This window comes from Podarcis gaigeae, assembly GCF_964106915.1.
Source record: "Podarcis gaigeae genome assembly, chromosome: 7".
Classification (NCBI taxonomy): Eukaryota; Metazoa; Chordata; class Lepidosauria; order Squamata; family Lacertidae; genus Podarcis; species Podarcis gaigeae.
The window spans coordinates 15,107,861-15,179,949 of record NC_139683.1 but is presented as its reverse complement, the minus strand read 5'-3'; the positions used below and the strand labels follow the sequence as shown (position 1 = coordinate 15,179,949).

Below are 72,089 nucleotides of genomic sequence, written 5' to 3'. Positions count from 1 at the left end.
ATGGTTGTAAGAGTTGTATTTATCCTGAAATTAAGTCAGCCACCAGCCTAGCCCCCCTGCCAGACAGAAGACGCCATCCAAGCACTCTTGATATATGGTTGTCAGGCATTTGTTTAGAAACTTTCAAATGAAGGAAATCTTTCAATATTGATGTGAAACTCAAGATCCTTGACATCTGTTGAACATAAAAATGTAAGATTAAACATTTGTTTTAGAAGGCAATAGGGCAAGGAGGGCAAGAGGTGAGCTGGTAATTAAGATTCCATGTAAGATATATTATTACTTATTTGTCATATATATAGCTCTTTGTCTCCCTTATAAGGACAGGAGGATATGGGTGTATCTTTTGTGATTGGTTCTAGTAAACAGCCAATAGGAATATTCAACCAGGCTGATTGGACAGAGGCAGCCACAGGAGGAGCAAAGGGGGCTGGATTAAGGGAATATAAGTGCTGGCCAGGATGGCAAGAGGGCAGGCCAGAGCTTGGTAACCATATACCACTGAGCCTCTCATTTATTTGTCTGACAAATAAATTATTATTTTAATTTCTCTATTGCTGCGTTGAATATTTCATTCCAGCTAAGCGTTAACCACAAGCAGAGGTGCTACAGAAGGGAAAGGAGAATGTTAGCCGCTTTGAGACTCCTTCGGGTAGTGATAAAGCGGGATATCAAATCCAAACTCTTGTGTAGGCTCCTATGATGTAAATAACGGGCTCCGCCTGCTCCCTAAAATATCACTGGTTTGCTCATTTCTATATATAGGATGCCTACATTCTGCATGTGCAAATGGCTTTAGATACCTATTAGGTCCGTAAATTACAATATAGCATATATTCGACACACAAAACAGCGACAATTTGTTGTTGACAAAGGACAGCTGGACATAGAAAGCGCCCCATTTCCTTCAGTAGCTTAGGGCCTCATCAAACCTAAATCCAGCCCTGGCCTCCATACACACTGCCCTGGCTTCCTCCCCACTATTACAGTGGTTTGACTTCCCCTGCAGAGGGGCAATCCATTGTCTCTTGAGACAGACAGATACAAACAACAACAACAGCAACACCTCTGAATAAAACAATATAGGTTACAACCTACTAGAAGCGCTATAGCATACAGTTCCATGATTCTATGATACATTCCAGTGAAATCACAATTTTAAGGTCTTATATATATAATAAATGTTCATAAATGCACCAAACAAGCACATACATTGATATATAAACCACATGTCTGAAACCCCACAGAAAGTCCTGAAACCATTTGGTCCCTCCCAAATTGACCTCAAACATTTCTCTGCAAAGCCTCCCCATTGTCTCCTCCTCCTCAAATCCTGTCTTAAGGGTATGTCTGTGTATGAATAGGGTGAGCCTGTGAATAGGGTGAGCTCAGGAACTAAGTAGTTGTCCTTACAAAAGACTGGCCAGGCTCCCCAGGGTATCCAATCAAGTGACCATTAACAGGTAACCTGCCAGACAGGAGATAAACAACGCACTCAGATTTCTGTTGTAGGTATGATGTATCTGGGGGGTGGTCTTGAGCTACACCCTTTCTGTGATGTATGTAAGATGTTTCTGGGGGTGGTCTTGGACTGCAGGGCGGGCAATTTAAAATGTCTATATAAGGGTGGGCACACCTTTGTTCTGGGTCCTCCTTTCCTGCTATTTTCTTCTACCTATAGGGAACCTATATAAGGATACCCCATAAGGATACCCCATAAGGAACAAGGGCAGTTTTTTTGTTTACAACAGCAGCAATAAAGCTGCTAACACATTTGCGAAGCTAAGCGGGGTCTGGTATGGTTTCAGATTGGATGGGGGACTGCGTGTTGAAATTCTTGCATTGCAGGGGGTTTGGACTTGATGACCCTCAGTGTCCCTTCCAACTTTACAATTTTATGATTCTATGCGTAACTCTGAGCACTGGAAACAGAGGGACTGGTTAAGCGTTACCTTCTGCAGTTGCAAATTGTTTCCATTTGGGAGGCTCGGAGTCAGCTTTCCCAAAATATACCTGTGGGTGAGCAATGCGAACATTCAAAGAACATCGTGGAGCAAGCCATCAGAACAATTAAGTCCTTGTATGTGTCCAGACCTTCATACCGTGGGTTGTGTGTGTGTGTGTGTGTGTGTGTGTGTGTGTGTGGCTTCAGACTCAGGAAAAGTATGGCCCCTATTCTAACTACCATCTGTCAGTGTTTCAGAAACATCTATCCGAGAATAACATGCCAATGTTTGCCCATACAGAGGTACAGGAAGGCTGGAGGAAATCTTATTGGAAAGACAAACAAATACATCTTTTTGTGCATTTTGTGATGTCATGAGAACATTACACAGGGAGAAGGTGTGTGTTTGTGTTTAAAAATGTAGTGATTTGTACCATCAACTGTAAAAAATAATAATTCTTTTTATTGTTTAGGATAACCAAATAATCATCCATCTGCAAGAGGCACAACCTCTGTAGAAGTTGGCTGCATCAGACGGGGCGCGTCCCATAGCCAAACTTGCAGTAGTGTTTTTATAGTCCTTTTCCTACTGACTCGTCCCTGAATGAACCATAAAGCAAACATTTTACAAACCAGGACAGTGTCGTTTTTTTGCCTTAATGACACTCTGATTTCAGCCTGCAGAGGTCAGCCATGTGGACAGCATCATGTAGCTCCTCAAGTTGTTCTAGAATTACCTGATGAATGCTGCAATCCCATATAAACGTACCTGGAAGTAAGTCTCATTGACGGTGGTGGGAGGGGGAAGGCTCTAATCACTGATTATGTATTTATTTATATCATGGGTGGGGAAATAAGTGGCCAAATAAAGCCCTCCAAGACTGTCCCCAGGCCACACCTCTAAGTGTTCCTAATACTTTCCAGTCTACTTAAGCTTTTTTGCTTGACTGGTGTAATAAACAAAAATCTGCCCTTATTCCTTTAGGGGAACACAAGAGCCCTTATAGAGTCCTTTGTAGGTTCTCCATCGGTTGGAGAAAATAATAGAGGCCAACCAGAGAATATTGAGAAGCAAAGCAGCTAGTAAGCCTGATCTTTATTGATCTGTTGCAACAGGGTCCTCACTCACCACATGCAGGAGGGAGGAGGAACTCAGAACAATGGTGTGCAAGCCCTTATATAGACTTTTGAATTCCCTCCCTGGAGTCCAAGACCACCCCCAGAAACATCATGCATACATCACAGAAAGGGCGGTCTACAGCAGAAATCTGAGTGTTTTGTTTACCTCCTGTCTGCCAGATTACCTGTTTAATGGTCACTAGATTGGATTGCCTGTGGAGCCTGGCCAGTCTTTTGTAATAATAAATACTTAATTCCTGAGGCAGGTAACAGGCTCACACCCTATTCATATCTTAAATGTGCCCTTAAGACAGGATTTGTGAAGGAAAAGACAATGGGGAGGCTTTTCCATTTTCCTTTGACCTTGCAGAGAAAACATTTGGTCAGTTTGGGAATCAAAAATGGTTTCAGGTCGGTCTTCCTGTGCTGATCTATGTACGTGCTTGGTTGGTACACTTATGAACATGTAACATATATCTAAGACCTCAAAATTCCTATCACAGTGTACAGTGCAATTCCTTTTTTAGCCAAAACAGCACCATCCATAAACAAGAGGGAGGTATTGGCCATCTCAGGGGAGTACCGAAGTTTTCAGGAATCTCCCCCCTCAAAAACAAAAAATGTAGGGGGCAACTCTTTATTTTTGTGGGAGTGGGAGACAGCAAAAACACCTTACTGAGAACTGACTGTGCCCAGTGACTGCAGAAATCCTGACTATACTTTGTCATGGGAAAGGGATGTTGATAGCCATTGAGAAATTTTCAGTGGTTTGTTTCTCTCTGTTGAGTTCAGTGGTAAATATTTTCCTTCCACCAGCTCCGTGGCTGATGAAAAGTCCTGTCATCAGAGCTGAACTGGCATAATTTTTGAACCAGTGTTTCTTCTTTTGCCAGCCCAGTGAGACTCCCTCTATATCCTACACCCCTCAACCAGATTATTTCAAGTAAATGATTGCACCCCATTGCTGTAAGGAAACAGAGAGGGGCAGACAGAGACAATATCTGAATTCGGTGTTGATTGAAAGCAGGCACGCTGCTTTAAGGGGGGTGGGGTGGGGGAATGAGCTGACACACAATTCAAAGAAATAGGTGTTGATTATCTTCCCAGCAGATCCTTGAAGTGTTAATCAACTTTTATAATAGCTTTCGGAAGGGCTGATCCAAGAACAATGAGCCAAGCATTGATACTGATTTGCATTACCAAACATTCCTGCATGGGTTGCTTTTCCTGGTGTTAACCAAATGCCAGAGAGAGCCACATCAGTCAAGCTCAAGGAAGCCAGAGAAGTAAAGCTAAACTAAATAGGTATGAAGTCAACTTATTATTTGGGAAGGGCTGTAGTTCAGCAGTAGAGCAACTGCTTTGCATGCAGAAGGTCCCAGGTTCAGTCCCTCCAAGGAATGCGGGTGGCGCTGTGGTCTAAACCACTGAGCCTCTTACGCTTGCTGATCAGAAGGTCGGAGGTTCGAATCCCCGCGACGGTGTGAGCTCCCATTGCTCTGTTCCAGCTCCTGCAAACCTAGCAGTTCAAAAGCACCTCAAAGTGCAAGTAGATAAATAGGTACTGCTGCGGCGGGAAGGTAAACGGCATTTCCGTGTGCTCTGGTTTCAGCCACGCTGTTCCATTGCACCAGAAGCTGTTTAGTCATGCTGGCTGCATGAGCTGGAAAGCTGTCTGTGGACAAACGCCGGCTCCCTTGGCCTGAAAGCGAGATGAGTGCCACACCCCCATAGTTGCCTTTGACTGGACTTAACGGCCTTTTACCTTTTCAGTCCCTCCAGTTAGGGCTGGGAGAGCCAGTCAATGTAAACAAGACAGAGATAGACAGATTAATGGTCTGTATTCTTTCTGAAGGCTATTGAAGACTAATAGATATCTGGTGGGGGGTTATGCTATTTTCTGCTCCTGTGTTCTGTCTTGCGCCTGTGTTTTGCCCACTCATTATATATATATTTCACTTTGTTCTTGTTGATAGACCTCTTGGATACATTAGGATGCACACACACACACACACACACACACACACACACACTCCACCTGGGTCTGTCCAAAAGCTCATGTGCTTCATGTTCTCACCAGGCATGGCTGTTGCCCCTTGGAGCTGATAAGGGGCAGAAGGCAGGGAGAGCTGCAGTTAAGAACCAATAACAGGTAAAGGTAAAGGGACCCCTGACCATTAGGTCCAGTCGCGGATGACTCTGGGGTTGCAGCGCTCATTTTGCTTTATTGGCCGAGGGAGCCAGTGTACAGCTTCTGGGTCATGTGGCCAGCATGACTATGCCGCTTCTGGCAAACCAGAGCAGCACATGGAAACGCCATTTACCTTCCTGCCGAATGTGCTTTCAACATCTAGGTTGGCAGGAGCAGGGACTGAGCAACGGGAGCTCACCCCATCACAGGGATTCGAACCGCCGACCTTCTGATCGGCAAGCCCAAGAGATTCAGTGGTTTAACCCACAGCACTACCCACTTCCCAAGTAACAGGTAGAGCCAAGTACGGTAATTCTACTTTCGGTTCCATCCTTCTTCCTGCCAACTTGTGCAAGGGGTGGCATTGAGACAGAGGAGGAAGCTGGTACAGGCAGTGACACTCCTTCAACTGGTTGTAAGTAAAAAGACAGGCAGGAGGAGGGGGTGAGTTTGGAGGGCCTGAATGGGCTCCCCTCGTGCTCACAGCAGCCAACCAGATGCCCATGGGAGGCCCACAAGCTGGACCTGAATGTGACAATACACTCTCCACTTGTGAGTCCCAACAGCACCCGATTTAGGGCTGTGCATTTGGTTTCCCTGCACAGGGTGCCAAGCCAAAGGGGTGCATTATTATTATTATTATTATTATTATTATTATTATTATTATTACTATTATTATTTCTGGTTTTGTAATAACCTGGTCTCAGTGAGCCTGTTGAGAAGATATGTTTAAATAGCAACTGTACCCAAAGGAAATATTGTGAAAATAAGAAATATTTTTTGGGGGTGCCAAATTTTGTCCTCACTCAGGGCGCCATATTAATGGAGGTAGCGCCAACCCACTGTGACTAGCAGTCATTGATCGCCATTATCCTCCATTCATTGGTCTAACCTTCTTCCAAAGCCATCCAATGTGATAACTGTTACCTTTTCCTGTGGGATAAATATCCATCGTTTGCCTATGCACTGTGTGAAAAAGATACTTCTTTTGTGTGTCCAAATTCTTCCAACATTCAGGTCGTGGCAGAACCTAGGATCTTACTGTGAAATCAAAATCGAAATAGCTGTATGTATGTATAAATCTCTCCTCTGTTATGTTCTTCTTCTTTTAAAGATCAGTTTGTGTGGAAAGGATCTGATTTTGTTAGATACGACACTGACTTTACACCTATTTGGTTTCCTGGCTGTGCTTATCTTAGAGCTACAATTAGCACCTCTGGGAGAGATCTTGCATAGATGCTTGAACTGAACTGATAAATGGAACAAAAAAATATGAATGAAGGCCAGCTGTGCTTTTGATTGGAGAGATTAAGAGCTGCCGTTTTACACAATATGTCTAGCGCTACACATACCAGAAGAAATCCTTATGCAGCCCAGTCTTATGCAATGAGGCATAACTATAACTGCAACCCCATATATGTTTACCATAAGCCCAGTGGAACACAATGGGACGTGTAGCCCTGAACAAATAAGCACAGGCTTGCATTGCAAACCAGTTTAAATCCCAACTCTGCCAAGGATGAAGCTGTTATAAAACAGCATGTTTGCAAACCACCCTGTTTGCATTGTCTGCTAGATATGGGGGGGATTCCATACTGTGGCTGGGTTTTGTGAGTGGGATTCAATCACATAGTAACATTTTCAGGTCATGCACATAGTGAATTTGGGCTCACGCACAGCAAATTCTCTTCCTGTTAAAAACTGGACTTTTTGAAGTAAGGGAAATGAAGCGGAAATGCAACAAGAAACTGAGGTAGAATCTACACACATATTAAAAAAGACCATGAAAATGTTTTTTTTAAAAAAAAAGTGGGGGGGTTGGGGGAAAATACATTGAATTTGCCATAGCTCGCTGTCGCCATCTAGTGTCACTTAGGATATTGCACTTTACAACACACTGAAAACGTTTTATTTGCAGCTGTGTAGCTGATCCTCAAGTGTCATTGGGCAAGACTTGTGGAATGCTCTGTCAATTCAGCAGGCGACATCTGTGCCAACTTTCCTATTCTGCCAGAGAACAGCTTACACAGGCAGTTAAGACTATAGTCAAAGGTAAAGGGACCCCTGACCAAAGGTATAGGTAAAGGGACCCCTGACCATTAGGTCCAGTCATGACCGACTCTGTTTACCTTCCCGCCAGAGTGGTACCTATTTATCTACTTGCACTTTGACGTGCTTTTGAACTGCTAGGTTGGGAGGAACTGGGACTGAGCAACAGGAGCTCACACCATCACGGGGATTCGAACCACCAACCTTCTGATCGGCAAGCCCTAGGCTCTGTGGTTTAACCCACAGAGCCACCCGCGTCCCTAATTAAGACTATATCTCCCCACAATTGTTAATTTAAGTTGATTTTTTTTTTTTTTACATTTTTAATCATTTCTATTGTATGCTTTTATGTTCTATTGCTGTAAAAAAACTTTGGTGTATTTTTACTGGCCTAATGGTATATCAATATTTTTTTTAAATAAATAAATAAATAACTAAACCTGGCAAACAAATTGGAATGAATGCTCTATGATACATCCACATTGACCCTGAGGTCTCAATACTGGTCAGCCACAACTAGTTCAGACCCCATGAATTTAAGATATATATATATTTGTCCTGACATACATCAGATTACACTTGTCCATGTTGAATCGCAATTGCCATTTGACCGTCCTTTCAATCATTTTGGAGAGATCCTTCTCTTCACAATCCCTTTTGGTTTCAAAGATCATATGACACCTCTAAAAGTTCTGCAGACTGAAGCAGTTGTGTCAGCATTTGAGGTTAACATAATTAACATATTTATTGTGCAAAATGGTAGTCAGGGTAATTTAATTATAACGCACATGCTTACTTTTGCATGGCAGATATTCTTGAAAAAGAGCTTAAAGCTTGAAATGTGCTGACCATATCATAGACTACAGCTTGTAATTTGCAGCACTGTCTGATTATTTTCCTCTTAAGAGCGGGGCAGGGAATTAGAGATTTATAGGTTGGTCTGCTCTTGAATGTGGCAGGAAAATATCAGATAAAACCATTTGACTTAACATTGCAAAGACATCCTGTTAAAAACATGGGAGGGAACTGAATTCTGTTTTGGGCTCGAATTCGAAGTTGATTTTCAATCAATTGCAAGGCGGCACTTTTCTTTTTAAAGACCTCTATTGAAGTGCTTATCTTCCTCTTCTCCACCCCACAGTCGGGCCAGGATACTTTGTAAGTTGTCTATTGTCAAAATAATTCATTGCCGCTGGGGGAATCTTGAGTTCAGAAGCAGTGGCCATCTCCGGTTTAACAGGGGTCAGCCACATCAAAGGGAGAAATAGATGTGTTCAGTCTTGGGGGTGGGAATGGCGATCATCACTGCTCTTGAAGTTGCCAGCTTCCCCTTTCAATCCAAAGTAGGAAATTTACTCCAAAGATGAAAAGCAAAGTGAAAGAGAAATTGGCATGCATACCAGCTCTGTTCCAAGCCTTCCAGCCCAGCAGAAATCAGGGCAGACCAAGGAAGCAATAGGATCTTATTATCTGGTGCTATAAAACTAATTCTGGGTTCGCCCCTTGGTCCGACTAGCATCGCTTAGGAGCAGACTTAAGTGCCTTCTTTTAAAAGAGAGTTTTAAACTTAGGCAGCCTAGTCAAGCCAAATGACTTCTACAAATCAACACAGACTGTGGGAAATTCACACTGGACTTCAAGCATCTGGCATTATGTGCCTCCCCATTCTTCATCCAGACTCTGGGTCCTTGGTTTCCTAATGAGATGCAAAAGCTGCTCTCATCAGAAAAGAGATTTGGGGAGCCATGTCATCAGCTGGTGTTGGTCCACTGTGCTTCATTAAGTCCAGGGTCAACACAGCCATCTACCAGCAGATTTTGGAGCACTTCACGCTTCCTTCCGCAGACAAACTTTATGGGGATGCTGACTTCATTTTCCAGCAGGACTTTGGCACCTGCCCACACTGCCAAAAGTATCAAAACCTGGTTCAATGCCCATGGGATTACTGTGCTTGATTGGCCAGCAAACTCGCCTGACCTGAACCCCATAGATTCTCTATGGGGCATTGCCATGAGAAAGATGAGAGACATGAGACCGAGCAATGCAGAAGAGCTGAAGGCTGCTATTGAAGCTTCTTGGTCTTCTATAACACCTCAGCAGAGCCACAGGCTGATATCATTCATGCATTGAGGCTGTAATTGATGCAAAAGGGGCCCAAACCAAGTACTGAGTACATATGCATGATTCTACTTCTCAGAGGTCCAATATTGCTCTATTTGCAATCCTTGTTTTGCTGATTTCATTTAATATTCTAATTTTCTGAGATTGTTAATTTGGGGTTTTCATCAGCTGTACGCCATGATCATCACAATTATGACAAATAAAGGCTTGACATATCTCGCTTTGCATGTCATGAGTCTATCTCATATATTAGTTTCACCTTTTAAGTTGAATTACTGAAATAAATGAACTTTTCCATGATATTCTAATTTTCTGAGTTTCACCTGTAGATCAGTTTGTCTGCGAGTGCGGTAGAAAAGAATCTGGTAGAACCATTTGCTTAACAGAACAGCTTGAAGTTGCACCCAAAAATTACTAGAAAGCTTCCATCACATCTTCACAATGTTCCAGTTGGCTTATGATAAGAATCTCCCTAAGACTACTGTAACGCTAAAACACACACACACAAACAAACCCATTCTCTGCCTTAGATTTAAAAGCACTGTGTTTGTCTAACCGAATGATTATCCCAGCCAATAGATAATGAATGAGCCCACAGGTCATTGTTCTGCTATTTGGCTTTCTAATCTGAAGCCCTTGCAATACCCTGAGACAGTTATCCCGAAGGCTTCAAAAACCAGAAACAATATGCAGACACGGCTGGCTAGCATCTTAATTGCAATTCATTTCAATACGGCTGCAGCTTACCTAAGAGGAAGTCCCATCAAAGTCAATGGGGCTTGCTTGTGAACAGAGTTCATGTCATGATAAATTGGTTAGTCTTTATGGTGCCACAAGACGCTTCATTCTGGTTGCTGTAACTGACAAACATGGCCACCTACCCACCCCCTCTGCCGCTGCCGGAAATGGCTAGGATATTTAGGATTGTCACTGTAAAACTCCAATTCTATACTCACTTGGGAGTAAGGGCTTATCCCTGATTACTTTTTGTCCCCTTCTTTCCAGGCACAGGTTAGCACTTTAATGCTCTGTGTCTGAGCAGTTTGTTTGTAAGGTACCGTATTTTTCGCTCCATAAGGTGCACATGACCATAAGACGCAGCAGGAGGAAAACAAGAGAAAACATTTTCTGAACAAAATAGTGGATGTATGATTTTTGTGGTTCATGCTATGGCCACAGACATGTTATGTGATTTGACGTTGAGTTTGGGGTAGCCCAACGCAAAAATCCTGAGGATCCATGTGGATCCATGCCTTGCAGCCACGTTTTTGCTCCATTGTGGCCCCACGAAACAGTGGATACATGGGGTTTTTTTTGGTGTAGGCTGTAGCCATGGACATGCTATGTGATCTGATGGTGAATTTGTGGTGACCCAATGCAAAAATCCTGAGGATCCATGTGCTTTTACCTCCCCACTCCCAGGCAGCCTCCTTTATTGCTAGAGTCCCTTATCTCCCTCCTGATCGCTTGCCGATCAGCTGCTCAGCGGCTTCCTTTCAACACCCCTTCCCTCTTGTTTGCCTTAGAATCTTTTCCTTAGCTGGAGCAGTTTTTTGCTCCTCCTTTTCTTCTAATTTCTCTCCTCATTGCTTGTTTTAGTTTTCCTGTCTCCTCTCCTTGCAAGTTTGCTGTCTTTACCTCCCCCACCCCACCCGGCAGCCTCCTTTACCCACAGCCTTTTCTTCTTCCTGACCGCTTGCCAATCAGCTGCTCAGCGGCTTCGTTTCAATACCCCCTTCCCTCTTTCTTTAAAAAAAAAAAAAGCAGAATCTGCTTTTCGCCCCTGGGCAATTCAGCTCCAGCGACCATGTATTTGCTCCATAAGACACACAGACATTTCCCCTTACCTTTTAGGAGGAAAAAAGTATGTCTTATGGAGCGAAAAATACGGTACATGTGTTTTTTCTAAGCGGTCAAAGACTTGTGTGCAGCCTGCTCCTGCTCTGCACATTTCAGCCCTCTTCTCGTTCTGGAAGACCAGGTGGGAGGGGAGCTTGTTGTAGGGGGAGACACCCAGGACTGTTCACCAGCTTCACTCATCTCTGCTCTTGGCCTCCCTTCTGTTCTCCTTCAGCTTCTGCCTCTGATTCTGTACTTACCTCTTCCACAAACTCTCCCAGTTCACTGAGCCCTCTTACCTGTTCAGCTTCTGACACCTCCTTCTCACAGTCTTCTCCTGCTTCTCCCTCCATTGTTGTCCCACCACCAATCCTTGGGCTCTGAGCCTTCTTCCCTTGCGGGTTCCCCAGCTGTTTCCTCTGTGATAGGAATTTTGAGGTCTTTGATATATGATAAATGTTCATAAGTGTACCAACCAAGCACGTACATAGATCAGCACAGGAAGACCGACCTGGAACCATTTTTGATTCCCAAACTGTCCCAAGCTGACCAAATGTTTTCTCTGCAAGGTGAAAGGAAAATGGAAAGACCTCCCCATTGTCTTTTCCTTCACAAATCCTGTCTTAAGGGTATGTCTGTGTATGAATAGGGTGAGCCTGTGACCTGGCTCAGGAACTATGTATTTATCATTACAAAAGACTGGCCAGGCTCCCCAGGGTATCCAATCAAGTAAGCAGGCAATCCAATCAAGTGACCATTAAACAGGTAACCTGTCAGACGAGATAAACAAGTCACTCAGATTTTTGTTGTAGACCACCTTTTCTGTGATGTAGGTATGATGTATCTGGGGGTGGTCTTAGGTTACACCCCATCTGTGATGTACGTATGATGTATCTGGGGGGTGGTCTTGAGCCTCAGGGCAGGGAATTTAAATTGTCTATATAAGGCCTTGTGCGCCATTGTTCTGGGTTCCTCCTCCCTCCAGTGTGGGGTGAGTGAGGACCCTGTTGCAACAGATTGATAAACATCAGGCTTACTAGCTGCTTTGCTTCTCCATATTCTCTGGTTGGCCTCTGTTATTTTCTCCTACCAATAGGGAACCTACGTAAGGACTCTATATGGGCTCTTGGATACCCCATAAGGGGAAAAGGGCAGATTTTGTGTTCAACCAAACTGCGACAGCTAGCAGAGAGAGGCAGCCACAACATGGTGCCCTCCAGATGTTGCTGGACTCCAATACTCCAAATATTTTCAGTGCATCTTTGCCAAATATATACCCTTTTGCAAAGGAATTTCCCCTAACACGAGGCTTTTTGTGTGTGTGAATATTGTAGAAATGTGAATTTTGTTGTGTTAGAAAGTGAAGACCTTTAAATGCACTCTGAATCGGATTTCAACCCATATCCAGAACTGTACCAGCATAAGGCTGCAATCCATTGGCCCATTAAACCCCTGTTTTAAATATGTTGCATTTAATCTTCCTTAACCAAGGGCGAGATTATTCAACCCTGTTTATTTAACCAGCCTGATTTCATCAGAGAATATCTAGGTGCGAGTGGAGCGTGATTGGTGTAATGAATTACTTTGAGCCAAAAGATTGTTCCTTTCTCTGCACACAAAATACCATTCCTAGAGGTTTGCTGAATTTGCAGGAACAAGCCCAGGGCCTCCTTGAAGAGATCTTTCGCAGCAGTGATGTGCTCTCCAAACCTGTTCACCCAGGGTGGTCTGACTGTATGAGCAGTGTAATGTTGGGAGGAAAGCCTCAACATGAGATTACAGCTCTTTTGCCCGTTTCCACCTCTTTCTAAGTAGGTCCAAAATGTCCTTATATGTTGCTATATGTTCAAATCATGGCAAACCACCATACCCTCCAATATTTCTCCAATGAAAATAGGGACATCCTATTCTGCTGTTGCTGTTGTTGTTATTGATTTATTTATACCCCACCCATCTGACTGAGTGGCCCCAGCCACTATGGGTGGCTTCCAACATATATATTAAAACATAATAAAACATTAAAAAACATCCCTATATAGGGCTGCTTTCAGATGTTTTCTAAAGGTTGTGTAGTTGCTTATCTCCTTGGCTCAGGGCTCACATAACTCCATGCTACCCCAACATTTCTCTGATGATGGTGATAATGATAATGATGGTAATAATAATAATAATAATAATAATAATAATAATAATAATAATAATTTATTTATTTATTTATTTATTTATTTATACCCCACCCATCTTGTTGGGTTTTCCCAGCCACTTGGAAGGTATTTGAAGGCAGCCCTTTTTAGGGAAGTTTTTAATGTTTGATGTTCTATTGTCTTTTTAATGTTTTGTTGGAAGCCGCCCAGAGTGGCTGGGGATAGTCAGATAGTTGTTTATTTCCTTGACATCTGATGGGAGGGTGTTCCACAGGGTGAGCGCCACTACCGAGAAGGCCCTCTTCCTTAGGGACGTCCTAAGGAAAAGCGGGACATTCCAGAATCAAATCAGAAACTGGGACGGCTTCTGTAAATCCGGGACCATCTCTGAAAAATAGGGATAGTGGGAGGGTCTGCACCACTAAACCAATATTGAGGAGGCTCCACCTGCAATTGAAACTTCAGGTTTTTGCTAGATGATTCAGTTAGCCATGTGTTCTACTTTACAGAGGACTGTCCTCTGTTCGAAGGAGTCTTCCATTTGAAGGGATAATTAGGCCCTGGGCAGCTTGCCTCAAGTTGTTAAACGAAACAAAGGGGTTCAAAGAAACTTCTTATATGCGTTGGCATGTTCTGTTCTTTAATGTACATGAAGGCTTAGAAAGCTGGATTTGAATTCTTCTTGCTTTGCAGAGGGAAGTTCTTTTTGAGCTGGCTCATTTTGGACCCTCAATGGAAGAAGAAGACTGTTGCTGCTGTGGATCTTTTCTCCAAACTTACTACGTATAATTCATGTTCATTGCTGTGATTTTGAGTTAAAGATATTGTTAAGGAAACGGTTCCTCTGTGTTGCAAGGGGCATAGCTCGGCTTTAGAGGGCCTGTTCTGCATGCAGGATTTTCCAGAGTCAATTCCCGGCTTCTCCAGGTAGGACTGGAAGAGAACCCTGTCCAAAATCCTTGAGATCTGCTGCCACTCAATACAGTGGTACCTCTGGTTATGTACTTAATTCATTCTGGAGGTCCGTTCTTAACCTGAAACTGTTCTTAACCTGAAGCACCACTTTAGCTAATGGGGCCTCCTGCTGCTGCCGTGCCGCCGGAGCACAACTTCTGTTCTCATCCTCAAGCAAAGTTCTTAACCCGAGGTACTATTTCTGGGTTAGCAGAGTCTGTAACCTGAAGCGTCTGTAACCTGAAGCGTATGTAACCCGAGGTACCACTGTACTGAGCTAGATGAAGCAAAGGACTAAAGGACTGGCTAGTTATAAGGCAGCTTCACACAGTCATGCAAAATTCAGATCACGTACAGCTGCCCGATATCCTCTGCTAAAATAACTAAATATCTTTGAAGAGAGTCCCATTTTAGGCTTGGAGTACACAGCACTTTGGAGTATCCCAGAGAAATGGAAAACAAATAATAATAATAATAATCCCCTTCAACAAAGGTTTTCAAGCTAAGTTTATAAGTGTATTTCTTAAACTATAATCAGAACATAGCAACTTTAATCAGATGCCATGTCTAAATTCCCCACAATTAACAGCGTTTTTGTTTTTTTTAACCCTCTAATTAGATGTACCCTGGAAGAATTTTGGCTACCAAAATATGCCTATTTCATATTTAGGTTGGGGGGGGGCGTGTAGACCAGCCTTAAAATAGAAAGTCCCCCCTCTTTTTTTTTAAGGATCCTTTTACATAATCCCGATTTGCATGCTCTTGCCTAAGTTTCTTCCTGCTGTTGAAAAGGGCAGTGATCAGAAACAAACACACACACACACAGGCTCATAACACACTGGAACAGTTTTGGCAGCCAATGAATGATGGGCTTCTTTGCCCTCCTATTAAAAACGCTTGCTAAAAGAGACGTTCTCTTTTTTCAGGGGCCGCCTTTGCGACGTCCTGATCTGCAGCTAAATGAAGGCACTCTGTAGTCAGGTCTGAAAGAACTGCTCTCCCCCAGTCTTACATCTGTGGTCCTCCCAGCTCAAAAACAGGGCAATGTACAGTTTGTTTTGACACCTGCTTAATGCACGCCACCCTGAAGGGTGCCCCCAACACCCTGCTTTATTACATTTAAGGTTGGGTCTTCAGAATACGCCCCACAGTGTGTTGCAGTTTGCAAGGAAGTGTGCTTTCGATCCAGGGCTGAGACCATCTTACAAGCCAAGGCTCAAGCTATGAAATGGACATCTGAAGGCAGCCCATTTTAGGGAAGTTTTAAAATGTTTGATGTTTTATCGTGTTTTTAATATTCTGTTGGGAGCCACCCAGAGTGGCTGTGGAAACCCAGGAAGATGGGTGGGGTATAAATAAATGTATTATTATTATTATTATTATTATTATTATTATTATTATTATTATTCATTGCTGGACCCATGGTTTGACTTTGTATCTTGAGGCAACTCGGTTTTCAACACATCTTGTCAAACCCTAAACATCTTGCAGATGAAGGTGACCTGGAAACTGCAATTAATCCAGAATGTGGCAGCTAGACTGGTGACTGGGAGTAGCTGCCGAGACTATATAACATCGGTCCTGAAAGACTTACTTTGGCTCCCAGTACGTTTCCGAGCACAATTCAAAGTATTGGTGCTGACCTTTAAAACCCTAAAGTGTCTCGGCCCAGTATACCTGAAGGAGCGTCTCCACCATCATCATTCAGCCCAGACACTGAGGTCCAGCTCCAAGGGCCTTCTGGAGGTTCCCTCACTACGAGAAGTGAGGTTACAGGGAACCAGGCAGAGGGCCTTCTCGGTGGTGGCACCCGCCCTGTGGAACGCCTTCCCATCAGATGTCAGGGAAATAAACAACTATCTGATTTTTAGAAGACATCTGAAGGCAGCCCTGTTTAGGGAAGTTTTTATTGTTTGATGTTTTACTGTGTTTTTAATATTCTGTTGGGAGCCACCTAGAGTGGCTGGGGAAACTCGGCCAGATGGGCAGGATAGAAATAATAAATTATTATTAACTATTATTATGGAACTTCTGCACCAGGTGAAAAAGCCCCTTCCCAAGAGGGATTGTCAGCTGACACCATTTCTCAGGACTTATATTTTTGAATTGTTCTAGGTTTGTATGGGCTGCATTCATTTATTGAATTTATTGTTAGCTAACATGCTACTATTAGAAATGGGTGATTTTTGTCTGCTTTGTTTTCTCTCGTTTTTCCAGTCTCAAATTCAGTTCCCCACTTCATTAGTGTTCTAGTGTGGGTTTCTCCATATGCACATTTTATATGCAATTATGCACATTTTATATGCAATTCCCCAAATATACAAATTTTTCCGCAAAGCATTTTTTCTGTAACGCAATGCATCTTTCATGAATCAATGCATTTTTACACACATTTAACACCTTTTTTTGCACAGGTTACTGGGCTGAGGAACTGCAGTGCAAAAGTTGAGGAGGGCAGATTTCAAAGGATGGCTGCATCATTCCAGTTCATGTCTAAGAGGTTTGGGAAAGTTTGGATGTGCTAGGTTTGTCTTTAAATAGTAACTGAATCAACTTTCTCTTCCATGCCTAGTCATTGTGTTTCTATAGGACTGTATTGGTGGGAACGCTGCTTCTTTTCTAAACTGCTTTGTGTTTGTTGTGGGCCTCCTGAGTTCAATGTTGCTGTTGGAAAAGTGCCAAATATCAAACCAAATGCGTCAACTTTATGTGCATCATGGGGAAGTTTTAATCCCCCTTCATATATGGCAAGGGTGGCCACATGGTGCCCTACAAATTCCAGCAGCCCCAAATGTCATGTCCAACAGCCATGGATGATGGGAGTTGTAGTCCAACAACATTGGGAGCTCAGCACCAGGGGCATCAACTTGGGCCCCAGATTATGGGTGTCCGATAGCAGCCACGCCATAACGTGATGTTGTGACGTCATGTCATTTACATTGTGTGTGCTACACCAGTGGGGCCTCAGAGGTCACGTCTCAGGCCTCCGTTGTGACTTCCAGTTTCTACTAGAAGTTGCATCTGAGGTCCCATCAGGTCTCAGACATGACTTCCAGGGTCTCACGAAGCACCAGGATTCGCATTAGAAGTGCCCGAATGATGGAGTCTATGTGTTCAGCTAGTGCTCCACCTAGAAAAAGGTAAAAGGTCAAGGACCCATGGACGGTTAAGTATAGTCAAAGGCAGGCACGTCCAAAGTCCAGCCCGGGGGCCAAATCCAGCCCCCTGGTCGATTTAATCTGGCCCCTCAAGCAATTCTGAGAAATGAATCTGTTGTGGCCCCTGAGCTCCTGCTGTTCGGCTTGTTCTGCCCAGGAGCCAACGCATAGACGGAGAGCCGCATCTCTTCAGCATCGACCCTTGGAACCGCCCACCCGCCGGCTCGCGCATGCACCCTATTCGGTTTTCCCACTGCTGGTTGACTCGTGCAGGTGCCCTGTGTGCGGATCGGTCTTCCGCCTGCCTGCGGATTCCTGTAGCGGCTCACCATGCAGCTTGCTTTCATAGTTGCTCTCGCCTGTACAACTAAAAGAAAGCTCAACAACTTCAATCCTTAAAAAACGCTCAAGAACTTTGGGGTAAAATCCTTTAAAAAAAATGGGTAGGCTGTCTGAATTGTGCATTGCTTTGTAACAATTTGTTGGGTCTCTGGACCATAATAAAGATTGATTGATTGATTGATTGATTGGGGGAAAAACTCAACAACTTCGGCTGGCCCTCATGCACGTTCACTTCATCAAATCTGGCCCTCTTTTTTGGACCCCACTGGTCAAAGGTGACTATGGGGTTGCGGCGCTCATCTTGCTTTTCAGGCAGAGGGAGCCGGCATTTGTCCACAGTCAGTTTTCCAGGTCATGTGGCCAGCATGACTAAACCGCTTCTGGTGAACGGAGGAATGTGATGGGTGCCAGAGTGCACAGAAACACAGATTATCTTCCCGCCACAGCAGTACCCATTTATCTACTTGCACTGGTGTGCTTTCAAACTGCTAGGTTGGCAGGAGCTAGGACAGAGCAATGGGAGGTCACCTCATCGCTGGGATTCGAACCGCCGACATTCTGATCAGCAAGCCCAAGAACAGGGGTTGGCAAGGCTTACCTTGCCTGGGCCGGTTCACAGCCACGGAGCCCCCTCCGTGGGCCAGATCGCAGGCATGCGTTAAGAGTGTGTGTGACCAATTTCCGGCATTTGCAACTGCACAGACGCGATTTCTAGCGCTGCAAAAGCGAGTCCCTGTGCTGTGCTGTGCCGGTTTAGCGCAGCGCATGGGGACTCGCCAAGTGGATGTCTCAGTTCGGGAGCGGCTCGGGGGCCGGTAAAATGACCCCCATGGGCCGCTTGTGGTCCCTGGGCCTTAGGTTGCAGACCCCTGCCAAGAGGCTGTGGTTTAGACCACATCGCCACTTGCATTCCTCCACCTAGAAAAAGGTGCATCTAGCCAACAATAGGACCAGGTGAGCATTGTGATAAAAATCCCATCACATTCGTGTTGGTTGCATTGTGAGCATTGTGATAAAAATCCCATCACATTTGTGTTGGTTGCATTGTGAGCATTGTGATAAAAATCCCATCACATTCGTGTTGGTTGCATATATAAAACCAGCTGCTATGCAGGTCCTTCATGGTAGATTTGGGCTCCTTTTAAAAATACTTGTACGAAGCTCAGGAAAGAACACCAACTGCTCACAATCGTATCAAAAATATTTTATTTATTAAAGTAACAATTGTACTAAACAACCTATACTTGAAATGCATTGAATAATTGCTAGAATAAATACAGGCAATTATTTCAATCCTTTAAAGAATGAGAGGATTTTTATTTGACACTTGAACGTTGTTACCCCAAAGCTTTAACTTATACAATATAAATAGTTAAAAGGCAAAAGTCAAGTTTCTTTTCTTTTTTTCCCCATTTGTGTCATTTGCATGGTTGTTTTTTTAAAAAAAGAAAATTTAATACTGATCCATTTGGTCACCAAAAAGGATCGATTTTCTCCCCCAGTTGCAAGCAAATTAAGGCAAATTTTGCGAGCAAACATGATCTCTGTATCATCAGACAAGGTAGTATGGGTGTTACACATTCCACAGCAGAAAAATCAAAGTCATATCTGCATTTTAAGGAAGACAACCATATATCCCCCAAAACACCCAGATGAGCTTCCATTCTACCACAGTGATGGCCTATGTCAAAAAGAATAAGAATAAAATATAGATCAGTATGTTGTTGATACTCTTCCGCTTTTTAAAAAAATATTCTTAGGGATTAATATTACATTGCCTATGCGGGAATTGGGGCCCATATTTTCCTCTTTTTAAAAAATGTATTTTTAGGTATTCTTATAATAATAATAATAATAAAAACTTTGATGAGTACATCATTGGGGATGGAAGGAATTCCTACAGCACAGAGGTGTAGAGATTCATGTTATTCTTCCATTAGGTTGGATCCTGACTTAAGATGTAATCTAATACACATTCACCTGGGAATAAACCCCACTGAACTCAGCGGGACTTTCCTTATTTTTCCGTCTATAAGATGTCCCCATGTATAAGATGCCCCCTAGTTTGGGGGACTCAGATTTAAGAAAAGTCCACCTTCGGTACTATCAGTGTATAAGACGCCCCCTAATATTTTATATTATTTCTTAGGGGGGAAACCTAGTCTTATACCTGGGAAAATATGGTAATTCTGAGTTGATATGTATGGGATTCTGCTATATGTTACTCATGCTTTAGCTCATAGAAATCAATTTGGACAAGTTAAGTCATGATTCACATAAATCCCATTGATTTCAATGGGACTAAAGCTTTACTTTAGACAGGACCTATCCCAATAGTTTTCTCTGGAAGCTAATGGATTACCAACACTGGGTTGGCATAACTCAATTTGAACAAACCAAGATATGCAACTAGCAGTGGCGTAGCGTGGGTTGTCAGCACCCGGGGCAAGGCAAGTAATTTGCGCCCCCGAACCCTTGGATTTGCGCCCCCTAACCCGTGGATTTGTGCCCCCTAACCCTAACCCCCAGATATTGCGCCCGGTGCAGCCGGGCCCCCCTGCACCCCCCACGCTACGCCACTGGCAACTAGGATTTCACTCATCTTTACATATTTTCCAAACTGGAAACCAAGAGTTTCACTCCAACAACACTATGCTTTCATATATATAACATTTGGCACCCGAGTGGTGGTATGGAAGACTGCTTTTAATGCCTATGTATCATCTGGCAGAGGGTTATAAGTTTCCTCTTACAAAACTTTTATGGGGAGGAGAAAAAGATTGCACGTATCTATCCCATTGGCCTTTGTGGGCCCAATCCCGCAGAAAGTTCTCCTCCGCAATTCGCACTGAAATTGGTGGGAGCTGTGCAGAACCGGAGGTGGAATTTTGGGCTCTGGATTTAACGGTCTCATTGTGACGTCAATATTTGGTTAAGTCAAACCTGGTGTTTTTGTCCTCTCACTCTAATTATTCTACTATGTGGGGCACTGGACATCTGCCCAAATGGTGCCACTGAAGTGGTTTGGGATCACTTAACGGAGCTCCCATGGATTTCAATGGGGGTCTAGGCAGGAGAATATCCTGGGGATTGTGCTATTCCTTGCGCACAAAGATTTTGCCTCCAAAAATTGACAATGATGTTAATTTTCCCTTCCACCCCTCAAATAAAGTCAAAAGCACACATTTAAATACTTTCACAGAAATAAACATTCATCAGTTTAAAAATACAGAGACTTTTTAAAAATTCTTCTTTCAACAGTGGGAGGGGGAAAATTCAAATCAGCAAACCATTTTCACATTGTGGGCAAGTCTTTTTCTTTTCTTTTTTTAAGGAGTTTTTCAAAGCCTATTTAGGGGGGGGGGAAGCAAGAGACTGTAAGAGTGGTGGGGAGGGGTGAAAATAGTGTACTTTTTGGCAGAAATATAAAATACGAAGTTTTTATTTATTTGTTTGTTTTTTTAAAAAAAAGACTGGTGTAAAAAGTAAACAGAGACAAATAATTACAATTATATAAAAATACAAACCCTTGGTCATCAAAACCCTTATAAAAACTTGACTTTGGAATTACAGTTTGCAGCCTAACACACACACACACACACACACACACACACACACACACAGCACATGCTCACTTGCACCGCTTCCTAGGAAAAAAAGTCACAGAACAAGAAGGTTCATAAATTAGGTTGCAGATCCTTAAATGGGTTACCAGATCCTTTGCTTGTGTCTCCAAATCTCCCTTTCTTCCATGTCCGCCCACAGGAGCGTGGCCAATGAGGTATATAGGACGTTAACACTTTTGGGCGTACGCACAACAGAAGAAAGTGCATCGTTGGGAGACCACCCACAGGAATGGGTTGAATCCTTGTGATTTTCTTCTCCCCCCTCCCCCACCCTTTCCCGACAAAAAGGCACAATCACATTTAATTATTATTATTATTATTATTGCTTTGGCATGGTCATGAATTCGTTCATGTTCAAGTCCCAGCAGCAGTGATCCTTTTCCCTTGATGATCTCAAGTACCACAAACGCTAGAAGGTTCGTCGTGTGACAAGAAAGATTCCATGGGCAGCAAAAGAAGAAAATTTAAAAAATGGGGTTAAGGGAGGCACAGTGGTTGAATCATACATCAAGCACCATGTCGTACTGTTGTTCCTTCTTCCTCCTTCCGCATTTGGTGATGAGAACCAAATACAAAGTCAAGAGCATCACCCAATAGCAGGCGTAAAGTATCGTACCAATGATTAGCACGGTCTGTTTCGATTCAGTGAATGGCTTTTTGGATTCCTTGTATACCGTGAAAATAACACCGCCCAAGAGGATTGTAAACCAAATGGAGACCGGGATGAGTCCTATGAAGTTGACCACGATGGTTTTCCGGCCCGACGTGCCCCAGCCTGCTTTGTTTATGGTGGCGATGGCAAACATCTTTGCCGGCAGTAAACTGGACATGTACAACACTGAGTAGAGAGACATGAAAACCATGACAATGTTCCCTCTAAGGCAGCTGGCAAAGGAAGACTTGATAAGGCCCACCAGCTGGACTGTCAACAAGAAAAGGAGGATGTTCCACAGCTTCCCCCGGTAGAAAAGCTGGATGACAGTGGCAATGAGGAAGAATGGGAAGAAGCCAGTGATGACAGCCTCGTAAGTCATCCACAAGTGATGCTTGTGGAACCACATTGCATTGTATAGCCACTCTCTGAAGTAGGACTTGCTCCAGCGGGTCTGTTGGTTCAACCACCTGAGATATTCGATGGGCGTTTCGGTAAGGCACTTGGACCGAGCTGTGTATTTCGTTGCATAGCCAAGGCTCAGGACTCGGTTGGTGAGATGACGGTCATCTCCAAAGCTGCACTGAGAGCCCATGAATTCTTGATTGTACCAGTCTTCCACAAATTCGTGGAGCAAGGCGTTCCTATACATCCCCAAGGGCCCACTGATGCACTGCACACAGCCAAAGTAGGACTGGCAGGCCCTCTCGATGTTAAACGCCATCCAGTATCGAACACTGCTGAGAAAGGAGATCCACGAGTCGTACTTGTTCAAAATCTGCAAGCAGCAACAAAAGGAAGTTTTAGCAAGAAAAAGAATATGCAACTGTGTTTTTTAAAAAAACAAAACCCATAAAGTATATGTCATAAAATACTGCCATTCACATTTTTTCCATTTTTTTTTCATTTTGACATAGTAATAATCAAAGAAAAAAGAATAAAAATGTGCACCCCACCACTGAGACCATTAACATCCAACCTCCCAAAATTCCAACACCTCTTGCGACGGTTTGACCCCTTTCCATTTTAACAGTACAAATTCTACAAACACCCTCCATATCTCCTCAAAATAATTTTGCCTGCATATTCCCTGCCTTACCTGAATGGCACATGTTAATTTATCATTAATAGCTATATCCCACACCTCTTTATGCCATTCTTCCATTTTATATTCTGCTTTCCCCTTCAACTTCCTAGCTATAATAATGTGTGTAGCTGTCAATAAATTTGTGAGCAAGTTCTTCATAACCTGTGAACCTTCCACCTCATCGTAAATTGATAATAGTGCTACCTCTGGACTTTTGGTCAGCTTTAACCCAGTGATTTCTGTTATCTCTTTAAACACCATTTGCCAATTTTATTTTATTTTTTTACATATTTATACTTCCACCACCTGTGAACATAATTCCCTGTTTCCTAGCATCACCTCCAACATAACACCGAATATCCCTTGTTTATTTGGTTTAATCTGACTGGTGTTAAATACTATCCCCAAATTGATTTATAATAATTTTCTTTTATTCTTACATTATTTTTAATATTCTTGTTACTCCCTCCCACCCATGTTTTCATAGAATCCTGTAATGAAAGAATCCTGCACTTCATGTTGGCTCTCTCTCACACAATACCAATGTTACCGATATTTTGTGGCAGTGGTTTTCAAACTGCGTGCAGATCAGCACCATGCATTTAAAGTACAATCCTGGGAGCTGCAGTTTCCCCCTCACGGAGCTACAAATTCCCAGCATCCTTAACAGACTACAGTTCCCAAGATTCCTTGGGGGGAACCAGTGCACTTTCAATGAGTGTTGGGTGTGCTTCAAATGGATAGTGTGGCTCCGCCTTGTGTGATAGAAGACCTGGAATTGCTCAGTGCCTTATTTTGGGGTTCCTCCTACTTCCAGCATCCTTCCCTCTCATCTAGACCCCAATTTTGAACAAATACTTCCCTGGACACAGAATGGAACATTTGCAAGAGACCCCAAATGGCAGAACACAGGCATACATATTGTTTCCAAGTTCAGAGTCTGCAAAACCAACAAAGTCCCCCAGACCAAAGTACTCTGGTTTCTGTACATTTCTAGACTCCGGCTTTTTCCAAGGTCTTGTTTATTTTGTTTTTGGCTACCTGCAAATCCACTTTGACTGCACAACTTCACTGTGATCTGCTCAAGGGGCGGGTAGAGATTTCAGGCAGCACGGGGCCCCGAGCCACCGTGTCACTCCCAGGAGAGACGCGTGGCTTGGTAAGTGCCGCCCCCCTGGTGTGTGCCATTTTGTCACCCCCTCAGGGATTACACCGCACCCCCTGCAGCCCCCTTCCTACGCCCCTGCTCATTGACACCAAGCACAGCCAGATTAGCAGCTCACTCCATCCCGATCACCCATCTCTGTCTTATGCTCTTTCCTAATCATGTTATTTTACCCCTATATAATTAGAATCTGAACCTTGCCCTACGAGCAAATAAGTCTCCTGAAATGCAATGACTGATTCCAAGAGTCAAAGCTTCATGTGGACTATATTGTGTAAGAATTAGGCCTGGCAGTACTGTAATCGGCACACTCTATTATCTTGTCTCAGTCTGTCTTTTGTGCCCGGATCCTTTACATTGGGGCCCATTTTATCTATACAGGCCCCAGACAGAGTTGTTCCACCTGGCCTTTGGCCTTTGGCTTGGAATCAATTTGATTCCCTCCCCCTCTTCTTTTTTCCTTTCTCTTTCTGTGATGGAACTCCTATTTGGGAACTTCCCTGGTTTTTTTCTGGCCCATGTAGGACCAGTCTGAATAGCTAGCCTTGGTGAAGACTTGACATTTTCATCCCCAAAAAAGTTTTTGATTTGAGTTTCCACTGAAAGGAGGCTGCATTTTAATGTTTTGATGTTTTAATATTGTATTTTAATATTGTTTTTTAAGTTGTATTTCGATCAATTGTTTTATATCGGGTGTTAGCAGCCCTGAGCCTGGTCTTGGCTGGGGACGGCGGGGTATAAATAAATTTTTTTATTATTATTAGGCTTTTCAGATTAACAGAAAAGCTCAGTTATCCAACCCCCAAACCACCTGAAGGTGGGGAAGGATAGGGATGTGTGCTTTTTTAATGTTTAATGTTTTATCATGTTTTTAGATATGTTGGAAGCCACTCAGAGTGACTGGGGCAATCCATTCAGATGGGTGGGGTATAAATGCTAAACCAGTAATAATAAATACAGTGGTGCCTCGCAAGACGAAATTAATTCGTTCTGCGAGCTGTTTCGTATTGCGATTCTTTCGTCTTGCGGAGCGTGGATTCCCTGGGTATTAACGGCTTTAAGAAAAAGGAAGCAAACTCGCAAGATGTTTTCGTCTTGCGAAGCAAGCCCATAGGGAAAATCGTCCTGCGAAGCAACTCAAAAAATGAAAAACCCTTTCGTCTTGCAAGGCATTCATCTTGCGAGGTACCATTGTATTATTACGGAATAGGACGTCCCTATTTTCATTGGAGAAATGCTGGAGGGTACATGGCTCATGTACAGACAATGACCAATAAGGACATGTGACAGGGTATGGAAGTGGCTGGAAAAGGAGGCAGAAAAGGGGGTGGGTGTGAGTAGGCTTATGTCGTGCACAATGACCCAGAACACAACCCTTGTGCAAATCAGGGTTGTCTGTATTACCATGTCCTACTCGGAATGAAATAGCAAGCATATTGTAAATGCATGAATGGTGGCATCACATAGGAATGTCTTCTGTGCAAAGTTCATAGATCAATATTCCCAAATCCAGCCTAGATATCCAGTGGCTTCTGGATCAATGCATCCACTATAGGAGAAATGTTCACAGTGCACATAAAATATGCATGTGACTTCCTGCGTGACTATCAATCTTCACTTGCAAGGGAGCACATAGAGGTGGCCCTAAATTTACAGTCTTTGATGCAGAGTTTGAAAATTGCTATAGTCACCTGCACATCTCCCCCAACGCCTCCAACCATTGGATCTTCTTCTAAAACCTTGACCATTTCTACCGATGAAGCTGGATCAAGCATTGTATCAGAGTCGCAAACCTGTCCACGAGAAAAATAAGTAAATGTGGAATTAATAAGGGAACCAGAGTCAGCACTTCTGAAAACTATGTTTCACAATTGGTGTGTTTTGAAACAAATCCTATCAAGCGAATCACAGGTTGTGGAACCCATGTTGGCAAAGCTTAGCAACACTTACAAAACTTGAAAAAAGGTCACCCCATTCACACAAGGGGATGATGCCTTTGGCAGATTTCAATTTTTAACTGCAAATTTCAACTATGCACTTTTTCACATTGTAAGGCTTAAAGATTCTCTTTGTTCCCTCACATCTGACTCCGCTCGCTCTAAAACACTTCCCACCGGAATCTGCAGTTTCCCCCCTTTTAAAGCCTGTTTGTGTCAGGCTAGCAGGCATACCCTTTAAATGTAACAGCAGTTGTGTGAGTACTGTGGCTATAAAGAAATGTCTGTTCTCAGAATCAGAGGTATTTATTTTATTTGCGCATTGGATCAACTTCTTTGAACAAGGACCGTGTTCATGAGATGAGACATGGAGAAGAGTGTGTGTGTGTGTGTGTGTGTGTGTTGGGGGGGGGACTTTGCGGGTGTTCTGCACTTTCCCTGATCCCATTTGACAGAAGGAAACTGAATGCATTTGGTGCCCCCAGTTCAAAAATTTCCTGCTGTCCTAAGGGGGGAATGAATGATGAGTGAACCTACAGATGCTTATAAAAATTGGCAGAGGATCTGGGAAGAAATACGATAGCCCCCTTTTTTTTCACTCACAGAAGGTTTAGCCATTCATGTATATATGATTCCAGAAGCTGATTCTGCCAACCAGATCTCTTTGAACCTGTGTTTCATGGAGCTCTCTCATTCACAACACGCCTATAGAACTGTTTCTCATAATCGCACACTCACATTTTGTAGCATTTAATGTTGCTCTGCTTGTTGTTATTATGCTCTCGTATTGTTTCTAAAGGGACGCAGGTGGAGCTGTGGGTTAAACCACAGAGCCTAGGACTTGCCGATCAGAAGGTTGGCGGTTCGAATCCCCGCGACAGGGTGAGCTCCTGTTGCTCAGTCCCTGCTCCTGCCAACCTAGCAGTTCGAAAGCATGTCAAAGTGCAAGTAGATAAATAGGTACCACTACGGCGGGAAGGTAAATGGAGTTTCCGTGCGTTGCTCTGGTTCGCCAGAAGCGGCTTAGTCATGCTGGCTACATGACCCGGAAGCTGTATGCCGGCTCCCTCGGCCAATAAAGTGAGATGAGCGCCACAACCCAAGTCGGTCACGACTGGACCTAATGGTCAGGGGTCCCTTTACCTTTACCTATTGTTTCAAAGGATATTCTGATCTCATTTCTAGTATGTTTGAAATGTTCTGCAGGTATGGCTTTCTTCTCCTTTAAAAAGAGGAGTTGTTGGGTAAAATGATCATGGCAGTGGATGCTCACTTAAGGGCAGAAGACAGAGCAGAACCGGCTCAACCATGAGGCTGGGTGAGGTGGCTGCCTCAGGTGGCACCCCACAAGGGGCATCATCCCCATTCCAATGCCCAGTTTTGCTGTTGGTCTCCCCAACCTCAAGGGACACAGACTCATAGAATTGTAGAAACACAGAAATCTCAGATAGAGCATCCATGACAGATGGACATCCAACCTCTGCTTAAAAAGGAAGGAGAGTCCACAACCTCCCAGAGGAGACTGTTCCACTGTTGTAACAGTTCTTATGGTCAAAAGGTTTTAGTCAGAAATCTCCTTTATTGTAACTTGAAACCAGTGGTTCGAGTCCTACCCTCTGGAGAAGGAGAAAACAAGCTTGTTCCCTCCGATGTGACAATGAATTTTCATGAGGATTGCTTTGAAAAATGCAAATTGCTGCAGAAATCTGGAGAAGTAAATTTAATATTGGAAAAACGAGCAACTGAGAGAATTGAAATTCAAAGTTCCTTCCACCCACTAATTGTTGCAAATGTTTCTATTCTAAGCCTTCCTCTAATGAGCTCTGGGTAACATTCACTTAGGCCTATCCTTCCTCCCCAGTTATATTCAAAACCAACGTGTTGAGCTGACCAGTCATGACTGTTCCAAGGTCACATAGTGAAACTTCGCAGCTCAAGCAGGAATTCAAACCCAGGCCTTTTATCACCAACTTCACCAGGAGCATGTCATATACCTGACAGTGACCCTAGGTGAATCTGATAGGTCAAGGGACAGAGCTAAGGGTGGTGCCAATAGGTTATAGGGGAGCCTGCTATAAAGAGTGTTGATTAATATTTCTGACTCCCATTCATTAGTTTCCCAGTTAGACCAATAGATTACTGGGTGGCAAGCAGTTATATTCATAGCTGGCATGAAAGGCATGAATACTGAAATATGAATGTAAATACACCTTTCCTATTCACTAGATCTACAAATCTGTACCCTCTTCATTTAGAAGCGGGGGGGATTACAGTCACTTGCATATGGGCTTAGAGACCATTAGAGGTGCCTTTTTGTCCATTTGGCAACAAAAACAGCCTTCAAAATGCTGATAAGGGGAAGAACCAGTTAGGGTTGTTAGTGCACCACAATGTGGCGATTCTGCTTTGCCTTGGACGTCAGGGGTGTCATGTGGCAGGTACATTAACAAGCAAGCTCTGTGAAGCATTGGGTAGCCATATTCCCTGATATTTATGATAAATCTCTTCTTATTTGAAAGAGCTAATGTGGTGTCATAGGACCTGGGAGACCAGAGTTCAAATCCCTATTTTGCCATGGAGCTAAGAACAGGAAAAATCTGGCCATTTTGGTTTCTCCAGGCGTGTCTGCCGCCCCCCATTTTTTTCAGTCTTAAGTTGGGTTCTCCCACTTTCAGAATCGGTTTACATTTTTTAAAAACCCTCATGAAAAATTGTAAGCATTTTAGTGCAAATTTCTCCCGATAAGCACAGTTTTTGTACACCCTTCTCCTCCTATGCATGATTTCACAACGCTGGTTTCCCCAATAGAATGTATGTTTCCATGCTATTTTCACTAATATAGACATTTATATCCACACTTTACTCTAGAATATGCATTTTTGTACAAACTACTTGGTGGGAGAACTGCGTTGCAAAATTCAGAGTGGTGTGAATTACAGAGTGCAGCTGTGTTTCGGTTTGTGTACCATTTCGCAAAGTGCAATTTAGGTAAATTCCCCTTTAAATGAGAACTGAATTCAATATTTCCCCCATCCCTACCTTGGGCTAGTCACAGACTCTCAGCCCAACCTCCCTCACAGCGCTGCTGTGAGGATGCTATGGAGAGTGAAAGAACCATATCTGCCACCTGAGGCTAGAAATGAAATTATTAATAGTGAATCAAAACGTTAAAAAGCCCTCTTCGGTTGTTGCTTTAAAAAACCCAATAACACTTCTTAAAAACTCTCCCTCCCCCCTTTGCCAGATGTATTGCTGGGATCCGAGGCCATGATTCATTCTGTGAGAAACTCTGAGGCACTCATATGCAAACAGATGCTCTTGCTGCTCAGAAAGAGCATCTCAAAGGATTGGCAGAGTCCGCGAAAATGGAGAGATTTTAAAGCCCTATAAAAACTTGTTAAGAAGCAGGGGGAAGGCGGCGGTGGCTGGGTGGGGAGGAGGGGGGGAGCTTAGAAATACAAACAGGAGAGATCCCTCAGCCAAAGAGTGTTGGCTTCATCCTTTACAGCTGCATTACCTCATTCAAGGCAAAAGCTTGGCCTTTAAAGCCTCAGTGACACCGTTCACTTAAAAATGAATTAGGCAGCACCCACCCACCCCCTTTGCAAAGCACAAGCTGCAGGCAAGGATTATTTGCCAGCTGGGCTGCATCTGACATAGACATACCCCGCCCCCTTTCCTTACTGGGCCTGGTAAAATGGAAGGGGCAAAAAGCTTACAAACAAAGAACTAACTCACGCAGGCTACTTGTATTCATAATTGCCGTTGAGCTTTGGGGAGGAATACATGGGTGTGGGTTGCCCCCATTTTATCCTTTCAGAGAGGTAGACTGGGGCCAAGAGACAGAAAGAGAGAGGGAGGGAGAAGAATGTCCCAATAGGCCACATTCACAACATCTGTTTAAAGTACCACGATACCACTTTAAACCATCATGGCTTCCCCCAAATAATTATGGGAGCTCCTTGTTGTGGGTGTTGCTGTTTAAGAGGCCTCTACTCCCCTCACAACCGAGCCACAGTTTCCCCTGATTGTTAAGCCATTCTGAGATCTGTAGTTCTGCAAGGGGAATGAGCATCTCCCAACATCTCTCAGCACCCGCAACAAACTAAAGCTCCTAATATTCTTTGAGGGAAGCCATGAGCATTTACTAGTGGTGCTGTGGTCTAAACCACTTGAGCCTCTTGGGCTTGCCGATCAGAAGGTCGGCGGTTCAAATCCCCGCGACGGGGTGAGCTCCCGTTGCTCAGTCCCAGCTCCTGCCAACCTAGCAGTTCGAAAGCACGTCAAAGTGCAAGTAGATAAACAGGTACCGCTCCGGCAGGAAGGTAAACGCTGTTTCCGTGCACTGCTCTGGTTTTGGTGTTCTGTTGCACCAGAATCGGCTTCGCCATGCTGGCTACATGAACCGGAAAAACTGTCTGCGGGCAAATGCCAGCTCCCTTGGCCTGTAAAGCGAGATGAGCGCCACGACCCCAGAGACATCTGCGACTGAACTTAACTGTCAGGGGTCCTTTACCTTTTTATAGAAGTTTTACTTATACAGTGGTACCTCTCTCTGGTTGCAAACAGGATCCGTTCCGAAGCCCCATTCGCAACATGAGCAGAACGCAACCCGCGTCTGTGCATGCGCGGATCGTGATTTGCCGCTTTTGCACATGCAAGTGGCGTCATTTTGAGTGTCTGCGCATGCACGAGCAGCGAAACCTAGAAGTAACCCGTTCCAGTACTTCCGGGTCACTGCAGGACACAACCTGAAAAGATTTAACTGAAGCAAACTTAACAAGAGGTATGACTGTATGGTGTAAATACTGGCCCCCAATCAGCTTCAGGGCTGAGTGAGGATTCAAAAGCTGATGTCTGCTACCAAAGTTCAGGGCTCTTCACTGTGGAGGAATGCAGATAGGCAGGTCCTGGTGTGAGGCATTTGTGGCACAAAGACACTGCCACAGATTGACACTGTGTTAGGTGTTCAAGGGACTGGGGTGAATTCTGTGTGGCAGGTGACTCCCAGACCCTAATGACTGTGGTAGGGCCACTGAAGGCTGCTCCATAACCACAATGGGGCAGTGCCCCCAAACCTCAACCTACCCCCACCTGTCTGCCTCCTTATTTACCATGAGTTGGGGTTTGCCGGTCATTGGCTCTGGTTTCCCATATTGCAGTCCCCTTGCCTTCTGCCTCACCAGCCCCACTGGGCACCAGTCACCAGTGGTAGGAGCACCCAGGACCCAGGCTATGGTACAGATGCTAGTCTTCCTCTCCTGGAATAGGGTATAGAGGAAAACCTGAAGGAGCTGGGTATGTTTAGCCTGGAAAAGAGGAGACTGAGAGGAGATATGATAGCCATCTTCAAATATCTCAAGGGTTGTTGACATGGAAGACAGAGCACATCTGTTTTCTCCTGCTCTTGAGGGTAGGACTCGAACCAATGGCTTCAAGTTACAAGAAAGGAGATTCCGGCTAAACGTTCAAAAAATGTTTCTGACAGTAAGACCTGTTAAAAACAGTGGAACAGATTTCCATGAGAAGCCGTGGACTCTGAGAATTCTCCGGAAAAACAATCTCTCAAAGGACCTGTTGATGGCATTTTACCATTGTACTCTTGAGTGTCTTAACTTATGATCTGTGTATGTGGTTTGGGAGCTGCACTGTCAGGGGAAAAACAATGCTGTCCAGGGTTATAAAGACTGTGGAGAGAATAAATGGGTCAAATCCATGCTTCCAGGTGCCATAAGAAATCTGCAGAGATAGTGCAGGATAGTGCGCAGCCCGGAAATGATCTCTTTCAGCTTCTGCCTTCTGGAAAGAAGGTACAGGGTTTTAAAGACTAGGACTAGCTGCCTGAGAAACAGTTTCTATCCAAATGCAATTTTGGTTTTAAACGCAGTGTAAGGAGTCTCTATGGGAGTATATTGTATTTAAAAATGGGGTATCAGAGTTTTTAGGGGGCTAACCAGGCTGGGATAGCAGGCTTGTTGGTTTCTGAATGTCTTATAGATTTTTCAGTTTCGTTGTTCTGTATGGGACAATGACAATAAAGATGATAAAGATTATCGTATTCTTCCTTGGAGGCTTTTAAACAGAGGTTGGATGGCCATCTGTCATGGATGCTTTAGCTGAGATTCCTGCAGGGCAGGGGGTTGGACTAGATAACCCGTGGGTCCCTTCGAGCTCCAAGATTCTATGACCTTTCTAAGAGAGACCTTATTTGCAAGCAGCAGCAACACAAATGATGCTTTCAACAATTTGTAGATATAAATGAAGGCAGTTTTTTTACACCAGTTAAGAAACTGGCCTAGTTAAATAACACAGCGAGGCAACATTGGATTGGGTACCCATTATATTTTTTTTGCTTAAAAGCAACTGAGGCAGAAAAAGATTGCCAGAGATAGGGGGTTGGTCCACCCCTTCATAACAGCATAGGACACTCTTGTAGAGTCAGGTTATGGGACTATCTCATCTACTAGCATCTAAACTTGCTTCCACTGAAACACCTCCATAGGAGCCACTTCCAGTGGGCCAAGGGTGCCCTGGCACCCACAATATAATTGGGGGGGGGGAGGAAACACCCACAAAGCCAATGAGAAAAGCCGGCAGGTGGCAGCGGTGCTGCCTCCTTGAGAAGCAGTTCAGCTCTGGCCTCTGCAACCATCGAGTGGGGCATCCTTTTCTGGGATGGGGCTCAGATGTGGAGGCAGAGTCTCTGAGCTCCTCCCTATTGAAAAAGGTGCCTCGCTGGCAGAGGGGAGGCATGTGCGTGTGATGTCACACCCACAATCCTGAGGGCAAGATTCCCCCCTCCCCCCCGGATCACCTGTGTTTCACACAGGAATGTCCTCCCTGGAGATGCTGAGGTTGAAACTAGCACAGAAAGCATAACCTTTCCCACTCAGTTCCAGCCTCTCGTCCCTTCCATTTCTCCATGTTAACTTGCTACGTCCTATAGCTCAGCAAATCAGTCTCTTAAACTTAAGCCATGAAAGAGTATTCTCTATAAGATTGAATATCAATATACATATCGAGACTTTGAGATTAGACCACTGAAGAAGCCCGGGAAACTATCTTGGGAGTGGGCTACCTGCAAGCCCCAGTAAAAGGGCCCCATCGGGGGTGAACAGCGGCCTCTTCATTACTTGGACTGCCAGGGCAAAACAGGTAAAAACGCCGGCACCCTGTCGTCTACAACTTCATTAACATCTATCTACAACTCCACTAGCATCTCTCGGTATTGTGAATAACACCGAACTTACCTTTTGTTGGTATCTGCATGAACTTATCTAAAAGACTGAGTTAAGCATTTGAAAAACCTATTGAAGCCAGACATTATAGGTTCATCTTAGGTTGGGTAGTTCGCAAGTCTCTGCGGCTTTGTTTAATGTTTTGTATTTTTCTCAGAAGCTTGATAAAGAATGTATAATTTATTATTCTGTGTATATTAATCGCCAGCGTGTTGCATGAGTCGCACTACTTCCTGTAGCTCAGCAGTGGTGAAACCTCTGTACTGCGGGTGTAAATTGGGCCTGATGTGAGTCCCAAGTTTGCTTGCTGAGCTGCTTCTGACAAACTGTGCCCCATACCCCATCATAGGTATGGGGTACCTCTGGATGCAGCTACAAAGGAACAGCTGGGCACTTAAAATTGAAATCCAGAGTGTCCCTTTGTAAGTGGGACTTTTTGTTTCTGACTGGGAGCTCTGCTAGGATCAGCTGCAGTTCAGAGTTCCTCGTCGGGAACTCCCTAGTATAGCTCCATCGCTTTCGCCTTTTGAAGGAATTGGCTTGAATTCAAGTAAGTTCCCAGAAACAGAGCATTTGCCCTAATGATGTAAGCTAATAGATAGTGGGAGATCCCCTCTGAAACAGTTACGTGAGACAAGTAAATAGCAACCCACACTGAAACTGCAATGCTCTTCTTCAGACCAACAGCCCACTGAGAGTCTATAACTGCTGTCTTTGCAGTCTTATAACCCTGATTCATTCGCAAGCTGCTTCTGCTAGTAGCCATCATGCAGGTTACCAGCAGTGGTCAGCAAGGTAGGACAGTGGTGCTTACCTGACCTACTGTCACCTGCATCACTGCAGTGTACTGGGAAGGGTGAGATAGCCATGTGTGAGTTGGCCGTGAGGTCGTCAGAATGCAAACGCACTTGGCAGCAGCACAGGTTGGCTCTGCCAGCGCATTTGCACTGCGCTGGCCAAACCACCACCTCTCCCTTCTTCCCAGTAACACAGGTGATAGGGCATGTAAGTAACTGCTGTTGCAGGTTATGTAATTCAGCAAGTGATTAATCTACGCATTTAGAAACAACTGCCAATAAACAGATATGGTAAACAGAAGCATGTGTAAACAGAGGCAAAGAATCTATCCCTGCTTTTAAAAATATGATTGGGGAAAGAATATCATTCAGAGAAGAAATGGCTGCCACAATGTTTGTCCCAATTTCAAACTGGCGATGCTTCGGGGTCCAGATAATCATAGATATCATTTGCAGGTTTTGGGGTGCTCCCCTTACCATATTCATTGCATACTGGACCATGAGTTAAGGTCCAGTATGCAAAGAATATGGTAAGGTAATCTCTTTGTGAGGTTAGGCATTGAGGTTAGGCATCGGGTAAGCCTTTGTTTGGATGGAGGGGAGGTAGTAGCCTTTGCCTGCCCCTCTCAGTAAGGGTATCCTGTTAAAGGGATCTGGGGTGTGTGGATTCTGTCCAATTCTGTCGGACGTGGGCTAGGGCCATGTCACAACCCCAGTGGGAACCCCTCAGGGTGCCCCTATTTGATGTATGTCATAGGGTTCCCCCCTATTGGTGGTTTACTCTTAGATGGACTTCCTGCAGGCAGGTTGGAGTAGAGATCTAGCCTGGCTTCACCCAATGCCTAAGCCAAACCGCTCACATCTGTAACCAATAAAGTTGTGGCCTATTTGAACCCATAAACCAAAATACTTGTGTCCATGTGTTTATTGTCCATTAGGGAACTGCGGGTCACGGGGCCTTAGCACGTAAGTGCCACACACACACACACACACACCCCGGTGTACTGGTGTCTGAATTTGTTATGGTTTGTGAACGCTTCTAAGTTAAGTAACTGCACAGCTCAGTGTCAGATTCTGCCCATCCCCTTAAAACTGGCCCTGCACCAGCATGACGTGTCACTGTGTACTATCTGACCAGCCTTAACTATTTCAGAAGCTAAAGCTTTTCAACAGCCCTGCTGTTTTCCAAATGGAGAGTGAAAGGGGTGCTCTGTTCACTGAGGGACTAGGATAGGCTACGCACTGCAATGTCCAGCACAAGATGTACAAGACCTGCTTTCTTTGGATTCTTGTTTTACTTGGCAGTGAAGAAGGGCTTTTTCATACCTACCTGCACATAATCCACGCTTCTCCCCAGTGCTTTGAACGCTGTGTACATCACTTCTCTTTTCCCGCCCCATTTTTGCATGATGCAGACACTTTTGTTGGACAGGACCAGTTGAGTGACATGCTGCATGCTCTCCTTATGCGATTCTTCCGTCTCCTCCGGGCCTCTCTGGTGGAAGTTATTCCTCCAGACGTAAGTAGCAGACTTATCCCTGCCCATGATTTCGCTAAAAATGTCCATCATGTAAACGTCATCTTCAGAATTCCCATCGATGACCATAATCACCTTAATTCCAGGGTAGGTGAGCCTTTTCACGGAAAGTAAACATTTCCTTAAGTAGTTGGGGTCCTCCTGGTAGGCAGCAATGCATAGGGCAACAGTTTTGTTCAGCTTGATGGGCGTCTCAAGAGACCGTTTCATTTTCCTGTGTTCGAGGAAGGCAAACAGGCTTTGGATGATGAGGTGTGATGCCAGAATGGCGCCATAGAGTCCAAAGGAGAAGTAATAGTTGTCCGTTTGGATAAACTGGTAGCCAACAATGTAAGCAGCGGAGATCCCAAGCAGGAGGGACACCCCAAAGAGTGTGGTTCCAAGTATTCTCAAGATACATAGAAACCTCTCGCAATGCATCTGCAATGGATGAAGACAGGTCATGGTTACTTAAGCATACTTCTGGATAAAAGAGATGATCGGGTTAGTTCAAGGCAGGGATAAGGAAACCTGTGGCACTCGTTGGACTCCAACTCCCTAGCTGATGTATTCAATAGTCAGGGATGATGGGAGATGGAGTAACAGTGGACTGCATGGCAAGGCTACACCGCTTACCTGATCTTCCTCTGCCTGAGTTGCTGTTGTATTCTGGGTTACGGGGGCAGTGAGGCTAGTGCGGTGCAAAGAGGCAGACGGGAGCACTAGGTAGCCTCCAGCTGTGCATTTGCACTGAACTTGCCACAACCTCTCCCCCTTCCCTTCTCCATCCTGGTATGCAGCATCAACTCAACCACAGGGAGGTCAGGTAGCCTCATCAACAACATCTGAAGGGCCACAAGTTCCCCACAGCAAGATAGAGGGAAATAGGTTTATGACACCTATGACACAGCTATAAGCTGCAAGTTATAGCTTCCAGATTCTGATTGAGGGAGGACATATGTAATATTGAAAAAACAGGGAGCAATAATGGGAGAATCATTGCAAACAATCATATGCAATCTGGTTATAGTTCTACTCAAACTACATAAAATGCTGGCACGTATTTATCTATCTTGGATGCTGCATTAAAAACAGAGCCAAATGAATCATGTTTTGAGCTTATAAAAAGCTACTTCTTCACCAGGAGAAACATATGTAGTTCAAAATTCCCAAAGTGTTTCTATAGAATATCTTGGAAAATGTTAGGTTTTGTCAATAAACTTTTGTAGTTGCTACTTAGTCCTGTCTGATACCTGTTGATTGGATCTTATGCTACAAGCCCAGGCAATAATCACCATATAAACCATTGCTTTGTTATGGGCTCTATGGTGGGATGTGATGGTCTTTCATATGCTGGACAGTGGCAACTGGGTATTTGCAACTGTGTGTGCCAGGGGAACATAGCAGGTCTCAGGTCCCTGCATGTCTACTTAAAATGCCTTGCAAATAAGAGCAAAAGCAGGCGGGGGGAATGCAAGTCACTATCATTCACCCTTGATTCTCCCCATTTGATGTTCTGCTCCCCTACAAATGTAAGGGCTGTAAATGACCTGGGTTTATCTGGATCAGCACCACGGTGCCCCACATCGCATTGTTTTCTTAGGTCAACGTGACCTGGTTCATGTAGGGTATAACCAGAGGACAATTGAAAGCAGCTGCAGAGAAGACGCAAGCAAACTATATTTCTGGATGCAATTCTGCTTATCTCCTCGGAGACAGATGTGCATTAAGGGTCCTTTTTACGGCTGTATTTTATGTTGCACAGACCAAAATGCAAAACAAGAAAAACAAACTAGTGGATAATGCTCACTTAAGCAGGAAATTGCCAATTCCTACAAACTATGGTGTATCTTATCCCTCTCCCCATATGACTACACCTCTTATTTATGGACTTGAACCAGGATTGTCTACCTAGGAGATCCTTGATCCCCTAAGGAATCAAGTTAGGAGATTGAACCAGGGACTGGCAGATCAAAGATTTTGTCCAAGGAATAGAAATTGGCAGTGGCTGCAGTCTAAACCCATTCAGTGGTGCCACATTGCATGGCTCAATTCCAGGGTGCTGTCCCTTTAAATTATCTTTCCCATTTGGGATGTAACTCCTGTAGTCTCTGGGAGCTCTCCCTGGTCCTGCAGTACCAAGATGTAACAGAACCAGCTGCTGCTAACTACCTCTTGTAGTTCATAGAGAGTTGGAAGGGAATTCAAATGTCATCTAGTCCAACCCTTGCTGATGTAGGAACTCTGCTGCTAGAGCATCTCTCATAAGTGGCCATCGAGCTTCCATTGAAGGTTAGACCAGCAATCAGGTCCACTGTTGAACAGTGTACCATCAGGAAGCTCTTCCTAATGTTTAGTGTAATAAATCCCTTTGGCTTGGGTACCACCCTCTGTGTTGACGGAAAACATATCTGATCGTTTTATATGACAGTTTTTTAAAAAAGGCTTTCATATAGTCTTTTAATCATATCTTGCAACTCCTTCAACCTCTCTCCATAAGATTAGATTTCCACTCCCTTTTCTGCATCATTGCCACTCTCCTCAGGACACATTCCAGTTTACTGATATCGGTCTTAAACTGTGGTGCTCAGAACTGGGCGTAGTACTCAAAGTGTAGTCCAACAAAAGTAGACTAGAGAGGTACTCAATACTTCTTGAGATCTAGATACTATGCTCCCATTAAGGCTTCTTGTTAGATTTCTGACTTAGAACTGCTAAGTCCCAATGCATGTGTAATAAAAGAGTGGTCCTTTTCATAGCCTTCCTAGTACCTATAAATTGCATATACAAGGAATATACAGTGTAGCAGCAAACTAATGTGTGCAATTCCCTAGTTCAAAGTTCATCACAGCAATCAATTCACAAGGCGTTTCGTATGATTCACTGTTTTTTTGGTCTCTACGTTCCCTCCATAACATGGGGATAAAATTTGCCTGCCTTACAGGACTGTAAGAGGGAGAACTGAGAAAATGTATGTTAAATGCTTCGTACATTTGAAATACACCATACCTGTATTACGTTACACACCAGCAAAACAATATTTGAGATGAAACCCAGCCTTTCTTGGGTATGGAATTCCTATTGTTATGCTTTCATGAATTTTAAATATAAACCACCAAGAATGACCCCATATTTTTTCAAGCCTAAACACACACACACACACGTTTATAAGCTCCCTTTAAAAACAAAACCCTAGAGCAAGGTGACAAAACCATGAGCAAGAGTTCCAAAAATTCGTACACTTGTCAGTCGGCTGTTACAAGTGTCTCGGAAAAATTGTACAATATCCTCCAGCTTCAAGTCTTAACTTGCTAGAGAAATCTTGAAGCGCAAAGTGACTTCATCAGCTGTGCTGTTCTTCCGTGTTGCTTATACTAATATTAGAAGTTCTTTTTTAGAGAGAGAGAGAGAGAGAGAGAGAGAGAGAGAGAGAGAGAGAGAAAGGAGGTATCAGACTATATATAGGCTGAGCCCTTTCAGAACTTGAAATAGAATCTGGCAACTTTTGGCATCCTTAGCTTGTCTGTCTCTGGAATCTCCGTAATGCTAAACTCCGCAAGTTATGCATGATCTAACAAGAATGCAAGACTTAACAAGTGAACAAGATGTGAAGGCACCACAGTAATAAGCAAAGTGTATATATTAAAACCTTTCCAGGAACAGAGAGACTTGCTGTTTAGCACTGTGCATCTTTACTCAGAAATTCATTGCACAATGCTCAATGGGGCTTACTCCCAGGTCAGTATGCATAGCATTGTGTAAAGGTGGGAATAATTTCAACAGGCCTTACCTCTGAGTAAAGATGCATAGATTTGCATTGCATGGGGGTGGGGAGAGACAGTATCTCAGAAAGTTCTGCTTTAAACCTGGGTTGCATTTCAATAGGGCAAGACCTAGCACAACCCTTCAAGTCCACTCAGCCTAGACAAGTCTATTCAAAGGAGTTCAATGGAACTGTCTCCCAGAAAACTGGCTATAGGCTGCTTATATGGGCCTGGATCTGTGAGTGGGTCACAGCAGAGGCATCAGCAGCAAGTGACATACTCCTCAGACCCCAGGGTTAGAAACTCAGATATATAAGTTAGGTACTAAATGGCTCCTTGAACCAGGATTACAGTCACCAAAACAGAATGCCTAGTTGTCATTTTGGGGCCAGATTGCTCAAAGACCATATTTTCCAGTATGACTTTTTGGTTCCTGAAATTCATTCTGATTGTGCAGATAAAATGTAACAGATAGAATTCTACATGATGCGATATTTGTGTGTGAAAACAGTCAAGATCCAAGGATAAAAACAGTGAGGAGGAGGAAAAGGAAGGTGGTAGTTAGGGGTGGGTAATCTTGTCAATTTCAGGTTCTCTCGTCTTCTCATTTCTCCAATCCTAAATTCAGCTTTCCACATTTCCACAACAATTTGTCAATCTTCTAATTAAAAAAACCTCATGCAAATTTATCCTACTATACAAATGTTCGTGTGCAATTCTGCCCAATGTAATGCATTTCTGTATGCAGTTTAAAGTAATATACAGTGGTACCGCGGGTTAAGTACTTAATTCGTTCCGGAGGTCCGTTGTTAACCTGAAACTGTTCTTAACCTGAAGCACCACTTTAATTAATGGGGCCTCCTGCTGCCGCTGCACCGCCGGAGCCCGATTTCTGTTCTTATTCTGAAGCAAAGTTCTTAACCTGAAGCACTCTTTCTGGGTTAGCGGAGTGTGTAACCTGAAGCGTATGTAACCCGAAGTACCACTGTATGCCTCTTATGTAATCTTTGCCATAGTATATGAATTTTGTACACATTACGTGAAGACTGGACAGCTAAGTTGAAAAATTCAGAGAAGTGTGAATTTCAAAGGGTTGCTGTGTTTCGGCTTGCATTGTTTCAGAGTGTTAATTAGGCAGGTTTGCCTTTAAATGTTAACTAAATCAAATTTCTCTGCCATCCCTAGGTGGAATAGACCCCCTCCTACATTTCAAACATTTTTATTTGGCATATATCCTCAGATCTCTTATATAGCAATCAAACACCAGACTTCAAACAATACAGGGAGGGGAAAGGTACCATATGTACCAGTTCAGTGGCACCCAGGGTTGCGTATAATTTTTCTTAGCTTTCAGCAAACATCAAATAAGGGGAAGAACTAGGAGCCTAGCCAAGTCACCATCATTCCTTCATTCCGATTAAGATTCTCCAGCAACTTCTCTGGCAACGATGCATGCAGTGGTACCGTCATGCAAGCCAAGCTGTGCAAGTGACTGAAGTCATTGCTTGGAACAGCAATACTGCAAGCTGCATGCAATTTGAAAGGAGCAGCCCAGAATCCCCTGCAGTTTCAAAGAGGATACGGTAGAATGCTCTCCCCAGGGAGGTTCGGTTGGCGCCTTCATTATACACCTTTAGGTGCCAGGCAAAAATGTTTCTCTTTAACCAGGCCTTCGGCTGATTGACAGCCAAAGCCCTTTAAAAATGTGTTTTGGAAGGGGGGGATTATTGGGTTTTTGTTTTTATTATGTATTTTGTGACTTTATGTTGTTAATCACCCTGAGACATGCAGATATATATAGGGCAGTACACAAATAAAATAAATAGTCGTACCTTGGAAGCGGAACAGAATCCGGCTTCTGATTGGCTGCCAATTTAAAGCCGCGGAAGCCCCGTCGGACGTTGGCTTCCAAAAATAGTTCACAAACCAGAATAGTCACTTCCGGGTTTGTGGCGTTCGGGAGCCAAAACGTTCGAGAACTAGGTTGTTTGAAAACCAAGGTACGACTGTAATAGTTCAGGTCTTCAACTCCATGGATAGTATTCAGCTTAGGTTTTACCCAAGAAATTAATGAACATGACTAAGCTAGGTCCATTGCTTTTAATGGGTCTACTGCAAGTAAAGAAATGACTTCAGTTTCATGCACAGCTTGGCTGGCCATGTGTTTGATCACAGCCAATGATGGTTGGTGCCCACTAGACTGAGGGAGCAAACGGCAAGGAGACCATCAGTAAGTAGAATCAGAGCCAACTAATTCTTGATTAGTTGTGAAAGCTGGACCATAAAGAAGGCTGATCACTGAAGAATTGATGCTTTTGAATTATGGTGCTGGAGGAGACTCTTGAGAGTCCCAAGGACTGCAAGAAGATCAAACCTATCCATTCTGAAGGAAATCAGCCCTGAGTGCTCACTGGAAGCACAGATCCTGAAGCTGAGGCTCCAATACTTTGGTCACTTCATGAGAAGAGAAGACTCCCTGGAAAAGACCCTGATGTTGGGAAAGATTGAGGGCACAAGGAGAAGGGGATGACAGAGGACGAGATGGTTGGACAGTGTTCTTGAAGCTACCAGCATGAGTTTGACCAAACTGCGGGAGGCAGTGGAGGACAGGGGTGCCCGGCGTGCTCTGGTCCATGGGGTCACGAAGAGTCGGACACGACTAAACGACCAAACAACAACAACAACAAATTCTTGATTGCCCACTTCCTTCTCACAGCTGTGTACTACATGGGCAACAACACTAAAAGCATAATAAGAGCTGGCTGAATCAGGCCAATGGCCTATCTAGTCCTTCGTCCTGTTTTCACAGTGGCTGAATAGTTGCTTGTGGGAAACAATCAAGTGGGATTTGCACACAAGAGCCCTTTGCCCTCCTGTAGTTTCCAGCAACTGGTCTTCAGAAGCATTGCTGCCTTCAACTGTGGAAGCAGAGCATAGCCATCATGGCTAGTAGCCATGAATAGGCCACTACTCGAGGAATTTGTCTAATCTGTTTTTAAAGCTGTCACTGCCTCCTGTGGGAGTTCCACAGTTTAAATATGCGCTGCCTAGGACCTCATACCTGTGGGACCGCCTCTCCTGGTATGTCCCACGGAGGACCATACAGTCTTCAAATAAAAAGATCTTGGAGATCCTGAGCCACAGGGAGGTGAGGCTGGACTCAACCAGAGCCAGGGCTTTTTCGGCTGTGGCCCGATCTGGTGGAACGCTCTGTCACAAGGGACTAGGACCCTGCGCGACTTGACATCTTTCCACAGGGCCTGCAAGACAGAGCTGTTCCACCAGGCCTTTGGCCAAGACACAGTCTGACCCCCTCCTTCTGTAATCCTCATAGAACTCTAGCCCAATGGTTGCCATTAATTTGACGCTGAATTGATTTTAGAATGAATTGTTTTTAGAATGTATTTTGATTAATTGATTGTGATTTTATGTAAACTGTGTTATTTTTACAGTTGCTAGCCGCTCTGAACCTGGCTTTGGCTGGGGAGGGCGGGATATAAATAAATTATTATTATTATTATTATTATTATTATTATTATTATTATGTCCCAAATCTTCCAATACTTGAAACCAAGGAGGAGCCTGACACTCAGTGCCACCCTCTGGACTGGTTACAAGTAAGAAGGCAAGCAAGATGGTTAGGACTGGTGGATAATGGAGGAGCCCTAATGGAGAATTTCAATGAATTATGTACAGTCTCTACCACATAATCTTACATGTTTTATCAGAATGAGAGTTCCACTAAGTTCAGTGGGACTTCCTCTCTTCAGAGGGATGTGGGTGGCGCTGTGGTCTAAACCACTGAGCCTCTTGGGTTTGCCGATCAGAAGGTCGGCAGTTCGAATCCGTGTGATGGGGTGAGCTCTCTCTGTTGCTCTGTCCCAGCTTCTGCTAACCTAGCAGTTCGAAAGCATGCCAGTGCAAGTAGATAAATAGGTACTGCTGTGGCGGGAAGGTAAACGGCATTTCCGTGTGCTCTGGTTTCTCTCATGGTGTCCCATTGCACCAGAAGCAGTTTAGTCATGCTGGCTGCATGATCTGGAAAGCTGTCTGTGGACAAACGCCAGCTCCCTCAGCCATGAGTGCCACAACCCCATAGTCGCCTTAGACTGGACTTAACCGTCCAGAGGTCCTTTACCTTTTTACCTTTACCTCTCTAATGCAGAGTTTAGGGTTGCTGCCTTAGCTAGGAAAACATATTTTCAAGTGAAATGTATTCCTAAACCGAACTCTGGCAGTGTAGCCAGACCCATCCCCAAACTTCTGCCCCTTTCCCCATTATTCACATTTTCCTTGCATTCACTATTTTCTGTGTGCATGCTGATAATATTCAGCACACCATCTGTTGGCCACATCTGATTTGGAACTACACCCTCTGACATCATTATATGCTTGAGGACCATCCCTTTGAAAGGCTGGGAAAAAAGATTTTCTACTTAACTATAGCCATACAACACTCATCAACTGTTTACATTTCTGTCTTACAGGGCTTTACGGCATGGGGGAGGGGAGGATGGGGGCTACACCCTTTTATAACTTAGAAAAGGACATATTCAATCACTTCTAGCAGATCGCAAGGACAGGAGTCAAAGAGAAAGGAACCCTTTTTAGAGATTTTAAAGTTAAGAGTGGGGGAGGTTTAAAGAAGGCAGTAAGCTTGCTTTCATGTACAGCTTCAGAGAGAGAAAGCTTATTCCAGATTCTGTAATGGAGATGCATTCTTAAAAGATCTAAACCCTTGGGTCTGGCAGGATCTACAGAGTCACACCCTAAAATGTGTCGCCAGCAGTTTGAAGTTTCAAGGCTGTTTCTTACACGTCTGTGTCCATCACTTGGTTTCTCAGTGCCAGATGACGGAGCAGCTGGACGTGTGAACTGACTCCATTGAAAACCATTATGCAGTGGCATAGCAAGGTCAGGTGGTACCCGGTGTGGAAAATTTCTTTGGACTCTAGTTGAAATCTGGTTGGACTCCCAAGAGACTGCCATCTACTCACAGTATAAAAAGACTGGCTGTGATCTACCCATTATTATTGCAAGGAGTTGTTGAGGTTTCTTTAGGGGAGGGTTGCCCAAAGTTGTTGAGCTTTCTGTGGTTCCAGGGTTTGGGTCCTGAGTTGAGGGACCTTTTGCTTCTTGTCAGGAGGTTGAATCCTGACAAGACAGAAGTACTGTTTTGGGGGGACAGGAGGAGGGCAGGTGTGGAGGACTCCCTGGTCCTGAATGGGGTAACTGTGCCCCTGAAGGACCAGGTGCGCAGCCTGGGAGTCATTTTGGACTCACAGCTGTCCATGGAGGTGCAGGTCAATTCTGTGTCCAGGGCAGCTGTTTACCTGCTCTATCTGGTACGTAGGTGGAGACCCTATCTGCCCTCTGACCGTCTCGCCAGAGTAGTGCATGCTCTGGTTATCTCCTGCTTGGACTACTGCAATGCGCTCTATGTGGGGCTACCTTTGAAGGTGACCCGGAAACTACAACTAATCCAGAATGCGGCAGCTAGACTGGTGACTGGGAGCGGCAGCCGAGACCACATAACACCGGTCTTGAAAGACCTACATTGGCTCCCAGTACGTTTCCGAGCACAATTCAAAGTGTTGGTGCTGATCTTTAAAGCCCTAAATGGCCTCGGTCCAGTATATCTGAAGGAGCGTCTCCACCTCCATCATTCTACCCGGACACTGAGGTTCAGCACCAAGGGCCTTCTGGCGGTTCCCTCACTGCGAGAAGCCAAGTTAAAGGGAAACAGGCAGAAGGCCTTCTCAGTAGTGGTGCCCGCCCTGTGGAACGCCCTCCCACTCGATGTCAAAGAGAACAACAACTACCAAACTTTTAGAAGACATCTGAAGGCAGCCTTGTTTAGGGAAGCTCTTAATGTTTGATGTATTACTGTATTTTAATATTTGGTTGGAAGCCGCCCAGAGTGGCTGGGGCAGCCCAGCCAGATGGGCGGGGTATACATTATTATTATTATTATTATTATTATTATTGCTTCTCTCCTTCCCTGCACCTCTTTGCTCCCCTGCCTCCTTCCTGTTCTCTCCCTCCATGCCTCCGCCAGCAGCCAGGGAGCATGAGGCTGTGAAAACGAGGGGGGAAGGCTGCCAGAGTAGGGGTAGGCGGGAGTCGTGGGCAGACGGTGCACCAAATGTCAACCCTCCCTCAGAGTTGGCACCCAGTGCACACCACCCCCACCTTGCTCCACCCCTGCCATTATTCATTAGATAAAGGGGTGATGGACAATCTGTCTTGCAATGTTCTGTATCTGTGGTGGTTCATTGACACACTGCTTGATGCTGCAACCATCTACAAAAACCAGAATCACTAACCACCCCCAACCCAACTCAATCCATTAAGAATTTGGGCATATTGAAGCAACTACTTGACTAAGAAGATGGTGACTAGGTTAAAGGTAAAGGTAAAGGTACCCCTGCCCGTACGGGCCAGTCTTGACAGACTCTGGGGTTGTGCGCCCATCTCACTCAAGAGGCCAGGGGCCAGCGCTGTCCGGAGACACTTCCGGGTCACGTGGCCAGTGTGACAAAGCTGCATCTGGCGAGCCAGAGCCGCACACGGAAATGCTGTTTACCTTCCCGCTGGTAAGCGGTCCCTATTTATCTACTTGCACCCAGAGGTGCTTTCGAACTGCTAGGTTGGCAGGCGCTGGGACCGAGCAGCGGGAGCGCACCCCGCCGCAGGGATTCGAACCGCCGACCTTTCGATCGGCAAGTCCTAGGCGCTGAGGTTTTAACCCACAGCGCCACCTGCATCCCGGTGACTATGTTAGGATCATAGAATTGTGGAGTTGGAAGGGACCCCAGGGGTCATTTAGCCAAACACCCTGCAATGCAGGAATCACAGCTATCAGAACCCAAGCCAACCAGTCCTGTGCATCATCATCATCATCCAAGCCATCCTGTAAGATCCTACAGCTGTTTGCAGCATAATCAGACAAAATACATCACAGAACAATAGCCTCCAAAGGCTCCTAACCAAACTCATGACAATCATTAGCAGATTCTGTATACCAGCAGACAAAAATAAGAGCTACCAGAAAGCATCCTAAGGAAGTATCAGATCAACAGAGAAGCCACAGGGAGAGGAAGGTGAAGCCTGAAGTCCTACCTGAAAATAAACCCAGTTGAACTCAGTAGACCATAGCTAGGAAACTTGTGGCCCTCCAACCTCCATCAGTGACAACCACCACAGCCAAAGGGCAGGGATGATAGGATCTGCAGTCTAACAACATCTGTCCACAGGTCCCTGCACAATGGGGTTTGCTCAGAAATGGCTTGTGAGGTTGGGCAGAGCTGCTGCACCAGCTTCCCAAAGGGTGGGCCCCTGGAGTAGAGGGAGACTTTGGTCTTTCAAATTTCAGTGGCACCCTGTGCAAGGCCAAAATTGGGTGTGTCCCGCTTCACACTTTCCATTATGCACGTGCACCACATCACAGTTGCAGCAACCCCCTTGGCTCAGTGCCCAGTGTGGGGACACCGGTTGTGCTGCCCTAAATCCACATCTGACTGGGGTTTACCAGGATGGAGAGGAGCAAGGTGGCAGGGAGAGCTAGGCATGGTGCAAACACATTGGCAGGAACACCAGATTTGCTCTGCCAGTGCATTTGCACCATGCCAACATCCCTACCGCCTTCCCCTCCCGGTTAGCAACAGTGACTCTCTGCCGGAAAAATTAACATAGCAGCTATGCTCAACTTGGTGACATGTATGGCAGGGGTGGCCCATCCTGTTTTGCTACCAGAAGCAAAATGGAAAGGTGCCATCCCCCCGCCACTGCCCGCCTCTGGCCTTCCTTGCCAGGGTTGTGTGGCAATGGCTTCTGGAGAGAGATCAAGATCTTACAGAGCTCTCACAAGATATCACAGCGCTCTCGCAAGATCTCCCCAGAAGCTGCCACTGCGGCTTCTCCTCGCTGTGATACTTATGGATAAGCACTACTGGTGGAGAAGCAGGGGGCATCCAAAATCTGTGTAAGTTAAAAGAGTGATTAGCTTGAGCCAAATGGTCATGTGAAAAAAGGCCCTGGGTGTAGCTGATTAAGCCCATAGTTTCAAATGAATCAAAACAACCTGACAGATGTAATTTGGGCTGCCTTGAACTCAGTGGGAGATTTGCCACATACTTAAAAGCACAGCAAAAATCTGTGGGAAATTCTTTGACTTCAGTAGCTTGATATGAGAGTTTAGCCAAAGACTGTAGACTTTGCAGCAATGTGACAATTAAGAGATGCCTGCTGCTTGCGGTTGCTTTACAGTTAAGCATCCTGTAGGACTTAAAGTAATCTCTGTATCTCACTCATTCTTTCTCTCTTGTTCTCCCTCCCTCCTTCCCTCATAGTTGTCAACCTTCCCTTTTTTGTGGGATGGGAAATTCCCTTATTCCAGTGCCGTTTCCCGCTGCTATCCTTGATTGTTAGATATCCCATAGACTGTCCCCGGGACAGGTGAGGTTGCTGATCCCTTATTTTCGAATCTGAAAGTTGGCACCTATGCCCTCCCTCCCCACGCGCCCCCAACCTAGCACACAGAATTCATTTATACAAAATACATGTTGAAAGCATGATGCCTGGATAGCTCAGCTGGTAAGAGTGTGGCGCTGATAATGCCAAGGCTGCAGGTTCAATTCCCTTCCAACTCTAAAAAAAAATATACGATTCGTTTTTCTGCATTTAATTTCATTCCAACCAAATGGAAGGTGTTCAGAAGGACATAGGAACTGGCTTGTGAGGAGTAGGCAAGATGAGGTGCCTACCTCAGGCAGCAGATGCAGGGGGGGGGGAGGTAGGCCTCCACTGGAGACAAACCCCCAGCCTCTTCTCCCTCTGTAATTATCTACACTGACTGGCAGCGGCCCTCCAAGATTTCAGACCATTACTTTGGAGATGCTGAGGTTTGAAGCTGGGTCTTATGGTGTAGTGGTTAATAGCGGTAGTCTCGTAATCTGGTGAACGGGGTTTGCTCCCCCACATGCAGCTGCTGGGTGACCTTGGGCTAATCACACTTCTCTGAAGTGTCTCAGCCCCACTCACCTCACAGAGTGTTTGTTGTGGGGGAGGAAGGGAAAGGAGATTGTTGGCCACTTTGAGACTCCTTCGGGTAGTGATAAAGCAGGATATCAAATCTAAACTCCTCTTCTTCTACTACTAGCTACCTTCATGGTATGAGGTGACCACTCTCTCACCTATACCTGGAGATGCTGGGGACCTTCCACATGCAAAAGTTCTGTCACTTGCCGCAATGCAATCCATCAGCACACAAGCTAAATTGATATCCCCAAGCATTTTCCTGATCTGTCCCACTATTAAGACTGAAATCTTGAGTTGCTTTGCCCAGAATCCTGAACACAGCTGAAGCCAACGGGTTTCCAGTCCTTGGGCAGGACTGCAGTCATAGCAAAACACGGACATTTGATACAGGACTTTGAAACCGGGGCCTTTGCTATCTGATGCCCAGGATCTGATAGTTAAAAATCGGGACCCGATTGTGGCAGCCGCTGTTGCTGCTGCGGCTGCTGCTTGGCACCGTTCCAGCCCCCAATCTGCTTGTTACAAATTTGATAAGCCTGCAAAAGGAAAGTCTTGGTGGCTGGAACAATTCCAAATAGCCAGGAAATCCCACTTGAGGTCAAACACAGCCACAACTGGAGAATTCCTCACTCACTCGTCTAGCCAATACAGGCTGTAACCCCCCAAACAAACTGGAAACCTAAGGACTCTTGTTCTGGTTCAGGTTCAAATCATGACTGTCAAACAATGGCTCAGGTTCTGCTCCGTTCCAGTTCAAGGGGGAAATAATAATAATAATAATTACTAAAGGCTTGGGTTTTTTGCTTTTTTCAGTTCTAATTTCATATTGAGGAGCTTTCAGAAGTGATCTCAAAATGACTGCAAGCTGGCCAGGGGTTGGGGAACAAGTGGCAAAGCCCTGGAGAAGATACGGGAGATTGGCACTTGCTAGAAAAGGGATATCAGGTTGACACCCGTTACTCTTAACCCACTTAGACAATGAGCTGGAATGGACCACAGTCCACGAATGCCTCTCCTATAGTACTGGATTCCCTGCATTGCCCGGGCTTTGACTAGATGAATACACGAAGGACTAAATGATTCTATGTAAATGAGTAAAGTTCCAAGACCAGGAGCAGCATAAATATGTCACATGACTTAAACCACTGAGTCACTTGGGCTTGCTGATCGGAAGGTCAGGAATTCGAATCCATGTGATGGGCTGAGCTCCTGTTGCTCTGTCCCAACTGCTGCCAACCTAGCAGTCCGAAAGCACACCAGTGCAAGTAGATAAATAGGTACCACTGTGGCAGGAAGGTAGATGGTGTTTCTGTGTACTCTGGTTTCCACCACGGTGTTCCATTGCGCTAGAAGTGGTTTAGTCATGCTGGCCACATGACCCGGAAAGCTGTCTGTGGACAAACACCGGTTCCCTCGGCCATGAGAGCCACAACCCCATAGTCTCCTTTGACTGGATTTAATCACCCAGGGGTCCTTTACCTTTACCGATTACCTTTATTCTTCTACCCAATTATATGCTTCTCCACCTCATCCTAAAGTTCTCCCTCACATGACTTGATTTATTCTCCTCTCAGACTGCCTCTTTTCCAGGAACAGCCCCCTCAAATTCAAGACATGATTCTCTGTTGTGCCAGGAACCAGTCAGATGAACCAGAGATCTGCTGCATCCTTCAGCTTCCGAAAAGCTGCAGAAGGAGTTTCAGAGGGTGGTCATCTCTACATTCACACTTACTGTATTTACATTCGAACCGTACGCAGGCACCTGTAAATTATAACATTAGCCGATTGCTACATTAGCCGATTGGCACCCCCATTTCTGGGAAGCTGGCTGAGACTTAATTTTGGCAGCAGCAGAAGCAAATCCATCTTTGAAGTACAAATGATTCCCAGCGTTCATTCATTATGAACATAAAATAGCTGTCAGCATTCTTTCCCCTTCCAGTTTTAAGAGCCAATGGAAGGGGAAACCGAACAGTTATGTTACATCTGTACGGCTTTACTGCTCTGCAGCCCAGTTGCCTTAGTCTCCCGCTCATTTATCATTTCCAGATTTTTTACATGTCATTGATCTTCACTGCAGGGATCAGACAGAGCCGACGTCAGGTCTCTGTTTTAAGTGCAAATTAAAGAACAGGAGAGAGCCCAGCTTTCAATAATGAAAAAAGAAATAATAATAAAAAAATGAGGCCATTATAAACATGAAACCAGCTGTACATTCTCAGAGACCCCAATATGGGGTCTCCGAGTAGCATTGAATTAAAAGGCGTGGGGCCCTATTCTGAACTGTCAGTTTGCCTACGCCATTGCTCTCAAGTCTTACACCTTTTAGCTGAAGGCATGCTTCGTTAAGGGACGTGGGTGGCACTGTGGTCTAAACCACAGAGCCTAGGGCTTGCCGATCAGAAGGTTTGAATCCCCGCAATGGGGTGAGCTCCCGTTGCTCGGTCCCTGCTCCTGCCAACCTAGCAGTTCGAAAGCATGTCAAAGTGCAAGTAGATAAATAGATACTGCTCTGGTGGAAAGGCAAACAGTGTTTCCGTGCGCTGCTCTGGTTCGCCAGAAGCGGCTTAGTCATGCTGGCCACATGACCCAGAAGCTGTACGCCGGCTCCCTCGGCCAGTAAAGCGAGATGAGCGCCGCAACCCCAGAGTTGGTCATGACTGGACCCAATGGTCAGGGGTCCCTTTACCTTTACCTATGCTTCGTTAAAATGAAGGTCTCTCCCCGCTTCCAAAGAGTGCAGATAGTCAAAAATAAGGGTTCTAACTAATCTGGATTAGTGATAGGGAGTATAAAACTGGTATCCAAGGATGCCAACTTAAATAAAATATTGGAGGGGCCCAGGTAAGTTCTGGCCCACATAATCAAGTCAGTAGACATGGCACAAACACACCATTTGAATGGCAATTCTGATCAACTTTAGGTGTGTGTGCCCCCCCCCCAAAATATTTTATTGAGGGTGCCAAAGGGACCTTGGCCCCTAAGAGTTGGAAAGAAAGAAAGAAAGAAAGAAAGAAAGAAAGAAAGAAAGAAAGAAAGAAAGATGGTGCAAATATCATTTGAAGGATGCCAATGAGGAAAGTATGGGAATGCCAACATTTTGGGAAGGAATGTTGACTTCTTAGTAATAAATGAGGGGGAGGGATGGATACTATACTGAGAAAAAGGAAGGCTTTTGTGAGGCTGGAAGTACCCAGTGACTCACATAACTAAGCATGTAAATATCTTCCATTGAACAATATTGTGCTGGAAGTGAAAGTATTGGGTGTTTGGTAAGTGAGAATAATACTTTGCATTCATATTGTGCAATCCTATGCATGCACATAAACTGCACTTTATCCAGTGCTGTTTACTCCCATGTAAGTGTGCATAGGATTGCATGTGCTTGTGTTCAAAGCACATCCTATTTATTATCCCTGCAATTGCTAGCAGGCTCAGTAAGGGAGGGCAAGTGCTATTGTTGCCATATTGCTGGGGTGAGTGGTGGTCAAAAAGAACAAAGAACGAGCCCTGGTGGATCAGACCCAAATCCCCGTCTTGTCCAGCATCCTGGTCTTAAAATAGCCAAGTATGCCCAGACATAGCAAGTCCACAAGCAGGACACAAAAGTGTCCACTCACCAAACTTGTGATTTCCGGCAACTTACATTCAGTAGTTTACTTCCTCCTGCACTTAAAAGCAACGCACAGCCATCAGGACTAGTAAAGGTAAAGGGACCCCTGACCATTAGGTCCAGTCATGGCCGACTCTGGGGTTGCGGCGCTCATCTCGCTTTATTGGCTGAGGGAGCCGGCGTACAGCTTCCAGGTCATGTGGCCAGCATGACTAAGCCGTTTCTGGCGAACCAGAGCAGCACACAGAAACACCGTTTACCTTCCTGCTGGAGTGGTACCTATTTATCTACTTGCACTTGGGATGTGTTTTCAAACTGCTAGGTTGGCAGGTGCAGGGACCGAGCAATGAGAGCTCACCCCGTCGCAGGGATTTGAACCGCAAGCCCTCTGATCAGCAAGCCCTAGGCTCTGTGGTTTAACCCACAGTGCCACCCGCGCCCCTCAGGACTAGTAGCCATTGACTAATCCTTAATAAAACCAGGCAAGAGGTGAGGATTTGCCTTAAGGCCACCTAGTTAGCCTGTCCTGTGACCAAAGCGAGGTTTTATCTGGCAATCTTTCAAATCATTCTCCATGCTAGATCATGCAGTAGCTATTTTGCACATTCCTGTCACGGAGTGATGTGTGCAGGTACACGAGCCCCTCTATGAAAAGACATGCTAGGAAATAGTCTCTGCAATACTGGACCGGCTAAAGGTGAACCTAACCCCCTATATAATTAGCAAGAAGCACAAAATACCTCTGGCAACTAGTTATGTAGAGGTGGCTAAATGTACACATTGCAGAATCACAAACTGTGTGAATGGATGGAACGCTAACAAATATTAATACAACTTTGCCCCCTGAACAGTGGTCTACAGGAGAGACCTGCAACACATTGCATTATGCGCCTCCTCAGGATTCTAGCTACTCTGTTTACATTCCTCCCCCCTACACATTTTCTGTTCAATGCCTCTCGAGTTAGCCAGCATTCTGTACCCACTGAGCACATTTGTGTACAGACAGTATACAGTGTGTTATGTACTGAGTTGAACAGGATCCAAAATGCAGCAGTCTGATTGGTCCTAGAACAATAAGATTCAGAATGCAGCAGTCTGATTGGTCCTAGAACAATAGGACCCAGAATGCAGCAGTCTGATTGGTCCACAGGAGCCACCCAATCCAGCTCCAGGTGGAAATGAATCTGCGACCTGATTGGCCTACAGGAGAATCCTGGAATTAGCCAATCACGTGGGGCCCATTGTGTAAATAATGTATAAAAAGCAGACATTCTGGGGGAACCTCCATTCCTCCTCACCACTATGAGCTGAATAAAGAGCATGAAATCCACTCTCGACTCAGAGTATATTTCACAGTGGTACCTCGGGCTACAGACGCTTCAGATTGGAGACTCCACTAACCCAGAAATAATACCTCGGGTTAAGAACTTTGCTTCAGGATGAGAACAGAAATCGTGTGGCAGTGGTGCAGCAGCAGCAGGAGGACACATTAGCTAAAGTGGCACCTCAGGTTAAGAACAGTTTCAGGTTAAGAATGGACCTCCAGAACAAATTAAGTTCTTAACCCAAGGTACCACTGTAGCCTTCAAAGCACCTTCAAGGCACATTCTTTCCCTCAAAGAATTCTGGGCACTGTAGTTTGTTCAGGTTTGTGAGGAGTGTAACTGTGAGGGGCAAACGACAGTGCCCAGAATTCTTGGAGGCAAAGAACTTGTTTCAAATATGTGTTAGAAGGTATAGCGTGCATATACTCTTAGTCCTCATCATTGAGCTGTTTTTGGAATTCCCCCTTTCTATAGATTTGTCATACTTCTGCAAACCTTGGGGTTTCCTCAAGCCTGCTGATATGTTCATGTCACATGATCATGTCACACAGGGCAAATGCAACTAAGGGTGAAAGCATCACTGGTTTTTCCTGCTGTAAAAATATGCTGGAGAACAGCCCTAAAGGGAAAGGGAAAGGGACCCCTGACCATTAGGTCCAGTTGTGACCGCCTCTGGGGTTGCAGCATTCATCTTGCTTTATTAGCCGAAAGAGCCAGCGTACAGCTTCTGGGGCATGTGGCCAGCATGACTAAGCCACTTCTGGCGAACCAGAGCAGCACATGGAAACGCCGTTTACCTTCCTGCCAGAGCGGCACCTAGTTATCTACTTGCTCTTTGACATGCTTTCGAACTGCTAGGTTGGCAGCAGGGACCAAGCAACGGGAGCTCACCCCGTCACGGGTATTCGAACTGCCGACCTTCTGATCGGCAAGTCCTAGGTTCTGTGGTTTACCCACAGCGCCACCCACGTCCCTTGTTCTTCTTATATATGGGTTTATTTACCATCCCAGCATACAGGTCTTGATACAGCGCAAAGGAGCACTGCTATCCTTGGATTAATCAGCAGCAATTATATTTTGAACCATCAGAAGCTAAACGAGCCTCAAGTTTCAGTTCTCTAATCACTTAACTGGATTTTGCAGCAGAGCAAGCCTCATCTATTTCAGTGGAACAGACTTCCCAGGGATAGCTTGTGCCTGTGCAGATTTCCTCAGAAGAAAGTCCCACTGAATTCAAGGAGGCTCATTCCTTTGCATGCCTGTGTTGGACTGCAGCCTCTGCTGGCTTGCAAATTGATGCATCTCATTTCAGTGGGTTGGAAGAGAACTGAAAAGGCCAAGTCTCAAGTTTCAAAGCTGTCTCATTGTCCTGTTCCCTGTGCAGACTGCTGGGTGGTGGTAGGTTTTATTTTCTGCTCCTGCTGATAGCTATTACTTAAAGATGTGTGGAAACTAGAAACCACTGGGGATAATATATGTGGCTTGTCAGTTACACACTATTTCAAAGAGTGGTGAGCCAATGAGGTCCAGTCGGCCTTCAATCTACTTAATCTACTTATGGATTTCTTGTGGCCTTGAGAAAGTTATTTCTCTCTAATACCCTGATCCTAAGCATCTTTGCTCAGCATTATCCCATTTATTTGAATAAAGCTTGCTTCCAGTATGTGTGCTCGGGTCCTTTGTTTCTTCAAAGGATCGGAGCACACATGCTGGATGCAACCACCAAGGACTTTTGATACAGCCAATTATTTGTTTCCATTGTTCTGTGCTACCAACCGCAATGCCTTTGCTTTGTTGGTCAATCTGGGGCAAGAGGAAGGAGTGCAATTATAGTCATACCTCATGTTACTTTTGCTTCAGGTTGAGCGTTTTCAGGTTGCGTCCTGCGGTGACCCAAAGTACTGGAAAGCGTAACTTCCGGGTTTTGCCACTTGCGCATGCGCAGATGTGCAAAATGGCATCATGCGCAGAAGCGGTAACTCACGACCCGCGCAGACGTGGGTTGCATTCTGCTCATGTTGCGAATGGGCCTCCGGAACGGATCCCGTTTGCAACCAGAGGTACCACTGTATTGTGTGCATGGAAGGAGGGTGTGGCGATCACACAGGGTCCCCGGACGTTTCACCATCTATGGATCCCTGTGCCACCACTTTATTTCTCACTGCCACCACCCAAGCCCTACCTGGAACAATACTGAGTCCAGTCAGGGTTAAATTGAAACAAACTTTTGTTATTTATTGCAGTTTAACAAGCGTGTGGTTTCATAAATGGTATCGGTCAATTACAGTCATGGGGTGCCTATCCAGACCTATAACTTCCGCTACCTGCTCTCACTCACTAAACCACCTCTCAGATATTTACTTGTATTCCTGGCTCCTAACTGTTCCTGACTCAGCCTATTTCGCTACAATAACTCAACCTACCCACAGACTCTATCCCAATTCACCCCCACTCCAACCACCCACCCAACTCCCAATGAACTTCTCCCTTTGCCCCTCCCAGAACTGGTTTTATACTCCCACTGACTCCACCCCCCTGGGTCCTGACTGGGCAACCTGTTTAACTATTTCACCCCAGCACTCTCTCATATGTTTACGTCACAGAGGGTCCTTCCCATCACCTCAAACCCCAAGTTCTGTTCATACAAACAAAGCCCACAAATCTAGGGTGGGGCATCTGTGACCTTCCAGATGTTGAACTCCCATCATTGGGGGCAGACCCCTAGGGGCCAAGGCAGTTTTGGCCCCAACCCCAATGTATTTTTTGGGGGAGCCAGGGCCAGGCCTCTTCCAATTTTCAGAGGGCGCTTGGCTCCACCCCCTGGCTCCTTGAGACGTATGTCAAGCCCCTCAATTATATGGAAAAGCTGGCACCTTTGATTCCAGTCATCCCTGACCACTGGCCATGCTGGCTAACAATACAGTGGTGCCTCGCAAGACGAAATTAATTCGTTCCGCGAGTTGTTTCGTATTGCGATTCTTTCGTCTTGCGGAGCGCGGATTCCCTGAGTATTAACGGCTTTAAGAAAAAGGAAGCAAACTCGCAAGACGTTTTCGTCTTGCGAAGCAAGCCCATAGGGAAAATCGTGTTGCGAAGCAACTCAAAAAACGAAAAACCCTTTCGTCTTGTGCGTTTTTCGTCTTACGAGGCATTCGTCTTGCGAGGTACCACTGTACTGAGAGCTAGAATCCAACAACATATGAAGGGCCACCAATTCCCCACATCTGTTTTAAATGGTTAAAATCTAAATTAATCCTTTTATTTGGGAGTGGGGTCACTCTTCCCCGCCCCTGGTTATTTTCATTTTGTACATGAAACACATTTACTAAAATGGTAAGACAATCCTTATACTTCTGTTGGCGAACATAACTGCCTTCCAACCCAGGTTTAAACATTATTAGCTGCAGCCTGCATCTATGGAAATAGGTTTTGTACCTGGGTGATTCCTTTTCACCTCTTGTTTCCTTTGATTTTATTGTACACAACCTTGTGCATTGTATACCTTGGTTTGCAACCATTTTGGATTACAACCACGTCAAACCTTGGTTTGCAACCATTTTGGATTACAACCACATCAAACCCCTTTTTTTTATTACAACCCATTTATTTATTTATTGAATGACAACCCTTTTTTGGGGGGAAGCCCCATTGGCGAAAGTGCGCCTTGGGTAACAACCTGTTTTGGTTTACAACCGGACGTCCATAACGGATTATGGTTGTAAACCAAGGTACCACTGTACTAGGAAAAGTGAGCACATGGACTCATATTGAAGTCTAAGGAAATAAATGCAGTTTGTAAGGCAGGGGCTGGAGAAAGGCTAGCCTAAGCACGTTTACAGAGCTCCGTGGGACTCACTCCGTAGTATGAAGTCACCATCTGAAGCACACAATCACCTGCTTTAAATCTCCCTCCCAACGCCCAAAATCAATGAGATAAAAAAAAAGAAAAGCTTAACCTTCAAGCCCCATGTTTCTGGAGCAGCTATATGGTATAATAACCCATCAGCTCTCAGAGGGTGTCACAGGAGAGGAGGGCAAGCGTGACGGGAAGATTCAAGGGCAACCAAAGAAACAGTTAAACATTTCAGCGCAGTATAATATCAAAAAAAGTTTTTAATTTGCAGAATATGGCTATTTATCTTTTCAAAATAAGTGCAATAACATCAAGGGATGTTGAGGAAAGTTATCATCCTTATGGCTGCCATATTTCAAAAAGTAAAAACCAGGACAACCCAAAGCTGTTGAGCTTTCTTTAGGAGGGAAACACACATACAAAAACCTGTGCTGTCTTTTGTAAATTCCTCCCCCCCCCCGTCAATTTAAAAAAAAAGGCCAGACTCAATTCCGCCTATGAAATCCCAGACATATGGCAGCCCTCATCATCCTATAATACTTAACGTACATATGTAAGAGACTCATTTATAGTTATAATTTGGGAACATATCCTTATGCAGATGCTGATTTAATACCTTTATACTTGATTTTATACTTTCTGGATGTTCTATTTTGTAAATTAAGTACTTCTAGGAGTCCCCGTCCCCCACAACGTATTTCTTTTTTGTTTTCCAATCCATTTCCACATCTGCTGTGGCTCAATTTTTTATTCTGAAATAATAATAAAGGGAGGAGAGAGTTTGAGCTCCGTGGGAGAACAGAAGATCCCAGGTTCCACCTCCCGACTCTCTAGGCAGGGCTGGGAAGTCGAAAGGAGCTCCTTATGCCAAGAACCCCCTTGAAACGTCTCCTTTTTCTCTTCCCTCTCAGAGGCGCCAGCTGTAGAAAAAGTCCCCACTTCCCTCATGCTTGTCTCACGGATCGACCGGGGGAACCCCTTCCAGATCGCCGGGGCCAATCAGGAGAGGGTGCGGCGCCGCGTCATAAAGGAGGAGGCGGACCCTCCCACACAGTGACCTCATCGTCGGCATTCCCTGCATCTCGGGTCTTGCCTGCTGCCACGTGGGTTCCCAGCCTGCAATAAAAGTCTGCCTGGCTTTTTGCTGAGCGACCTCGCTCTTCTTTTTTTTGCTCGCTCTACAAAAAGGGAAGGCGGCCGGGACCCCCAGACGCCTCTCCCCTGCCTTGCAAGGGGGCGCTGGACTGCAGGCAGGCCGGGGCTTGTTTTCATGCGCTGGGGGGCGAATGCTGCACACGTGTGGGTCGCCTCTCTGGACTCTGGCCCATAACCACGGTCTCTTCTCCCCGCCTCCCCATAATTGAACCGCTCCAGCTGCGCCCTGTCGAAACCTTTTGCAACCAGACTCTCTTGCATGTGGTCTTTTGCAAAAAGGACCCTGCTTTCAAACTCGCTGCGCCTTCCCACGAGGGAAGAAAGGCTGCTGAATCCGGAGCAATAAAAAGGGAAAAAAGCAGTGGGAACGAAACAATGAGGTGGCTTCTATCCAGGGCATGGAGAGAGAGGAGATAGGCATCTTGGAGCCCGGCAGGCGGTTGCCAAGCCGGGGCCAGCGCAGCCTCCTCTCAAGCCTGGCTCCCTTTGTCCTGCCCCACGGATGGGGGGAGAGCGGATCGGATCGGCCCCTGTCTGCACGCGCGCGGCTCCGGAGCCGATGCCACGTCCTTCCATTTCCCTCGCCTGCCGGCGCGCCCCATCCGCCAAGGCAAAGGATCTCAACCCTGCCCACCCGGAAAAAAACAAAGCAAAGCCCTCGCCCCGATCCACGACCACACACCGCACTTGGGTAGCAAAGCACTGAGCCTTGCAAGGCCTGGAGTCGAGGAGTTGCATTGCTCCCCTCTCCGGTAAAACGGCGCCCAGCTGCGGCAGCGATCCTACGCATAGACAACCTGGGAGTAAGGGGCTTTGAAGCCCGCGAGGCTTAAGGCCGGAGTAAATAGGCACTGGCAGATCTTGAGGGTGGGGTGGAGGAGTCAGTGTGCCCACGTGTTAATATAGGGTGGGTATCTATCTCTGCTTCCCTCCCCCCCCCCCGAAGCATTTCGAAACGTCTTGCAAAAAGGGTTCACCAAACCAGACACACCCCTTTCCTAACACCGAGCAGACAGATGTTTCTTCCAGAGAGGGGAGGGGGAGACCGGCTCTCCAGATGTTGCTGGACTCCCAACTCCCAGCAGCTCTGGCCAAGGTCGCTGGCGGGGGGGGGGCGTCAATAGCCAGATGTTCCTCCCCACCACCGCAGCATCTGGCTATTCAGATTACATTTGAACACGGCTCCTTCCTTTCACAGCCTTTGCCTTGACAGATCTGTAGCTCCCATCAACGCGTCTTTTAGAAAAAGAAAAACGAAAGAAGCCAAGAGCGCACCCCAGCTACCCTCCCATCTTGTGGCAGCGCGTTCCGTAGGTGGAAGCGTTGCGGAGCAGCTCCTTTCTCGCGCCAGTCAAATTTATTAGCCGATTCTGGCTCGGTTTGTAGGTTGTTGAGACATCCTCTCCCCCCTTCCTTAATAAATAAATAAATAAATAAATCACTGGGAATCTGACACCCACACCCCTCCCCCTCTCGCCTTCTGCTCCTTCCCAGGTTCCTTCTCCACTCTCTTCCACCCGTTTGAAACCGGGAAGGGAGGGGAGGGCGTGGCAAAGTCACGTTTCATGTTTTTACAAGTGTCTAAATAGCTACAGTGTATGCAGTCCAAAAAGAGAGAGAAGGGGAAAGCAGACCCGCCTTCCGGAATAGACTCGCTCCTTTGATATTTTGGAACCAGATCAATGTCTCCAAATCTCCCAAGAACCTTTTATAGCTTACATAGGTGTGTTCATACGTGTGATTTTATATATATATATTTCTTGCAAGCCGAGAGGGAAAAACTATTCCTCTACTTAGGCGTACAAGACACGCCCCCCCAGTTACTTGCGAGTAGGCTTACTGATTTCCCTCCATTGATTTTACGGATGTTCCCACAATTATCACGGAAATGAGAGAAGAGACCAAACCCTAGGAGGACCTAGATGCATGTACTCCTGCATAAGCCCCTTCCAATGGGGTTTACTCGCGAGTAAGTTCTCTTCTGCCACAAAACCCTAGCGCTCGATCCTCGATCTTTAATGCATTTGCAGAACTCGGAGGAGTCGGGGTTGGTAAACGATTTATAGACCAGGATAAAGAAAACGGGCAAGATCCGGCCAAAGGTGAACACCTCCCAATACCATTTTCCCCCGGTAGAAGAGAAGCGCACCCCCCCCAAAAAAAAACCTAACCATGCTTAGGCCCACACGGGCTTTGCTCCCAAGTAAGTACGCGCAGGATTGCAGCCTTAAAACGCGGTTGACCTTGGCAGGATCGTGTCCTGAGCCCTGAAGACGCACCCACGGTAGCCTAGGTGTTAAATTTAGCTTCCCCAAAACAGGATGCAGTAAAGAGATGCACAGCATTATCTGAAAGACGCTTCAGGTGATCAACAGTAATGGCAATTAAATTAGGCTGTTCCTCGGGGCAGAGACCTGCGTTCCCATCGGTTTAAAAGGCACAAGCGCGCAAAGAGTTCCCTCGATGGCGCTCCACAAATTTCTCTGTCCCCCTCCTCGGAAGCAATGTCCGCCTCTTATTTAAATATAAATCATCCCTAAATCCCCCCCACACGATTTCTTGCAAGAAACCTAAACAGAAATAAAATTGCCAATTTGTATATATAAAAAAAGCAACCCTCACTCACCTTGCAGTTCTTCTCTGCTCATCCAAGATCTACAAAGAGGCCGTCGGCGCGGTGCGGAGACCTGGAAGCCCTCTCCCCCCAGATTGAGGTAATAGATCAACTCACGCTTTCGGGAGGGTGTTTGGAGGGGCTGGATCCCAACGGCCTGCAAACCATGGGGAAGAAAACAGGGAGCAGAAGGGGGATCTTTTCTCCCCCACCTGGATCCCAGTTCCCTAAAAAAAAAAAAAAATCAAGTTTCTGGCCTTTTTCCCCCTTCAAATTTCCTTGCCCCTTCCTTAATTTTTTCTCAAAGCTGGCTTCCAGAGAGATGGAGACGGTGGGCTTGTTCCTGGCGGTTGGAGAGTCCAGGCGCCCGCCGCAGAAGTTGCTAAGAAAAGTTGAAGGCGGCGCAGCATCAACAGGCAAAAGAGGGAAGGGGGAAAAAAGTCTCTCTCTCTCTCTCTTTGGTCCGGGCTGAATGGAACTTCTATCTCAGGCTCGGCGGCGGCGTAGCAGCAGCAAGCAGCCTCAGCAGTTGGAAGTAGCGGGTGGATAATATTTTCCAGACGTCTCTTGCCTCTTTCTCTCTCTCTCTCTCTCTCTCTCTCTCTCTCTCTCTCTCCCGTCTTCTTTTTCCTGCCTCCCTTTGGCTGCTGAGATTCTGCCTGCTCCAAGTTAAGGGGTCTCTCTCGCTTTCTCCTTTTTTTTTTTTTTAAACCAGTGAAGGCTTGGAGGTTGTTTTAATAGGGTGGAAAGGGGGGGGGGAGAGGAGGAGGAAGGAGGGAGAGAGGGAGGGAACTCCTGTAAGTTGGAGGGGGGGGGGGAGAGAGAGCGAGAGAGAAGAGGGAGAGAACTGCCCATTCAACAGGACCAGTTTAAACTCGAGTGAATTCAATTAAATTAATTGCAAACAGAAATTGCAAAAAGAAAGAGAAATACACGTGTGTTACTACCACCTAATTTCATCTTCGTGTTAGAAGGGGTGGGGAGAGGGGAGTTGGGCTTTTGAAATCCCTCCATTCCGCCACTCATTTCACCTCCCGGAATCATATTGTACGTTTTGGGTAGTAAATGATTTCTGGTGCACATTGCACTTAAAAAATATATATATTTATAAAAAATCCAGGTTTCATATTTTCCCCCTCCTTCTCTTCTCAGGAAGCGGGCTGAAGGGATTGCTTCTCTGATTATTTCTTAATTCATTGGAATTGCTTTACACAAGCTGGCTTTGCTTCCTTGATCCAGCCCAGCTTTGCAAGATAATAAGGGATATGGCTGGAAGGGACTCCAGGCGATTGGAAAGGAGAAATAAACCCATTCACAGTCCCTCGGCCAAGGAGAGCAAGCCTGGAAGAAGGGGGAGGGGACGACAACACGAAACAGTCTTTGAAATCATCTTTGCATCAGAAGCTCTGGTCCCAATCCAGCCAGGAAGATCCATGTGCAAAACTGGGCTTTTCTGTGCAGGTAGCTGTTGGGAACATCTTGATATGCAGACACATGGCAGTGCCATCATGTTCGTTTGAGGCCCACTACACTGATTGGCTTTTTGATGGAGAGGAGTGGGTGAATGCACACCCCCCCCATCGTGTTAGTGGTGAGTTGTGTGGTTCATGACTAAATGTGCACGACTAGATCTGAACCAGAACCTCTCCATTTCTTCCTTTAGTTCAGGTGAGGTGAGAACCTGTGGAACGAGAGATGTTGCTGGACTCCAGCTCCCATCATCCCTCACCTTTAGGCCATGCTGGCTGGGGCTGATGACACTAGGAGACCACCAACAATTGGAGGACCACAGTTTGCCCACTACCGATATCGATCATCCCCTTTAGTTCTCATGTCCTGGGTGTGAGTGCCAAAACAGGACCACTCACACACAAATGAGAGGTGTTGGCAGGTTTGGGTGAGTCCTGAGGTTTGGAAATGTAAAAGGTAAAGGGACCTAAAGGTGTCCCTTTACCTTTACTTACCAGGGGTAAGGTAAAGGAGCTGCGGACTCAAAAAGGTTGAAAACCTCTGCTCTATACTAATAAAGGTAAAGGGACTCCTGACCATTAGGTCCAGTCGTGGCCGACTCTGGGGTTGCGGCGCTCATCTCGCTTTATTGGTTGAGGGAGCCAGCGTACAGCTTCCGGGTCATGTGGCCAGCATGACTAAGCCGCTTCTGGCAAAGCAGAGCAGTGCACGGAAACACCATTTACCTTCCTGCCAGAGCAGTACCTATTTATCTACTTGCACTGGCGTGCTTTTGAACTGCTAGGTTGGCAGGATCAGGGACCGAGCAACGGAAGTGCACCCTGTTGCAGGGATTCGAACTGCTGACCTTCTGATTGGCAAGTCCTAGGCTCTGTGGTTTAACCCACAGCACCACACACACAACACCCCCCCCCCCTTTTGTGGGGAGACATCCTAAGGGACTAAACCCAAAAAAGCAGCCCATTGGAAACACAGCGTGCTCTGTGACCCACAGATGGATGAACAGGATGAAAAAGATAAGAAAGGAAATGGAGAGCGTAGAATCCTGAACAGGGAGCCCTACACATTGCAACATCCCTCCCCCCCCCCCCCAGACAATGATGATTGATTGCTTATATTTATATCCTGCCCATCTACACAACTGTGCCCAATACACTTAATGAAATGAATGGGGAATTAGATCAGTCCTGTTACCAATTTTGCTGCGGCCTTCTGCTTGCTTACATCAATATTGTCAGTTGAGAGAAATGGAACTGCTGTGATCAATCAGTGCCCCCTTTACTCTGCTGGTGTACAGAAATAATGACTAATAAATTCCTGTCAATTCATGGTACTATTTCATATATATATTAAACATTATTTGTGGGGGGGTGATCTCTCTGCATTTTCCCTGCAACAGATTTTCAAGAAAACTGACCACCACCAGGTGGCACTGTTTAGAAAATTATAAGTCTTGCGGTTCCACTGGTCTTGCCAAAGGTCATATGATTTCTAATATTTTTTGCAAATATATGCACACGGACCCGAGTGAAAAGCTTGTATCAATCTGCCTCCCCTGAGGTTGAATGGCAGAAAAACGCCAACTAGCTGTAATGCGTCAGAATGGCTTCTCTTGACAGTTCCCATTCATTGAGCATCTGGTTTTGTTAAACAGGCATGCGGATTGTCTTCCCTGACATTTCCCCTTATTAGTATGTGGGCAAACTCCCCATAATCTGCTTCAGATAGAAACCTGAGCGAGCAGTTTGCTTCCTGGACATCTGCTGGATGTCCAGAGGAAGCTAACCCTGAGGAAGGATGCAGGAAACTTTCAGCCGAAGAATCAAATCAGCATGTGACATTCACGCCTCCTTCCCCAACCACCTGGCCGTGGGGCTGCAATGGCAGCAGAAGCCAAAAGCTGGCAAAATCCTATGCCTTTCTATGCAACTCTATCTTTGCCTTTCTGCGCAACCCTTTCATAAAGGTTCTGCAGCCACGGCAGGTTCTAGTCTCAAGGCCAGGCCTGCCAAACCTCAGCCCTGGGGTCTGAATTTGGCCCTCCAGTTCTCTCTTGGCTGGCTCTCAAAACTCTCCTCAGGCCACAAATCTTCCCCAGCCACATCCGTTCTCGCCCCTTATCTACTTAAGGGTTGCCATATTTCAAACAGTGATGTTTTCGAGCTATTTTAATGGAAAATCAGCAAAGACGACACTGCTAACATGGGTTGCCGTACCTCTGGATCTTCCTGGACGTCATTTTCTGACTTCTGCCCAGACATTGCTGCTGACTGAGGTATTCAATGTAGGCCTAGGAAATTCTGGACATATGGCAACTCTATGTAACTCCCTCCTTAAATGTTTTTTGCCGGGCTTTAATGCATCCTTTTAAAGAAAACAGAGACATCACCTTGCCGACAAAGGTCCATATAGTTAAAGCTATGGTTTTCCCAGTAGTGATGTATGGAAGTGAGAGCTGGACCATAAAGAAGGCTGACTGACGAAGAATTGATGCTTTTGAATTATGGTGCTGGAGGAGACTCTTGAGAGTCCCATGGACTGCAAGAAGATCAAACCTCTCCATTCTGAAGGAAATCAGCCCTGAATGCTCACTGGAAGGACAGATCGTGAAGCTGAGGCTCCAATACTTTGGCCACCTCATGAGAAAAGAAGACTCCCTGGAAAAGACCCTGATGTTGGGAAAGATGGAGGGCACAAGGAGAAGGGGACGGCAGAGGACGAGATGGTTGGACAGTGTTCTCAAAGCTACCAGCATGAGTTTGACCAACCTGTGGGAGGCAGTGGAAGACAGGTGTGCCTGGCGTGCTCTGATCCATGGGGTCACAAAGAGCTGGACATGACTGAACGACTAAATAACAATAAAATGCATCCTTGGGGTGTAAGGGGTATTAGGGGAGGAATAGTACCCATCGTGAGGGCACGTCATGCTCCTTCTGGGGTAGTTTGTCCACCTTTGGTCCCCACTCAGCTCTCACCTGTGGCTCCTAGGAGCTATCAACATGCGACAGGAGCCACACCCTGGGAACAGCTTTGACTGGCTGGCTAAACCGGGTGAAGGTAGCCAATGGTTCTCAAAGCCTCTGTGAGTTAGGGACTTCCCCTGCATACGAAGACAGGCTCCAGTGGATTGTGTGGCCAGGACAATGGTGGGACCAACAGGCAGGGCACACGATTCTGCACACTCATTTTTCAATAAGCATTTTTTTTAAAAAGGAACTCCTGGCTTTGTGGGTAGCAAAATCGTGAATAGCATCATTCTTCCCAAAGGCTCAAGGTGGCCAACATGCATTGATTTCGCTTCCCTCTGTGATGAAAATTATTTCATGTGAAAATCTGTCAGGAAATGCTGCTCCTAAAATGCATAGGCATATACACACAAAACAAAACCTGTTATAAAATGTATTTATTTATTTTAAAAAAAACTACTCAAGAGATGAACTAAAAGTGGGGGTGCTCTGATATTTACCTGTGGAAAGAATTTGGCCTGTTAGATTTGGAACTTGCAACCTCTTAACGGTCCAGTACTCAACCCCTTTTGTTTCTCCTTGTTTCTCCTTCATGACAGCAATAATAGTTGGCTAGCTTCTGATTTCAACCTTTTTATGTGTGTGGGGGGGAGTTTTTGTGTGTACAGCTTTATGTAAAACTGTTGTACACCACAAACACACAAGGAAGAGTGACATATCAGTGTTTCTATAAATACAAAAGCAAACCCCACCCCTGTAAGGAAGATAAGATGAAGAGAGAGCTAAGTGAGCTTTGTGCCTGAGCTGCAAAATTGAGGACCTAATATATATACAAGGAGCTAAGGCTTTGACCTCATTTGCCTAGTGGTGACTCTGCTCACCAAATCTCCTTTGCTTCCCCACTTTCTGTCTCAGCCTTTAGCCTGCCCTGTAATAGCTTCCTCTGCCTGTTGGCTTTGCCTTCCTGGAATAGCCTTCCCTAATCTGATACTTTCCAGATGTTGCTGCAGTCCAGCTGTCCTCATCTCCAGCCAGCGCAGCCCATGGCTAGGGATGATGGGAATTGGAGTCCAGCAAAGTCTGGAGGGCACCAGGCTGTGGAAGGCTGAACTGGAGTCTAGCCCCCAAATGCATCCTCTGGAGAGGGACTCCACAAATCGGTAAGGTGGGGGGGGAATCCAGGTTATTCACCGGCAGCTTAAGTTGATAATACTGTAGGGATGTTATTCACCTATTTCAGACCTTGTTCCTGCTGCTGATCTGTCTTGATTTTAGCCACTTATATTGTTGTTGTTGACATGTCCGACTCTTCGTGACCCCATGGACCAGAGCACGCCAGGCACTCCTGTCTTCCACTGCCTCTCGCTGCTTTGTCAGACTCATGTTTGTAACTTCGAGAACACTGTCCAACCATCTCGTTCTCTGCCGTCCCCTTCTCCTTGTGCCCTCCATCTTTCCCAACATCAGGGTCTTTTCCAGGGAGTCTTCTCTTCTCATGAGGTGGCCAAAGTATTGGAGCCTCAGCTTCACGATCTGTCCTTCCAGTGAGCACTCAAGGCTGATTTCCTTCTTGCGGTCCATGGGACTCTCAAGAGTCTCCTCTAGCACCATAATTCAAAAGCATCAATTCTTCGGCGATCAGCCTTCTTTATGGTCCAGCTCTCACTTCCATACATCACTACTGGGAAAACTTATATTACTCTGCATTATTGTGCCCATTTTACAGGTGGCTGAAAGACAGGGGCTTGCCCAATGCCGTAAGGCCAAGTTAGAACAATTGAGGCTGGAACAAGTGAGACTGGAATGCAGGTCAAAATCAACTGCCTGCTGAACGAAGTCAGCAGATAACATCATTAATGCTGCCACATTTATATAATATGATTGAGTGACTGATGTAAGTCATGATTGACTGTCATATTCTGACAAGCTTTTGGCAACTGACTGCTTTTAAAGGAAAGGGCTTTAAAAAAAAATCTGTGATTGTGAAGTTAATTGATCAGTCGGTGTCAGTTCTGCACTGAAGCTGATGCAAGAATTGACACTTTTGATTTCCGCAAATATTCATGGGAGACATTGGTGCATATGTAAATCCCTCCCTCTGAAATTCGTCAGATTTCACACTGTGCTGTGTTGTGCTCCAGTTAATTTAATCTCTACTGAGAAGTCTTAGTTCACACTGTACTATCTTCCACAAAGAGGAATCCTTGCATCATGCCAGATGGAACTTCTTGTCTGAGTTGCCAATGACCAGTTTATGCTAATAGAAGTTGTCAAAGTCCTCTCCTGTTTACTATAATCTGGTGTGATCTGTCAGAAAATGTTCCTATGCATTTGGCCTTATCTGACTCCTCTAGGAAGAATTGATATGCTAACCTATTTGATTATGAGCTCGGAAGAGCTAATCTATTCAAGATGCTCAATTCAGAGGATCCCATCTTAAGGTGCCAAAGGGAAAGGAGAATTTGATAAAGGTCAGTCTGATTCTGACAGACCAAGCAAATAACCCTCCAAACATTTGATTCAGTTGAACTGCTTGGGCTTACAGTATATCATGAAATTTATGTACCACTTAAAAAGCAATTTAAAACATTTAAAAATGATTAAAATTAACAGTACAAGAGGTGTAAACTTATCAACATCTGTCTGGAAAGGCTTGCCTGAACAAAAATATTTTAAGTGGACACCAGAAAGAGTACAGCAAAGGCACCTACCTGTAAACAGAGTTTCAAATTGTAGGTGCTGCTACACTAAAAGTTCAGTTTTTTACAAGTGTGGGGGTATTATAAGCACCTTTCCCAGTTCTGCAGATCAAGCATTTGAATGGGCATGGATGGAGTAATAATGTGATGCCATAAGTAAACTGTTCCCAACCTGTTAAGGGTTCTCTATACCAATAATAACACACTGAACATGGCCTGGTATTTTCCTATTTTGATATTTCTGATTGAATCATAGAACTGTACAGTTGAAAGGGGTCCAAAAGTATAAACAGCTTTCCGAAAAGCAGAAGTAGCTTTTGTTAATGCTGAATGCTTTAATATTTCTGTGTAAACCTGAAAAGTTTATATCATACGCTATGTGTGTGTACATAAATAAATTTGGTGCAGAATATGGGCTACAGGATGAAATTACATTTGTTTGGGTTTTGTCGCTGAAGGCGATGATGAGCAAGACTAAGTTTGTTCTTGGTCTAAGCTTTCGTGTGCATGCACACTTCTTTAGATACACTGAAACAGAAGTCACCAGACCCTTATGTCTGTCTGTCTGTCTGTCTGTCTGTCTGTCTCTCTCTCTCTCCCTCTGTGTGTGTGTGTGTGTGTAGTGGGAGGGTGGGGTGGGATTTTTCTTAGGAGGGTAGTAGGAGATGGGTGATTGACTCAATGGTTATAGTTAACCTGTTGACGACTGTTAACGACTGCAATTAGCCCTACAGGAAAAAGCAAGGGATAGTATGCAGATGATTAGCATATGTAATGAGACAGGAATCCAATATCTCTATTAAGACCAGGTCTCTCCATAGTTTTCAGTTTAGTGATAAGTTGTAATTCAGCAACTTCTCTTTCAAGTCTGTTTCTGAAATTCTTTTGTAATAAGACAGCTGCTTTGAGATCCTGTATTGAATGTCCTAGGAGACTGAAGTGTTCTCCTCCTGAGAAAAACTCCACCTAACCCACCCACTATATATAAGGGTCTGGTGACTTCTGTTTCAGTGTATCTGAAGAAGTGTGCATGCACATGAAAGCTCATACCAAGAACAAACAGTTGCCGTTTGTCTTAGACTCACATAGCTTGCCGTGCTGCTCTAAGACAGCTAGACAGGTAGCAAGAGAGTGAGAGGGATGTATGCATTTAATAGCAGAAGTACTAACAGGACTATGACTTCTGAAGATGAAGTTTTTTTAATTCGTGGAAAAGCAGCCCATTGCAGGCAATCACTGTAGCTTTATCAAAACTCATTTACGGATTAAGAGTTATCTCTGCTGAAGTTTGATACTATCATTGTCTTCATAGCCTAAGGCATTTGCCTGCAATCCTTGTTTATCTGCACAGCTAATTTGCAGGTACTGATTGAATTTCTAGCCGGATGTGATGAATGGTGTCTTTACTTTTCTGGCCTTTGTATACATTCAAAAATGAAATCAGCCTCAGTTTTGGTGTCAATGTAAACATTTTTCCCATCACAAGAATTAAACCTATACTGATAATGTAAAAATGGTGCTTCTGTCTCAGATAACAACTCTTCCAGACCAATCTACTGTAGTTGTTTTTTTAATAAGTCATTATGGATATTTGAAGGCAAGGCAATAGCACATAGGAGAAATGTATAGGTCTTCTTTCTATAAAGCCTTTGAGGCTTTTTGTGATTAAGCAGTGTATAAATTTTATGAAATGAAGTTTACATAATGTGTGTGTTTTAGGAGGCCCAATTTAATAGGTTGTTCCCACATGGGTGGCAGAGGTGGTAAAGGTAAAAAAGGTAAAGGACCTCTGGATGGTTAAGTCCAGTCAAAGGCGACTATGGGGATGCCACGCGCATCTCACTTCAGGCAGAGGGAGCCGGCGTTTGTCCACAGACAGCTTTCTGGGTCATGTGACCAGTGTGACCAAACTGCTTCTGGCGCAACAGAACACCATGATGGAAACCAGAGCACATGAAAATACTGCTTTCCTTCCCACCACAGTGGTAAGTAGTTATCTACTTACACGGGCGTACTTTCGAACTGCTAGGTGGCAGGAGATGGAACAGAACAATGGGAGCTCACCCCGTCATGGGGATTTGAACCGCTGACCTTTTGATTGGCAAGCCCAGGAGGCTCAGTGGTTTAGACCACAGCGCCACCCGCATCCCCCAGCATACCAACCCAACCAATAGGGCAGGGTTGAACCTATCACTCAAAGAGACAGTAGAAGAACTTATCTGATGTATCACGTGAAGAGACTCCAGAGGAGTTTGTTGGGTAAATGCTAGGATGTCCCTTAAGATACTGATGACAACACACTTTGAGCTTACGTTCTTTGCAACAGTAGTATCAAACCTGCACAAATATTTAGGGTTAGTTTCTACACCCATGGGGCACCCCTTAATTTATTATCACTCAATCACTCAAAAATTCACAGTTTTGAACCAGTGTGGTGTATTGGTTAGAATGTTGGACTAGGACTTGAGAGAGCAAGGTTCGAATTCCCACTCAGCCATGAAGCTCAATGGGTGACCTCAGGCCAGTCACCATCTCTTAGCCTAACCCACCTCACAGGGTTGCTGTGAGGATGAGATGGGGAGGAGGAAAACCATTTAGGCCACCTTGGGATTCCTGGAAGATAAAGGTGGTCCGTGGTGCTGTGGGTTAAACCACAGAGCCTAGGACTTGCCGATCAGAAGGTTGGCAGTTCGAATCCCCGTGACGGGGTGAGCTCCCATTGCTCGGTCCCAGCTCCTGCCAACCTAGCAGTTCAAAAGCACGTCAAAGTGCAAGTAGATAAATAGGTACCACTCTGGCGGGAAGTTAAACGACGTTTCCGTGTGCTGCTCTGGTTCACCAGAAGCGGCTTAGTCATGCTGGCCACATGACCCGGAAGCTGTATGCCGGCTCCCTCGGCCAATATAGCGAGATGAGCGCCGCAACCCGAGAGTCGGCCACGACTGGACCTAATGGTCAGGGGTCCCTTTACCTTTTTATAAACTAAATAAATAAATATCGTGTTCCATAGACTCTATGGAAAGGCAAGTTTCTGAAGTGACGTGAAACCTCTCTCCCTGCTGCTTGAACTGGAATGGCTGCTTCCATTCGATGGCAACCCTCAGTTGGTCTCCATGTAGTCTGTGAAATGGCCATAAAATACCTGCCACAAACAGGCGTGCCGCGGAACGGCCATTTAGCAGCAGTTCTAGGTAACAATGTGATCGCTATCAAACAGTGGTTTCCCCACAAAAGGAATACTTATTGCAGGGCAGGAATTTGGCTGTTTCAAGCCACGGCTTGTAGAGAACGGCGGCGGTGTCAGGACAGATGGACTGGGTTTGACAACAGAAGTTATTCTTCAGTTCCAGCAAATCAGTTTTGTGACCCCTTTTTCTTTATTTTAGCACACTCTGTTCGTGTGTGGCCTCTTCCTGACCTGCCAAGTCTGCTCAGACGCAACTTCCTGCTTGTTTTTGCCCCTCTTTCCAGAAAGCAGTCAATCTTCATCTTCCCGGGATGCCTGTGTGGGCCTCTTGAGCTGGCCACAGCAGAAAAGACTCATCTCTCCAAAGGACCCTTTCTTTCTCTTATCTTCTGAGTCCTCTTTGGGGAATCCTCAGACTCATTATCACTCCCCCTCCCCCATTAAGTGGGAGAAACCAAACTGATGAAAGTGTTGCTAATTGCTCTGCAGACACCCATTAGTTATGACTGGAGAAGGAAGGGAGC

General features: G+C 45.3%; 1 protein-coding gene across 1 annotated transcript; it reads right to left on the bottom strand.

Annotated features, from left to right (window-relative positions):
• Positions 1 to 21,288: 21,288 nt before the first annotated feature.
• HAS2 (hyaluronan synthase 2) lies at positions 21,289 to 61,922 on the bottom strand. Its single transcript, XM_083749220.1, has 4 exons — positions 61,256 to 61,922; positions 35,695 to 36,321; positions 26,084 to 26,185; positions 21,289 to 22,918 (listed from the first exon to the last, which is right to left on the bottom strand). The coding sequence occupies exons 2-4, from the start codon at positions 36,319 to 36,321 to the stop codon at positions 21,989 to 21,991; spliced, it is 1,659 nt and encodes a 552-aa protein (XP_083605346.1). The 5' UTR covers positions 61,256 to 61,922; the 3' UTR covers positions 21,289 to 21,988.
• Between the last annotated feature and the right edge of the window lie 10,167 nt (positions 61,923 to 72,089).

Excerpts from the sequence above, each read along its gene's own strand:
- HAS2 (XM_083749220.1), bottom strand. The coding sequence starts at position 36,321 with ATGCATTGCGAGAGGTTTCTATGTATCTTGAGAATACTTGGAACCACA. Across the intron at positions 26,186-35,694 it reads GAAGCGTGGATTATGTGCAG|GTTTGCGACTCTGATACAAT; the intron begins GTAGGTATGAAA and ends TCTCGTGGACAG. Across the intron at positions 22,919-26,083 it reads GCGTTGGGGGAGATGTGCAG|ATTTTGAACAAGTACGACTC; the intron begins GTGACTATAGCA and ends TGCTGCTTGCAG.